Raw genomic sequence first — 72,089 nt, 5'->3', positions numbered from 1 at the left:
GAAGACCAGGGTTGACACTTTGGAAGACATCGCTGAGGTTAGTTTATGTTATTTGACTACTGTAATGTGTAAACATTAGCCTGGCAAAACTTCAGTGCAGATATTTTTCTTCTGTTCTAATTTTTTTTTACAGTCTCGCCCTTGTCATCAGGTAGTGGAAAACAGCTCTCCTGAGTCTCACCTCAATATCCCACAGCTTGTTGGAACGGCGGATGGCAAAGTGTTCGTCAAGAACTTCGACTGGCAGAAGCATCTGAGTCCCTTCTTCAGACGGCTTCCAAAGATCAAGAGCTATCAGCACTTCAGGTATTTATATTCAAACAAAAAAAAATAGTTAATGAGTGTTTCATGTGAAATAGTTAGCCATTTCTTAAATGTCCTGTTATTTGCTTACAGCTTTGATGCCAAGAGACCAGGTGTGGTGCTTGCGAAAAGTCACTGTGGAGCAGAACCAGTGGAATTTCAGCTACTACGCACTACAGCTGTTCTGCCTCCGGTTGACAATCTCCATGTCCTGGTCCCACCTGGATTGAACATTGACAGGCAGACCTACCTGCATGAAAAAATCAGGCCTTTCTGTGCTGACGAGGCAAAAGACATCACATGCCCAGCGCCGAGAGTCACAGCACAGAAGACGAATGTGCAAAAGAGGCTGCGGACGTAATTGGACTCTGATGGTGTACCTATGATGTCTATTATCTCATATGTTGCAGTTCGTATACCTGGCCCTGGCATCTGTTTATAAGAGTTCTTCTATTGAGGGTGTTTTTTAAACTTCCTATAAATTATCTGTCCTTTCCCCCTGTATCTACTGCGTTGTAACATTAAAGGCTATCTTATCTTATCTTTTGTTGTTTGTGTTGAATCATTCAGTGCACCATTGTTGGTGAATCACCTGTGAATTATGTTTATCGACAAATGCAATGAACCCTATTCTCATTCTGATTCTTTGATTCTATTCAGGGCCTTTTGTAATCCAAGTATTTCCATTTTAATATAGTAACTTCTAATTCTGATTCAAGTCCAGTTACCATCAATAACACTCCTCTTGAGTCTTCAGTGACAGCTGTAGGGGGAGGTGGTGTCAGTGTGACAGGGGGGAGGGCTTATCTCAATGAGATGCAAATGAGCCCCGCCCCCTGTGACTCTGGGCTCACTCCGGTGAGAAACTTCGGAAGCCGTTTTCTCAGTGAATGGGTTTAAGAGTTGTATACATTCAAATGACCACAACTTACTCAAATATTATCAGATCTACATGAGTGAGACATCATTGGAAAGCTTTGAATTCACACTTTCAGAATCTGTGAATAACTCAAAATGTCTCCGGGTAGACATGTAACTGGATTGGCCACGTTCAGTCACATATAGGCACACATGAATATAACTACACAACTGATCATGAGAAGTATAACAGGCAAAGTAAACTATGTGTAGGGTCTCAAACTACATGTAGTCAGTTTATGATTAAGGGAGATTTCTTAGCAGAAACGAGACAAGACGGGGCACCAGGGTTAAACCCAAAGAGCTAAGATACGGTCCTTAATCGCGCTCGTTAAAAAGGTCTGAAGGGTGTTTCACGATTCAGGGACTTACACATAGTCTATTCAAACAAACAATAGTCAATAACTCTTTCGTGTAGTTTATTTATCAAAAGGGGTAATCAAAAACACCGGAGCAGAAATGCGCACAGGTAAATCACAGGTGATGTTATATCAGATTTAACAGCAGATTTCATGCAGATAATGTTAAACCAGGGTTTTGCCTTTGATAATCAAACGTGTCTATGCTAATCTATATCAAAAAGAGGGAAAGTGAGAAGCTAAAGGGAGGAGGGACAGCTGAGCTCTACCCAAATCACGCCACAAAAGAACCGCACACTGAACTCGGCTTACGGTTCGTAGAGACTCGGTCCGGCTGGTCCTTGTCCGCGGACGAGATCCGTAGCGAGGCGTCGCGTGGAGCGGTGTGGCGGCGAAGGTTCGTGAAGCGGGCGGCGGCCGTGGAGCGGTGTGCTGGCCGTGGAGCGGCGTGCTGGCCGTGGAGCGAGGAAGGCAGCGTGAGGTCCTTGGCGCCGGTGGCAACGGAGGCGATATCCGAGAGTTCCTTAGCGGTAGAACGCTTTAGCGGCGTGTTCACTCCTTACGCGGCCTTTACTCAGATGAGAGCGTAGCGCTGATCCACGTAAACGGCGTAGATTACTTCAAAAAGAAAAGAAACGAAGTAGCAAAGAAAGTCTCTGTCCGGTTTAGCGCTTAAGCTTAGTTCCAGGTAGTTCCAGGTAGTTCCAGGTGGTTTCAGAGTCCAGGGCTGGCATGGCCTTGTCGACCACGTGACGGACGGATTTTGTTGAGACAAAGGAAAAGTGAAAGGCTCGTCCGTGGAGATGGCTTCCAAGAGAAAAGACAAAGGGGATGAGAAAAGAAGAGAGAGCAGAGAGCGTTTCTAGCTTGGAGCGTCCTTTTGATACCTGGCCCGCAGGGCATGCTGGGAGCGAAAGGGGCGGGCGCTACAGCGAAAACTTCCTGGCCGAGAAAATAAAACTCGAGTAACGTAAATAATAATGGCAAAAACATTGAACCCTGTTTTCACATTTACACGTTAAACACTTTTGGCAGTTTGTGCACATTATTTCTTGAGGTAGACACATTTTACATCTTCTTTCACCTGTGATGGGCGCTCGAGTTAAAGCATTGGGAATATAAAACCTTAACAGTGGAAAAATACGTAACACAAGGTGAAACATGCGGTGTAGGGAGTTGATTCGGACAAACATTCATGGCATGATCACATAAAACATAGTTTTCATCGGGGCGTCCTCCTGTAAGACTGTGGGGAGAAGATCTGTTATCACAAAAAGTCACAGCGCCTCCCTGCGGTGAGGGAGAGAGGGAGAACGAAAAACCCCCAATGTTCAAAGAGAGATTTTCTGTTATCTGGCCGTGTAATGTCCATCTCCGTTCCCCTTGATATGTATGTCGCTAAAATATACATATATGTTTTTTCCAATAAACCTGGATGAAGACTTCTAAATGCAGATTTTGTCTGTTAAACATTTTATTTGCAAAACAGACACAGAAAAGATCAACTTAATAATGAAAAGTAAGCATAACTTTAAACATGTCATTTGTATTGAAACATGAATGTGCATAACTACAAAATAATGCATAAAGTTATGATCGGACTGGATTGACGTTACACTCCATAATGCAGTACACATTCATTTATTTTTTAATTATTATTTATTTGAAATGTTCCACCCTGTCACGGAGCTTATGTATTTTACATTCTAAATGAAACAAAAACAAAATCTGAAGTTAAACATTAAAACTCTACTCTGTTTGGGCCTGTCCAAAGCCTGGATAAAGTAAACTGTTTTATTACTAACCTTAAACCATCTACTATCACTAACATGAGAGCTGTCATGTGCCAACATTGGAAAGACAAACGCTCTTATAAAGCAAAGAAATCTATGTCACGTGAAATACACACACACATTTCAAAAACAGATCTAGGTTAACGTGCAAAAAGCATTCTCATTGTCATCACCGACAGGCCCCAAAGTAACTCCAACTCTCCGTAGACTCTGGTAGCGCGTGATTAGCGACAAAGTGATCACCGCACTTAACAAGCGCTGATGGTGCTGTTCCGGTTGCTCATCGGCGCCATGAAAAATGCAGCACTCGCCTCGCGGTCGTGCACGTGCCGAGCTTTGTACGGGAGCCTTTTCGCTTTCGCCTCTGATCCTCGCATATACATACAAAACACGGAGCGAGCGAGCGGGAGGAGGAGGAACGGAACAGAACCGGAGAGGACGTGGAGCGAGCGAGGAGCCACAGGAGGTCCCGCCCTTCCCCGCAGAGAATGTTATGAACTCGTCTCGGAGATGGAGGATGCCGGTCCCAAAGCTAATACAATATTTATAATATTGTATTAATATAATATAATATTTGTGTGGACACAAACAATGTATAATGGATCAAATATCTTTGCTAAACAGGGCTCTCGTAACCTTCACCTTCAGGGCGCACAAATGATGTTCCCTCACGAGGAAGAAAGTGTGAAATCTTGGGGTTCATACTAAGTACAATACAACTTGTCAGTATATACAGTATATTACTTGTACGCATAGGGAGAATCTGCATTGGACCTGATATTGGGGTAATAATACTTGTAAGGATAGGGATACTGCATAGGGAGTCTGCATTTGACCTGACGCTGGGTTAATAATCTTGTAAGGATAGGGATACTGCATAGGGAGAGTCTGCATTGGACCTGATATTGGGGTAATAATACTTGTAAGCATAGGGATACTGCATAGGGAGCCTGCATTTGACCTGACGCTGGGGTAATAATACTTGCAAGGATAGGGATACTGCATAGGGAGTCTGCATTTGACCTGACGCTGGGGTAATAATACTTGTAAGGATAGGGATACTGCATAGGGAGTCTGCATTTGACCTGACGCTGGGGTAATAATACTTGTAAGGATAGGGATACTGCATAGGGAGTCTGCATTTGACCTGATATTGGGGTAATAATACTTGTAAGGATAGGGATACTGCATAGGGAGCCTGCATTTGACCTGACGCTGGGGTAATAATACTTGTAAGGATAGGGATACTGCATAGGGAGTCTGCATTTGACCTGACGCTGGGGTAATAACACTTGTAAGGATAGGGATACTGCATAGGGAGTCTGCATTTGACCTGACGCTGGGGTAATAATACTTGTAAAGATAGGGATACTGCATAGGGAGTCTGCATTTGACCTGACGCTGGGGTAATAATATTTGTAAGGATAGGGATACTGCATAGGGAGTCTGCATTTGACCTGACGCTGGGGTAATAATACTTGTAAGGATAGGGATACTGCATAGGGAGTCTGCATTTGACCTGACGCTGGGGTAATAATACTTGTAAAGCTAGGGATACTGCATAGGGAGTCTGCATTTGACCTGACGCTGGGGTAATAATACTTGTAAGGATAGGGATACTGTATAGGGAGTCTGCATTTGACCTGACGCTGGGGTAATAATACTTGTAAGGATAGGGATACTGCATAGGGAGTCTGCATTTGACCTGACGCTGGTGTAATAATACTTGTAAGGATAGGGATACTGCATAGGGAGACTGCATTTGACCTGACGCTGGGGTAATAATACTTGTAAGGATAGGGATACTGCATAGGGAGTCTGCTTTTGACCTGACGCTGGGGTAATAATACTTGTAAGGATAGGGATACTGCATAGGGAGTCTGCATTTGACCTGACGCTGGGGTAATAATACTTGTAAGGATAGGGATACTGCATAGGGAGTCTGCATTTGACCTGACGCTGGGGTAATAATACTTGTAAGGATAGGGATACTGCATAGGGAGTCTGCATTTGACCTGACGCTGGGGTAATAATACTTGTAAGGATAGGGATACTGCATAGGGAGTCTGCATTTGACCTGACGCTGGGGTAATAATACTTGTAAGGATAGGGATACTGCATAGGGAGTCTGCATTTGACCTGACGCTGGTGTAATAATACTTGTAAGGATAGGGATACTGCATAGGGAGACTGCATTTGACCTGACGCTGGGGTAATAATACTTGTAAGGATAGGGATACTGCATAGGGAGTCTGCATTTGACCTGACGCTGGGGTAATAATACTTGTAAGGATAGGGATACTGCATAGGGAGTCTGCATTTGACCTGACGCTGGGGTAATAATACTTGTAAGGATAGGGATACTGCATAGGGAGTCTGCATTTGACCTGACGCTGGGGTAATAATACTTGTAAGGATAGGGATACTGCATAGGGAGTCTGCATTTGACCTGACGCTGGTGTAATAATACTTGAAAGGATAGGGATACTGCATAGGGAGACTGCATTTGACCTGACGCTGGGTTAATAATACTTGTAAGGATAGGGATACTGCATAGGGAGTCTGCATTTGACCTGACGCTGGGGTAATAATACTTGTAAGGATAGGGATACTGCATAGGGAGTCTGCATTTGACCTGACGCTGGGGTAATAATACTTGTAAGGATAGGGATACTGCATAGGGAGTCTGCATTTGACCTGACGCTGGGGTAATAATACTTGTAAGGATAGGGATACTGCATAGGGAGTCTGCATTTGACCTGACGCTGGGGTAATAATACTTGTAAGGATAGGGATACTGCATAGGGAGTCTGCATTTGACCTGACGCTGGTGTAATAATACTTGTAAGGATAGGGATACTGCATAGGGAGACTGCATTTGACCTGACGCTGGGTTAATAATACTTGTAAGGATAGGGATACTGCATAGGGAGTCTGCATTTGACCTGACGCTGGGGTAATAATACTTGTAAGGATAGGGATACTGCATAGGGAGTCTGCATTTGACCTGACGCTGGGGTAATAATACTTGTAAGGATAGGGATACTGCATAGGGAGTCTGCATTTGACCTGACGCTGGGGTAATAATACTTGTAAGGATAGGGATACTGCATAGGGAGTCTGCATTTGACCTGACGCTGGTGTAATAATACTTGTAAGGATAGGGATACTGCATAGGGAGTCTGCATTTGACCTGACGCTGGGGTAATAATACTTGTAAGGATAGGGATACTGCATAGGGAGTCTGCATTTGACCTGACGCTGGGGTAATAATACTTGTAAGGATAGGGATACTGCATAGGGAGACTGCATTTGACCTGACGCTGGGGTAATAATACTTGTAAGGATAGGGATACTGCATAGGGAGTCTGCATTTGACCTGACGCTGGGGTAATAATACTTGTAAGGATAGGGATACTGCATAGGGAGTCTGCATTTGACCTGACGCTGGGGTAATAATACTTGTAAGGATAGGGATACTGCATAGGGAGACTGCATTTGACCTGACGCTGGGGTAATAATACTTGTAAGGATAGGGATACTGCATAGGGAGTCTGCATTTGACCTGACGCTGGGGTAATAATACTTGTAAGGATAGGGATACTGCATAGGGAGTCTGCATTTGACCTGACGCTGGGGTAATAATACTTGTAAGGATAGGGATACTGCATAGGGAGTCTGCATTTGACCTGACGCTGGGGTAATAATACTTGTAAGGATAGGGATACTGCATAGGGAGTCTGCATTTGACCTGACGCTGGTGTAATAATACTTGTAAGGATAGGGATACTGCATAGGGAGACTGCATTTGACCTGACGCTGGGGTAATAATACTTGTAAGGATAGGGATACTGCATAGGGAGTCTGCATTTGACCTGACGCTGGGGTAATAATACTTGTAAGGATAGGGATACTGCATAGGGAGTCTGCATTTGACCTGACGCTGGGGTAATAATACTTGTAAGGATAGGGATACTGCATAGGGAGTCTGCATTTGACCTGACGCTGGGGTAATAATACTTGTAAGGATAGGGATACTGCATAGGGAGTCTGCATTTGACCTGACGCTGGTGTAATAATACTTGTAAGGATAGGGATACTGCATAGGGAGACTGCATTTGACCTGACGCTGGGTTAATAATACTTGTAAGGATAGGGATACTGCATAGGGAGTCTGCATTTGACCTGACGCTGGGGTAATAATACTTGTAAGGATAGGGATACTGCATAGGGAGTCTGCATTTGACCTGACGCTGGGGTAATAATACTTGTAAGGATAGGGATACTGCATAGGGAGTCTGCATTTGACCTGACGCTGGGGTAATAATACTTGTAAGGATAGGGATACTGCATAGGGAGTCTGCATTTGACCTGACGCTGGTGTAATAATACTTGTAAGGATAGGGATACTGCATAGGGAGTCTGCATTTGACCTGACGCTGGGGTAATAATACTTGTAAGGATAGGGATACTGCATAGGGAGACTGCATTTGACCTGACGCTGGGGTAATAATACTTGTAAGGATAGGGATACTGCATAGGGAGTCTGCATTTGACCTGACGCTGGGGTAATAATACTTGTAAGGATAGGGATACTGCATAGGGAGTCTGCATTTGACCTGAAGCTGGGGTAATAATACTTGTAAGGATAGGGATACTGCATAGGGAGTCTGCATTTGACCTGACGCTGGGGTAATAATACTTGTAAGGATAGGGATACTGCATAGGGAGTCTGCATTTGACCTGACGCTGGTGTAATAATACTTGTAAGGATAGGGATACTGCATAGGGAGACTGCATTTGACCTGACGCTGGGGTAATAATACTTGTAAGGATAGGGATACTGCATAGGGAGTCTGCATTTGACCTGACGCTGGGGTAATAATACTTGTAAGGATAGGGATACTGCATAGGGAGTCTGCATTTGACCTGACGCTGGGGTAATAATACTTGTAAGGATAGGGATACTGCATAGGGAGTCTGCATTTGACCTGACGCTGGGGTAATAATACTTGTAAGGATAGGGATACTGCATAGGGAGTCTGCATTTGACCTGACGCTGGGGTAATAATACTTGTAAGGATAGGGATACTGCATAGGGAGTCTGCATTTGACCTGACGCTGGGGTAATAATACTTGTAAGGATAGGGATACTGCATAGGGAGTCTGCATTTGACCTGACGCTGGGGTAATAATACTTGTAAGGATAGGGATACTGCATAGGGAGTCTGCATTTGACCTGACGCTGGGGTAGCTTGTCCAGAGTAGTTGACCATAAACGTGTCAGTTTTGTCAAGATATTATTCAAAATGTGGATTGATGAATGACAATAAACAATTGGGTAGACAAAAACTTATATAAATATTTAAACAGCAATGCATTGTAGACACTTAATGCACGTTGTATTTTTCTCTGAGCTGGTTCGACTCTCGTTCTCAATCGACGTAACTGTCCAGAAAGACCCCTTCACCAGTAGAAATGTTGCTTATAGAATCTCAGACAGGTAAACATGGAGGAAGAGGCTCGGCTTCTCTGATCCGCTACATAAACCAACCATTTTTTGCAGATTTAGCCCTCAACCTGCCCCAAATGTCGGTGCTTAATCCTGCAACTTTTTTCACATTAAGGTACTTGGGAAGTTTCGTTCCATTCAGCTTGATAACGTCCTTCGCTTTGTAGGTAATTTTGCCGTTATTTTTTAATGAGTTATAATTAAATCGGTGTTTGATCTGCTCCTATTACTTTCATATTTTTCTGTTCCTCATTTGTCCCATCGATCAATCTTTTGTTTCCTTTATGTATGTCTCAAACCGTACAACCGTTCAATCGAGCCGAGACCCACCTTCTTAGTTTACTTTTTGTATTAACGTCTCTGGATCATTTTGTATTCTACTAAACTAAACTAAAAAGTCTCCATAAGCCCAAGGAATGTCAATCCACGCCTATTTGCACCGTGCACCTTTAAAAAGACCGCTCCGGGACCCGCTTCTCTACGTTGAGCCCGATTCGCGGTCAGGAAGATTTTTGAACATCGTCTTCTCTTCCATAAACCTTCCTTACTTTTGCCCCTAAAGTACTGATCTTCAAAGGAAACTTGTTTTGAACAACATACAGGTTTGCTTTGTTCTGCTAATCATCCCCTGGGTCCGGGTCGTCCATAACAAAGCACGGAACAACATGCTGGTATCTGCTGGAGAAAACAGGAAAGTGAGTATCCCCAATGTGCATAATTTAGCTCTGCTCCCATTTTTATTCAGCCGTCGTCAGAGGGAATCAGGTTGAGAATAAGAGGATGGTGGAGGTGTGTGCGTGTGCAAATGATTGGAGTGTCGGAAAGTGCAATTTTAGCTTGTATTGTGGGCTAATTTAGGAGCTACTTAAAGCACGCCGTGTAACTTTCACTCTCACTTTCCCTGAATGAATAATAATAAAAATGAATAATCAGTTTTGAAAATGTGGCGTTTGACAAAATCTTTGGAACTTATTGATAAAGGCAACAATGAAGTTAGTGTTTATCTTACTATTTAACAATCTGGAGTATGCAAGAGAAGACCCTCGTTTTGATTATGTATTTGGAGTAAAAACATAATATAATCGCTTTTTGGAATTGAGATTTCTGCTTGTTGTTGTCTTTCCACTCTATAAAAAAATACTACAGCTGCTTATAGGGCGATAAACTTTATTTTTTATTTTTATTTTAAAATGATATTAGTATTTACAGCAGAATCCTACTCGACATTGAAGGGCCTATCCCAATAAAGTTGCCTGGAAAATCTAGACTATCTGTCTTTATTTCTATTCAGATCGATCTCAATCATCAATCAATCAACCTTTATTTTTAGACACACAAAAGTGGCTTAATAATAAAAAAAATCAAGGCAGTATAAAACATAAAACTAAGTAAAAACTAACAAAATAAAGTGTCACTACATCAGGGCGTAATTAACAGGTGGATTAGCCAATCAGGGTCATGTATGGTTCGTCTGTATCAAAACAAATATAGCTCCTTATGATGAAAAAAGACAGGAAAAAAGTGTCATGGGGACTGAAAAACATTGCAGAAGTAAATCACAGAACATTGTGACCAATTAACTCCTGTTTCAGATGAGTCACATAAATAAAGGAACCTGATTGCACAGTTTGAGATTGACTTGAGACCAGACTGTGTGTCTTAATGTTATTTCTGTCTCTTATGTTCTCTCTGGTCTTGTGCCACTTCTTGTGTCTCTGTGTGAGTTTGTATTATTATTTCTGCTAACGTGTGGAATGTTACCCTGCTTGTTCTTTACAAATACTGCTCTATTATCTGGCAATTAAACGCAGGACCTTCCTTCTGTGTGGCAGGAGTGCTAACCATTATGCCACTATGCTGCACAGATGCAGTACAGAAAAACACCACGAAAAAAGTCACCGATATCAGTCTGAAAAATATTGCATTACAGTAGAATCCATATTCGTTTGACACGCTGTTGTTTTTGAAGACGCTGGCACGCTTCAGATAAGTTTGACTCGTAAAACTCACCTTAGGGGCTATAATACGCTAACCGTGATAAGAACTGCCGTAACATACATGAGGCGTGCGATTAGCCACGGCGGAGGTTAGGGAATGTCAATGTGAAATGTGGGTTTTACAGATTAAGCTTGAAGAAGTGGGATTCTGGTGAAAGAGAACAGGATTATTGAGTCAGACTTGGCTCACCTATGTTAGCTCAGTGCCCACACATAAGACATTAATCAGTGTCTTCCTATCTCAGTGGGGAGACTGTGGCAATCTCCCGGTTCTCTTCCCCCGTACTGCTCACTCGCCATGGGGGTGATCATTACGGCTGTAGATGGAGGCATGGGAAAAAAAAGTCAGTTACGATATACATTGGCGTGTTATGTATGAAAAAAAGAAATGTAATCAATGTGAGCAGAATTTATTCAGCAGAATTCTTCCAGTCGCTGTGGAAGAAAGAATATGTGCGAACGCTTTCGGGGGCTGTGCATTGGCCATTCGCTATTTGTCCATCTCCAGTTGTTTTGCCTTTGTGGTGGAGATGGAGCCTGCTGAGAACATATTTTTCACATTCCATCGGTATGCGTTCTCATTTCAACCCGCCGAGTTTGGCCGGACAGAAGTGACGGGCTGAACCAACCAATCGGAGGAACGCACGGTCCGTCACATGTTGGAAACCGCCGTCTCGTTCACGGGTAGAGAAATGTTGGAAACCGGCGAGAAAGGATCAAAGCAAGGACTGAGATGCTTTGCAGAAATAGGTGTAATAAGTGATTGGTTGGAATCATATGCTGTGAATAGGGCACCGGACTGTAGGTATGAGTGGCTGTGAGAGGAGGAGAAGGACATGATGATTCTGAGGTGTAGGTCTGGTGGTCTTCTGCTCCTGGAGGTGATGGGGCAAAGGAGATTGAAATGGTGCTGCTGGAGTTACAATTGTGCAGAAAGAAATGACTTTTAGGTAGAAATGGTGAGATGTTTTACGTGATGGTGGAGCGAAAATTGTTCTTATTGATGAAGAACAATGCAAAGTGGTCTTGTTAATGTAGTGAAAGTGAAAGACGGGCTTGCTGTCTAAGATGTTTGGATGAGAAGATGTCACCGTTGTGGTGTTCATGGAGGAGAAATGACAGAACAAAATGTCATTGTATCCAGTGAAAAGATGTGATTTGACGTGATTTGTATTGCCATTTCAAACCACAATGATATAAAATGCTAATGGATAAACTGCAGAGCTGAAAGAACCTGCGAATTTTCATTTACATGTCTTTATTGTCAAAAGATTGCCACGTGGTGCATCGTAGGAGGTGCATTGGTTAAGAGCGTTACACAAGTCCGGCCGTTGACATTCGCCGACAGTCTATAACCTCTCTCTCCCACTCTCAAATAAGTTCCTGTCAAATAAAGCATTTGGGCCGCAAAAGAAAAATGGTTAGGCTGCCCATAATAAATTGTCTGTTTGCTGTATTCCGAGTAAAAAAATTTCAAGTGGCTCGGTCGGTAGGCAAATTCTTATTTTTTTTACTTTGAAGGCAAAAAAAAAAGATCTAAATTTGGCCATTTTTTTAGTCGGAGTGACCACCAGGGGTCAGGCTTCAACAGTCAATGACGGAAAACGACTCTATCAACCCGATCTTCAATCGACCTTTTGTACGCCGCTATCCTTTATTTTGGTAGCGAAGACGAACGGGGGGAACATGCGGGGGACACGGGCGCCGCCATGTTTGTTGTGATGACGCTGCTGGCTGTGTTTCAATCCCAGAATGCATTGCGTAAGTGGACACTTCAGTGGCGCCGACAGAGGTTAACCAACTTGTAAAAGACAATATAACTACTCTTTTGTGCGTTCTGTTTTGTTACAGACGCATGTGGAGGTCTGTATATGAAGACGCACTTGTGTTGCGCAGTGTGTTATCAGTCCTTTGGGATGAAAGATTGGATTACCAACGTGATGAAAATATTCGACACAGCGGTTTAGGAAAGACTGGTCGGTGAGTCGGCGAAATAATTGAAAAATAAAAGATTTTCATGTTTTTTCAACAAAATGCTTATTTTTTATTTTTTTTTCAGTCGGCTAGTTTCATACCGGGTTGGTCGGGTTACGGCAAACAGACATATTATTTTGATCAGCCTTATGTTAATTTTTTAATGAATCCCTTATGTATATGACCCGGACTTTGCCTTTTTTGGATAGTCGCAAGTAAGTACAGGGATGTGGGCGGAGATAGGAGTGGTCTGAGCACAAATTCAGGACCGGACCACTCAAATAAACAGGAATTAATCAAAATACAACTAAAACTATAGATGAGGGAACACCGTTATAACAGTTAAAAGCTTCTTAAATGAATTTGACAAGGTGCACAATACCTGACACGCTATAGACTAAACATTGACAACAATTCATTTTTATTACAATCTCGGCCATAACTCACCCACGGGCGTCGCCCCCCTCAGCCCCGATTGCACTTCAAGGACAGATGTGAGCTGTGGCAAAGGCCCTGAAGAGGGTGTGAAACTGCCACAGCGATGACAGCCAACGCACAAATCTCTGACATGACGGACGGTTGCATATGGAAGCCATGCAGATGTATAAAGAACTTGCTCATCTTTCAACATGTTTATATTGTTCCAACACCATATGGCATGAAGTGAATGAATATTGCATGCTAATGAAATACTCGTCGTTTCTATATGTTATTTTTCTACAGTAAATGGAAGGCCCCCCTTTCGCTTATCCTCCTTATATTTTATTGCTTTTCCTGGAATATTCCACGGGCTGAAGCAACTTGTTTATGTTTAGGTCCACCCTGAACATCATAATGACAACTCAACAATTCAGACACATAATACACACTGAATTGCATCAATATACCCAGAATTCTCATACTGTGCAATATTTTTTATTTACAACATGTATTAATCATTACATTCTGTTCAACCTATCCTTTTGGCATTTCTCCAATTGGCACGGTCCTCCAGTCTCCATGGAGATTGATATTTGATGTCATACAAGCAATTACATCTCCATGGCGACGAGCAGGTGGCAGACCCTCGACCAGAAAAGCTGCAAAGTGCACCTTTTAATTGAAAACAACAGTGTAGTCGCTGCATGTTTGACAGGAGACCGGGTATGTCAGTGTCAATTCAATTCTGCACTTTTAATTGAACTCTCATTTTCAGGGTGCTGCAGTTTTGAGTTGTAAATAGTGACGGGATTCTAATAAACAAACTGCCATGCTTCACCCCATGTTAATAACATCTCATGTGATGTCAATCTTAATACAAAAGTCCAATTATCCAAGTCTTTCCTGGAGTGGAAAGAATTGGCTTCTCCATCCTGGCAGCGTAAGTCGAACCATCTCCATTCAGACACTGCTCCTCCAGCTCTGAAATGGTGCTATCGCTCATATAACATAATATTATACTGTGTCATATCATTGTCGTGGTCTTTCACATGACTGCATTCTTGTTTTCTTTTTGATAAAATAAAAGTTTCTCTTATTTCTAGTCCACATATGATTTTGCAGGTATGGAAACACAAACACAGTCAGTATGAAACATCTTAAGAATTGTTTTTTATCGCTGCCATGATAGATCTAAAAGATAATAGATGTAAAAAATAGTTTTCATTTACTGGGCTTTTGTTGCTTGTAGACTGTCCTAAAAATCAAAATGACACGATTTTTGTTCAAACGCAGAAGAGCCAAGCTTTGGGCTGTTTTCTGGCGTGCTGTGTTTGTCATTGCAGGTGCAGCTGCCACCTGAGATACTCAACATTTGACATTTATCCAGGGGAGGGCATTCACAGATCCTTCAAAGCCACTTTGTGCCACGGCCAAGACAGGCCCCTCGTCACTTTGGATGAGGCAGGGTCTATCATATGTACGGCATGTGGCTCTGCCATGTTGAAAAGCAAACAGGAGCAGAGACATGGCCACCTTGCCCGCAGCAGAGTGCCTCACGGTACGCAGCACAGTACCGAATGCACAGCTTGACAAAATGCTCATTGCAACATAACACATCAGTGTTTGCTGGGGCAGGTTGGCTCTTAGTGGTGCGCTGACAGGCATGCTACAGGCTGTCTCACAGGCAGAGGTCTCACAGGTGCCCTATGTGTGCCTGGTGACGCATGTTCAGCTTCTACTGTTTACAGCGCACACTTCAGCTACTCCCCAGCACTGCATTTTACACTGTTAAGTCACACTCTGATCAAATATTTGTATACAAGGAAGTTATCCTTTGCATATGAACACAGGTGCACATGATTCCCCATGTCAGGTCCAATGCAGTAACCAGAATTTCAACAGCTTTGCAGTACCGCCCCTCTCAGTTAGGCAGGACATTGCTATAATGAAATACCATAGCAGTAAGATAATACCTCTTTCCAATGGCCCCTGAAGCTGCAGCACTGTTAAGCACAGTAGTCTGACACAGTATGTTCAGGATTCTTGAAGCTGGTGGCGTGGGGAGCGCGCTGGAGAGGCGACAAACTAAAACTAATCAATCTTGTCTTTGTTTCCTGGCGTTGCTGCTGTTTGTCCTGCGGTCATGCTCCATCCAAGCGTCACACAGGAGCCAGCCATTCTGTAGTCCCTCCCAGCAGTCCCCAGGCCGCCAGCGCAGGCCAGAGAGCTTGCTTCTGATCAAGAAACAAAGTCAGGCCCCATCACTAGTTTGACCGGCGTGTTTACCTGCAGCCTGCTTGACCTTTGCAGGCGACTGTGGTTATTGATCACATGCATTCTTGTTGTGGCACTGGTGAAAAGATATTTCGCTGGAGGGTGTTTAGCATGCCAACTTGTGTTCTCTTCAGACACCAAACCCACCTACACTGAAGTGGGCGTGGGAAGGCAAGCAAGACAAAGGTCACTCTCACTAGTCCCATTGTCTCTAAGGATAGAAGTGTTTCACAACTTTAAGCAAAGTCATACATACTTACATCAGAACAACAACTTTGGACCACTATTATTTTCAAATTTACATCTACTACAAAAGTCAGATTTAACACGTCAGCAAGAATTTGTTTGGCCAAAATTGTTTGTAGAGAATCTAAACCCTAATTTTGGAGGAACATTTTTGGGAAAAATCTCAACATCATGTCAATAAGACTGAACATTTTGGTGAGTTTGGCTAAAATGTCCCAGTACTAGCACAGTAGGGCTCAAACCTGGAGTAGAAGGTGTTTGTGTGGGGGGCTCTGGGCTTGTAGTTGGTGAGATGCCGGAACCCACTCCACTCAGAGGCTGGGTCGTTGTCAAAGAACTGCTGCTTCAGACGTGTATTGAGTGGGCACTATTAGCGAGACACTAAACCATGTTATATACAGTTTATGGTTTGAATAGATCTGAAGTGAGACTAAGCTCTGCCTTTGTCACTCTGACCTCGCGTTTACTAAAAAAAAACTATAAAAAACAGACTGTCCAATTCCAACAGTTTTAACTGAGCCTTTTTCCTGCGTTTATCTCACTTCTTTAGATGTCCATCTGTGCTGTGGGCAACTCCAGTTCAACAGCTGGTCCTGTAATGTAAATCATATTTTCTCGCATTTTGCATGTATAAAGTAATGAATTAAAGAAAGCTCAGTGTTATTTTTGTTGGCAAATGTGAGTTTAGATTTTTGTAGAAAATATCGGGAACGTGTAGAACGCAATGAAGTGGCCAATAACAATAATACACTTAAAGCCTCACCAGCTTTAAACTGCACCACTGATGTTAACCAACACAATACAAAACACTCACTTTTATTTAAGAAAAAGTAGAAATAAGGAGTGCTGCATGGGTACTTGGATGTCCAAAAAAGTCCAATAAAAAACAGTAAATTAATTTGCCTGGTCAATGTTTAATTTTGATTTATTTTTTTCAGTCATAAACCCTAGCTATAGAATTGTTTTAAGTCATGAAATCCCCATGCATTCTAACTTTAAACAAACCAATGGGAATAACATCACACAACATTGTACTGTTTCTTAATATGTGTACATTTTAAATCATTACATACTTTTATAACCCATGTCAATAAACAACCCAACATAGTGGAACAAGCAACCCAAAAATATGCCTATAAAGATAGTCTAGCACGGATGATACATTATGTTAAAAATAGAAAAATGAAACATGTCAGAACAGTTGTAACATAATTATTAGCTTGTGCTGCATGCAACTCCCTTTATATGAGAATACTATGATATTTCTTACTGTTCATTATTGCATTCGCTTTTGCAATAAGGACTGTGAATACGAAGATATGAAAAAGCATGCTGCATTCCAATGGAAACGCATTTGAGTTTACAAATAGCCCTCCTCTGCACGGCCGAATGGATGATGGCAAAGTTCACATTTTTACTTGGTCGTGAAAGAGGCTCGCGCGAATCCGTTTTAATGTTGCGCTCCCATAAATAAAAGTGTTGACTCTGCCGATTTCATCATTTGACCCAGTACCGCGGATTTGGACTTAGCAGGCGCTCGGGTCTGTTTGAAAAGAGCTAAAGTTAAACCTACCGCGGTCTGGAGAGCGCGGGGGCCCCCGGCTGCCCTCCCTCACTCGGATTCAAAGCACCAACCCAGGCACTTATCACAGAGGGAAGTATCAGAGGCCCGTTTTGCAAGAGCCGCCTGGTGAGGAAGCGTTTTTTTTGGATTCCGGAGACCGCGGACGTAGCCACAGACAGGCAGACTTACGTACTGCGGAAAGTGTCTGTGTGGCTCTCAGCGGGGGCCCCCCTCGCAGAGATGTAGACTCCCGCATCAGTTGAGAGGGTGTGCGCGCCTCTCGAGCCCCCCCATGGATGCGGCGCGGGGAGGGCCGGGTGATTTCACAGGCAGGCAATACTTCAGCGAGCACATGCAAAAGCCAGAGAGAGAAAGTTAGACATTCGTTTTATTCTTCGTACCTGGTTAAAAAATAAAAGGTCTCCTTAAATTTTACTTTTACGCCACTGACAGCTGTTTTTGTGATCCGACAAACGTACTATACATCCAGACGGAGCAATGGCAGATGTTGTAACGGGTAATACTATTTCTATTGTATGTATTTATAGAAAATATCTTTCTTTTTCTTCAGTTCAGTTAAACGTGTTGTGTTTAAAAATGTAGTTATAGATGAACTGTATAATTTTTCACCTTCTTGGTTCCATGGTGATGTTATTGCTTGGTTCTATTTGGCATTTATCTCCACCTACTGCATCTGGTGTGTTGTTTATCGCCGTAGAATGGCGCGCCTATTTTAACAGCATATTTAACTATAAAATCTACAATGGCTGAAGCCATTGCTGGAGTGTCTGCGTCTCTCCCTCTCTCCCCATCTCCCTCTCACTCCCTCCCTCCCTCTCTCCCTCTCACTCCCTCCCTCCCTCCCTCCCTCCCTCTCTCCCTCTCTCCCCATCTCCCTCTCACTCCCTCCCTCCCTCTCTCCCTCTCACTCCCTCCCTCCCTCCCTCCCTCTCTCCCTCTCCCTCCCTCTCTCCCTCCCCCCTCTCTCTCTCCCTTTCCTTCCCTCTCTCCCCATCTCCCTCTCTCTCCCTCTCACTCCCTCCCTCTCTCTCCCTCTCTCCCTCCCTCTCCCTCCCTCTCTCCCTCCCCCCTCTCTCTCTCCCTCTCCTTCCCTCTCTCCCCATCTCCCTCTCCCTCCCTCTCTTCCTCCCCCCTCTCTCTCTCCCTCCCCCCCTCTCTCTCCCTCTCTCCCCCCCCCTCTCTCTCCCTCCCCCCCTCTCGCTCTCTCTCTCTCTCTCTCTCTCTCTCTCTCGTTCTCTCTCGCTCGACTGGCTCTGTCCCAAAATTCTAAAGAATAAAGGCTAAAGAATTCCGCTGACACTCATAATGCCCAAATTCATTTTTTAAATGGGGAAAAAGTACTAATACTTTAGAAGATTCTGCAAAAAGTACAAGTTGTTCAAATGTCAAAATTAATAGCACACATACTACAGTGATCCCTCGTTTATCGCGGGGGTTACGTTCCAAGAAGAACCCGCGGGAGTCGAAATCCGCGAAGTAGAAACCTTTATTTTTTTACAGTTATTATACAATGAAATACTCCATAAAACAATGAAGCTCATACGCGCCGCTCTCACCGGCCTCGCAAACTTCAATTTGGCAAGCGGTTTTACGTACGTGTACATATTAATCCATAACGTTAATGACACACACGTAGAGAAGACGCGGAGAGGCTGTTTAGCCCTTGTTTAGCCAATCAGAATGCAGAACAAAATGTATGATGAAAATCCGCGAAGCAGCGAGACCGCGAAAAGTGAACCGCGTTATAGCGAGGGATCACTGTACTGCGAAAGCGATCGTAATGAGGTATAACATGTTGAAATCGGTTGAAGCGTTAAGGAGTTGAAACTGGCTAAATGGAAAATCATAGAAAATATAATAATAAAAAATACGTGAAATACAAGAACATATAGTGCCTGCGTGACATCACGCAGACACTCAATAATAATGATGCTTTAAAACTTAGCCCGTGCACGGGTTAAAACCAGACTTTAGACATACTATTTTATCGTCACTTATTTTCAATGTTAATACCAGCAAGCTATACATAACTTTAAAGATTATTTTCTCAACAAAATGAATATGTCATTGATTTACATTGAATAATATGCCCCAATAAGCAATTGCCAATAGTTTGTGATAAAAATCAACTTTTCATTACACATTTCTTATGTATGTCCAACTATTGTGCACAGGGCGAAATAGGCGGCTGTTTAGGAGTTTGAACTGTTAAATTGCTGGTTATATTGCCAAAATTCACCGTATTTAATGACTTGAAGTGCTGCTCAAGAGAAAAACCAACCCGCGACTGTCAAAATTTGCAAGGGACGTTCCAAAAAATAAGCTATTAAGAAGCAAACTTGGCAACTCTGGATTGTATTCAGTTAGACAAGTTAGACATTTAAACTGCTCTGAGCTAAATTAGCCCTGCCCCAAGAGAGGCGTTAGAGCTTGAAACTACACTGTCTTTGTTTCCTGATGGCCCAGTTTCCAGTAGTTCTCACCCGTGACACTCTGGCAGCTTCTCTCTAACAACTGTTTAGCTGCTAAGTCTGGGGCGTTTCTCCAGCTAGCTACTCCTTTAAAGCTGCCAAGTACCTGACCGGCCTTTGACACACTTGATCTCTGCCACGGCCTGAGTATAGCATAATAAACAGAAGGGAGGAAATTCCACTGTTGCAACACAGATTAGGTACAGAAACGGATTAGGCACAAAAGAAACAGATAACTTATTTAAAAAAAAAAACTCTTATAAAAAATTATGATATTCTTAATAAAAATAACACTTATTTACAGCTAAAGTAAAAGTTAAAATTACATCATAAAAGACTATACCTGATTATACCTTAATGCACGCTTTCTTTTCTACAAATGACCACCCCTGGACAAATAAAAAAATATTAAAATTAATTCAAAGTGTTTCATAATATTTTATTTTTGATAAATACAATAAAAATCTCAATCACCAAACGTATTAAATGTTACACTAAAGTCTGTGTCCTTGATGCTTCTCTGCTCTGTTTGCTCAGGTTTAATTAGCAGGGAAATGTTGAGTTTTCCCAAATATTTTGCTTGTAATTAACTTAAAATATACATGTTTGAAGAGCATGTTAGACCTCGTTCATTCACCTACATGGTGCTGTTTTTAAGAGTATCTGGGCATGTGCAGATTTCATTTTGACGCACATTCAGCACTGACAAGTTGAGCCAGAAAAGTTACATAGTGCACCTTTAAGTAAATGAGACCCATGCTTCACCGCTTTAAAAGAAACTCTCCAATGGGCCTTTGCTATTGCTTCACCGCGCAGGCAGAAGGTCGATCAGTGGCTCATAAGTGCCTCAAATAACCTGTGCCTGATGCAAAACCCTCCATTACAATCAGCCTTGCTTTTTTTTAAACTTGCCATTTCAACTCGGCCAGTCTCACTTTTGTCAGATTCCGTTCTCATAGCAACACCAGGTCAATAGCGGGTCACCAACTGTATATTTTCAGCTTGTGGTTTTCGAGCTAAGAAATGTCCAAGGAGCGTATTCTCAACGCTCTTCATTGTGGCTGGCCCAGACCTTGAGGCAACACGCGCATTTTCCTCAAAGTACGAGATAATTTCATTTTTGATCTCTCCAAATGAAACCCTAATTCAATTTAATTTTGTTTCTGACTGACTTGATTTCTTCTTTCCTTATTGAATTTGGCCTCCAGAGAGCTGTAAGCATTGACAGCGGAAGAATGGAGAGTCACTGCATATTAAAATGCTATTGTAAATCAAGTGGGTTGATTCATTCTGCCCACAAACCGTTTGCCCATCGCACGCCGACTCTGAAATCATTCATTGTTTCTAAATTGAGGACAGGGGTGCGTTCTAACGGACCGGAGAGAGCGGCGTGAAATCAAGGAGACTTCATGAGTTTCCTTCCACGAGTATTTTTATTTGATGTATTGGTCAATTTCTTTGTTTGTTCTATTTATTAAGGCATGAATACAAATAATGTCGTAAAGGAAAAGCATGGGCCATGAAAAGGACCACGTTATCCTGCTGAGATGAATACTTTTAATACTCACAGTTGAGTAAACAAAGTACGTCACATTACATCACATTTAGTTCATGATGTTGGAAAAATATGTACATCTTTACAACCAAATTGATTCAAGTTAATTAAAGCTGCACTGTTTTTTTTGTCTGTGGTGAGGGTCCTCCACCTGCTTGTGACAGATCTGGGGTCTTGAACAAAATGGAGTCCAATTGTGAGATATGTGTAGTTTCCACGTTAAGTTTTGGATTTATAAAAGCACAATCGCACTTGATGTGGGATTGTGCGGTTGTGTCTGCAAACTCTGCACCGTGTACGTCGTGTTTAGAGATGAGACGGTGGGTGATGTGCGCTCAGAAAAGAGAGACGCAGCCAGTTTGTTTGAGGACGTTTGTGTTAAAGGCGCAATGGACAATTTTTTCGGCGATCAGTCCGCACTCCCCCGTGCGGACACACAAACGTGCGTTTGTTTATCAGCGCGACGGAGCGCATCGCGTCTCTCGTCTCCCGTAGATTTCCATCTACTTCTGAGTCAGCTCGAACAGTCTTTCTCCGTCTTCATTTTGTCCCGTACACTGAGGGAACTATATTATGATAGATCAATGCGCTTAGACATGCGGAACCGTGCTACTCTCGGGGGATGAGCCACACGCAGCTGCAGGTGAGCGGTAGGTACGTTTTATGATCGATATGTGGCAGGACTAATCAGCAGTCCACGCCACGAGGAAATTAAAAAAAAAAAATCATCCATTCAATCTTTAAGTGCACACTGCATAGATCCCTTTGCTTTAAAAGTAAGATCAAATGACTCATTTAACCACAAATACTGGTACTTGTGTGGGGATTGTGAGGGTGTCTGCAGACTAAAGCTGCTCATTTTGTTTTATTCAAGGAGAAGCTGGACATAATTTGTCTAAAGCAGGTTGCAAAGTTGTCGATCTCCCCCCTTCCTGTACCCCCACACATACTTGGGGGTCTCCTTCACACACAACATACACAGCCACGCCCTACAAGTCCTCTGCCCCCTCTGCACGAATAACGTTCATCCATGTAACAATCCAAAAGAAAGAAAAATACATAATAGTAGTAGTCCTGATTGCAGATCCTCACAACATACATAATTAGCTCATATCAAACTAAAATTACAAGAGGCCCTTTCAAATATTATTCATCTCAGTGCGACTTTCCTGTTTGAATAAAGGTCAATAAAACAAAATTGTCAAAAAATTCCAATTCTACAAATGGGTAGGGCAATGGTTGAACATGACCTGCCGCCATGACCACTTTCTACAACTATAGTATTCCGCACAACAAAGCAGCCACACCTTATGGCACCAAGGAAGAGTGTAGTGCTTAAAAAGACTAGGGTCAGGTAGAACTAATGATTTGCCAGTCTTGATGGAACCAACCCACACCGGCTTCCTCGTCAATACCTGATCCCACGGTCCACTGATTCTACTGTCCGTGCAATGGGAACATGTATCTCTCACACGCACAAACACACACACACATCTACACAGGGCCTGGAGAGCTACTGGAGGTAATGAATGACGGTCCATTTTGGGATCAAAGCAGGTGAGCAGATGCAAGGAGAGTCTAATGCGGTTGTGTGGCGGGCGTGAGGCGTCTGCGTGGAGCCCGTCCTCTCCTGATCGTGCGTGGTGAGAGTACACAGACGTAGCTTCCTCTTTGGTGCGTCGGTTGCTAGGTAGGAATCAAAGCTGACATGTTGCCTTTGTGTTGTGAAAGCATTTTAATGATCAATTATGGAAATGTTTCAATCAAGATGGTAAAAGCTCCACCTGTTTGTTCCCATATTATATACGTGAGGCAGATTTAATGCCACCTGGAAACAAGCAAATGGCGGATATTGCACCAGGGATGTTAAAGTGCGTCCTTAGCATCTCGATTGAAACATTGGGATTCGCTTCTCCTAATTTGTCTGCTGCAGGAGATGCTAACAGGCCAGGTTACAGGTCTGGGGGCCTCTTTTATAAAGCTTGCTTGCACACTCCGCAGTTTGTAGACCGGGAATTTGCTTATCTCTGCGCAGAACGTACAGGAGGCTCTCTGTTTGCGCAAAGTCTGGAGACACGGAAAAGATAACGCTTTTTGAGCAGAAGTGAAGAGAGTTTGACGAAGTGTTTGATTCAGGAAAACGTCAGCAGATATGTATTTTAACTTAAAATCATTTTGTTCAGAGGGATTATCCCATTTAGAAGTTGGCACGGAGAAGGGCTGTTTATTTCCCTCATTATTCTGGACAACACATGACTCATATGACACATTCACATGCATCCGTATCAGTCAGCCGGGCCGTAAATGGATTTATGAAACAATGACCAGGCCTGAGAGAAAACTCTTTCAGACGGAGCACATGAGCGAGGTTTTTGTTTAATGAAGCGCTGAGACAAGACCCAGATGAACATGTTCATTTGGTTTACGCACCGTGCAACATGTAGCCCAGTGTCCGACCCTTACCCACACCCTTCATTATTTTGTTACTGACAGCTTGCTCTTCAGAGTCCCCCTGTTTAAATAAAGGAAACATTGTCTGTGCCAGACCCAGGCACGCGCACTCACAGGAGGAACCACTTTTTTTACATTCCACATGACGTTTTATTGAAAAAATAAGAGCGTCTGCAGAGCTTCATGTGTCACGTGCTTTGTCTTTGTTCTCCCTTGTCTCTGCAGCAAAAGTGTTTGTCCCTCTGCTGCTGATCCATCTATATCTCTCCCGCTGCTTTCCCTCTGTCAGGAAGGGCATCTGTGTCACTCGCGCATGCTCACTGCCTTCTCCTTTGTCCATTCAGACCTCCAGAGCCACTGTCAAATCTCACGTTATTTCATTCAAACATAAGAGTCTGAAGCACAACAAAAACAATATAAATATACTACTACCTAAATAGTATTATAGTATAGTATAGTATAGTATAGTATAGTATAGTATAGTATAGTATAGTATATAGTACTGTTATTAATTGGAGAGGGATCAATTTAATCACTTTTATTTGTTTGTCAAAGCCTTTGATGTGACTGCTGCTGCGTGCAGCGACTCCCTCTGTCCCAGTGTCTGAGACGGTCAAATCCACTGATTATCACCTCATGTTTAGGTAAATCTCATTGATAAGCCACTTTGCACGGCTCTTTTATGGTGTTTTGGAGGCGTGGAGAGGGCGTCACGTGATGTGAGTTCTCTTAAACAGATTTCAACTGCAGGTGGAATCTATACAGCACAAATTGTGCGGTGGAGAGGGCAGAGTGTTTTATAAATAAGAAGTATGCGTGGCATAAGCCTCTAGTGGCCACAGACTACGCACTTGCGCATCAACATTTCTATGCAAACCTTTATAGATGATGCCCCTGATCTGATTGTTTCGACTTTGTTCGGCTGGATTATTGAGTGTTTTTCGTCGTGTCGTCGTGATGTGCGCTAGCCCCGAGCTAGCCCCCCCGCCCCCCTGGCCAATGCCGCCGTACGGAACGGCGCCGGTGCGCGTTTATACAAAGGAGGAACTCATGAAACTGAGGGGGAAACCATCGTCTTACCCGGAGATCGTCACGTTATCCCGACGGACATCCTAATTTTTCCCCTCCATCCCTTGTTGGGAAATGGGAGGTTTTGTCTATAGGAGTTTTTGTTTATAAGAGTTCTTCTATTGAGAGTGTTTTTTAAACTTCCTATAATCTCTTATCTGTCCTTTTCCTCTGTATCTACTGCGTTGTATCAATGAAATTTCCCCATGTGTGGACAATAAAGGATTATCTTATCTTATCTGTGGAGTCACTGATCTTTTTGACCAATAAAAACCTTAATTCATCAATTGAATTGTATATAGTGCCTCTCATGACAAGCAGATCACTTTACATTGCATTATTAATTCACTTCACACTCGATGGTGTTAAGCCACTATTGTAGCCACAGCTGTCCTGGGGCAGACTTGACGGAAGTGAGCACCATCTGACCACCAAAGATCACTCTCTCACACACCAGAGTCATAAGCAACAAATAAGCTTCTACTGGACGTCCCCAGAGCCAGACTTAGGCACTGGGGGGATCGAGCCTTCTGGTCCCAGACTCTGGAACAAACTGCCCCCTGACATGCGCCATCACAGATTTTAACCTTTTTAAATCTAGTTTAAAAAACGTTTATTCAGACTGGCTTTTAACACTGTAATGTAATAACATTTTATTTTGTACAGTTGTTTTTTTTATTTAGTTTTATGTTTTGTATTGCCTTGATTTTATTGTGAAGCAGTTTGGTCACTTTGAGCGTTGTAGAGGGCTCTATAAATGGGTTATATATTAAGGTTGATGGATTGATTGATTGATTGATTGATTGATTGATTGATTGCAGAAATGAAGTTAAAAACACCCATAATTATATGAAAGCAAGATATTTTTAATGCCATTCTGGGAACAGTCCAGGCAAACTCCCCATAACCCCATAGGGACAAGATGTTTGAAATGTTAAGTAAAATACATTATAGACTATTTTACTATCTATTTTATTATCTATACCCCATGTGTTGAGCATTGCACACCAACCTGACCATTACTGATCAACAGTCCCATCATTGGGTAACACACTTTGCACTTTGACAACTACTTATAATACATATAAAAATAAAAATATAATTCACTCTATGTGAAAAAAGTAGGTTTATTTTATTTTTTACAGACAACTCAAATAGTTCAAGTTCTCTATTTCTAAGCTATTTCTAGTAGAATAAAAGTTTATGAATTCTCAGGATTTAGTAGGTTTACGAGAGCCTCCCTTGTAATTGCCTGGGGCTGTGTGTGGGGTCAGCTCCGCAGAAGTGTGGCTGTCTACTCTAGAAGCTCAATATCTGCAGCTCAGAGCAGCCATCCTGAGCTCCGCTGTGGTCTGAGCACTGCTGTCACATCTCCCGCCCGCCCGCTATACCACTATAGAGCCTTATTATTACTTACAGCCAGACGCACCTGTACACCACAATATACACCCACACCAAAATACACACACAAACTTCTCCAGCCAGTATTGATCCCGTCTCTCCGGCACCTCAACGTTGCACTTTTGTCCTCCCATTTCTCAAAAAAACAGCCAAAGAAAGCAGAACTGTTAAATAACTTTTCATAAAGCAACAGAGAATGCATTTTCCCACATTTCTTTTCTGCATCCGTCTTCCTCTTCACACGAACGGCGCCTCGCTTTTTCATGTGCCAGATCCAGTACAATGCTTGTCAAAGAGCAGTAGGCTGCGGTGGCGAGAGCATCTTTCCAGGCACATACACAAATAAAAGGTGGTAGTTCTGTGTGCAAACTGAATTGTAAATAAGCTGGTTTTATTGTGTCTAGTTTTTTTCCACAATTAGAAAAATGTGTATCGCAGTAAAACCACATCAAAGTGCAAGGTGAAAATGTAGAGGCACAGGAAGAACATGCAAACTCAACAAGATTTAAACCTGCAACCTTTTTTCACAGATATAATGTAAAAGTGTCTATTTGGGTCAAAATGAGACCACAGCGCTTTCGGCACATCTAATTATCGAGTGTATGAGCATGTTGTTGTCATGTTAGTTAGCTTTACCGTGATGATAAGACTCGCTCTGGCGTCAGAAAATTGTGAAATGTCAGCAAGTGAGCGATACATTAAGTAAAGTTTATGAAGTAAAGTATTGCAAACAGTTTAAAAGGAAGTAGTTCTGTTTCTTTTTTACATTTTAAGACGATAAACATCAGGTACAGCTGCTTTAATTGGAAACCAATGGTGACAACGGTGGCTAAGTGGTAAACCGAGGTGAAGGTTTGCATTTCCATCCTAGTTTGGACCCACGCATACTATATATTGTATCTGTGAGCAAGAAGCTTCATACATTGCACTTATTATAATGTTTTTTACACCATGCGACAAAAGATCTTGCAGAGAAAATACTCCCGTCACAGAGCAAAGTAAGAGTGACACTTAGAGCGCTGTCCTGTTTTGTCTCCAGAGTTCACCTGCGCCCCCTGGACACTGACAGTGGAGGTGCAGGACACAGAAGAGGCACACTTTTGTCCTGAGGGCTGTAACACTCCTCAGAGTTCACTGGATCTGATGAGCTGACGAGTCTTACTATTGAACTGCACTAAGAGCTTTGTCTGAGCTTTTCTTTTATGCACAAGTGCTCAGTGTGCTTGGAGATTAAACATTTAAAACAATATATCTCTTTTGAAAGGACAAATGCTCCTCAAGATGTCGCATATAACGGGAAACAAGAAAAACAAACAAAAAAAGCATGATCATAATTTTCTCATTTTCATTTTCTGAGGAGTTCATCAAACGTCTGCTGAATCGCTTTTTATTTCTAACTGCCTCGGAAACACAAAGTTTATCGTGTGGGTATGTGGACCCAGAAGTGCACACGCAAGATATTTCTGCAAATAATACAAGCATCACGTACTGTACGACAAACTGTGTGTATAAGCAGTATGTTGCATTGTTGTTGTAAGCAGATGGATGACATTAGTCTGGACGCAGCTCTGTAGTCTGCTCTTAAATATTTATCCTCCTCGGGGACGGGCCAAAGGGATAAAGGTCTCTGCGCTAACTATGGCATTGCATTGTTATTCTGAAACGGTAACATCAGCTAATAATAATGTTGTGGTCAGGCAACGATCGATACAGTGTTATAGGAGCTTATAGCATTACTCCACTGGACATGGAGCCATTTTACATTCCTATACTGTACTTTATACTCTATAGCATTTCAACAGCTCATAAGTTTGTTGACATTACACAAACTGAATCTGAACGTGTACATTTTGGTTCCTGGAGATGAGGAGTTATATATAGTTCTTCAGGGATCTATCTTCTTCTTCGGCAAATAACTTTATCCCGCTCACTTGGGCTAGCGTAGGAAGCTGGTGGGTGTAATTTTCGGTACAGGAATACTACTTTCTCAGCAGATAGAAATATGTTGTTGCTGAATTTTGTTACTGTATGTCAAACGCAAGCAATCACACATCTTGGGTTTGGTTTATTTGTTGATAAACTCGAGTTGCTGTTGCAATGCACAGAAAATATTTGCTTTTACTTTGAACTCTTTCTAACATTCTTCCCACAACGTTTGCTGAATATAGTAAATTATGAAAAAGTATGTAAGTTTTTGGGTCAGTTGGGTTAATATATGTCTCAATCAATCGCTAATTGAATAGTAGCAATGAGCAAATCCCAAGGACGGAAAGAAATGATGATGTTTATTCCATATTTATGCTCTGCTAACATGCTCTGAAACGCTTGGGATTGTACTGTACTCCTGCTGCTTGAAGTGCGAAAAATGGCAATTAGATATTTGACCAAACTTTTATGTATCTTTTCTCCTTGGATATGTTATTGCTTAGCACCTGTATTTAATGTATTTTAGAGCAATAAAGAGTCATTGAACGGGACTCGCCAAAAGTTCAGCATTCATTCATGGGGAGATTAGTGGTCAAATTAATTTGCATTTTCCCAGCAAATGATTATTTTTGACAATGCGTTATTCTAATGTTAGGGTAAGTTTAGGGTTAACTGTTTGGGCTTTGGAAGATGGAATGCTAGTTGAAAAAATGCAATGATTTAAAGGTTTAGCCACATCCATGTCGCAACTTTCATTTTAAAAACAATGTAATTCAACACTGATTTGTTCTTTTTAATAGGCATGTGAAAACCTGTAATTTTCTTGGCGTATGTAGAGGCCAAGAAAGCCTCATTTCAATCTCTGCAGGTTCTAAACTGGAGACCGCCGTTTACCGCATGTCAGCGTGTGTCTTTGCGTTCAGTTGCGTCTAGATTTAGTTCCTCATTAGACCTCCGGTGGCTCTTAGCCTGTTAAATTAGATGAACTGTTGTAATGACTGCAAGGTTCAAAGCATTGGGAAATATTAGCGGCTTTAAGTCCGAAAAGTAAGATAATACAAAAATGTTTTGGAATATTAATAAAATATTGTTCAGATTCAGCCTGCTTTAAGTTTGCTCCAGACTAGTCTAAGTTCTCTGTCTAAATTGCCATAGCGACTGAGTGAGACTCAGAGTGAGCATGCTGACAGTAAAGTAAGTCACACTTGGCCATTTAAGTCTGGCTTAGAAAGTAAACGAGTTTTATGAAACAGGCCTTAGGCCCTGAACTCCTGTGTTTATGCTCAGTCAAGAGAGAAGTCAAGCAGAAAGTGTAGCTTTACTGAACAAAAAACAGTCCTCTGATGGTGAACTTCCCATTAGAGAAGGTACAACGTGATCCTTTAAGCTGACCTGCTGGTCAAAAACAATTATTCTATTCCATTTCAATTAAATGTATTTTTGTAAAGCTCACAATCACAACAGTAATTGCCTTGAAGGGTTTTTATGTTTGGTAAAAAACTGTTCTAGCTACAGTCTTTTCAGAAACATAAAGTAATCTATGTCAATCCAGTTTCTTTTATTCTCTTTAGTGCATTTGCTGCATTAAACCATGTCCTCTGTGTGTTGACAAAGCTGTGAAGCTCTCCTCTTTAAATGCTGAGATTACTTTAAAGTGCAGGTGAGGACCCCACAGTCTGAAAGAGGCTTTTTTCTTTTTTAGCACTAATACCTGTTACCCACACACATGCGCTCACACACTTCATACACACTACATCCATACATGCACATATGCCCCCAACACAAGCCCATATTGAACCACTTCATCAGAACACTAATACATTACATTAAAAATAAATTGAGAGCTTAGCTATTGATTCAGTGTTATATAAACCGCCCAATAGGGAATCCTTTATTCAAATGGCATTAGCAGTAGAAGACTGTCTGGACAATCGCTGCTGGCAAGATGAAAGGTTTTTCCATGTTTAATGTTTTATTTTGTCTTCTGCCTTTTAAAAAAATCTGCTTTTTTGCTTCTTTTTTTTTGAGGAATTGGGAAAAGCAAGTGTATTTGAAGAGCACAATTTGTACACAATGCAATTCAAAGTGCTTTAACATAACAGGAAAAGATGCATTCAAAACACAATACAGACATGTTTAGTCCTGACTCTGGGCACCAGCAGGAGGCCGGTCCATGTTCAGTCCTGACTCTGGCACCAGCAGGAGTCCGGTCCATGTTTAGTCCTGACTCTGGCACCAGCAGGAGGCCGGTCCATGTTCAGTCCTGACTCTGGCACCAGCAGGAGGCCGGTCCATGTTCAGTCCTGACTCTGGCACCAGCAGGAGTCCGGTCCATGTTTAGTCCTGACTCTGGCACCAGCAGGAGGCCGGTCCATGTTCAGTCCTGACTCTGGCACCAGCAGGAGGCCGGTCCATGTTCAGTCCTGACTCTGGCACCAGCAGGAGGCCGGTCCATGTTTAGTCCTGACTCTGGCACCAGCAGGAGGCCGGTCCATGTTCAGTCCTGACTCTGGGCACCAGCAGGAGGCCGGTCCATGTTCAGTCCTGACTCTGGCACCAGCAGGAGGCCGGTCCATGTTTAGTCCTGACTCTGGCACCAGCAGGAGGCCGGTCCATGTTCAGTCCTGACTCTAGCACCAGCAGGAGGCCGGTCCATGTTTAGTCCTGACTCTGGCACCAGCAGGAGGCCGGTCCATGGATGTACTGCAGCTGTTTTACAGCTCGTTCGGAGAGACCAGTGAGCAGGCCGTTACAGCAGTCTAATCTACTGGAGACAAACACATGGACAAGTCTCTCCAAATCTGGTTTAGACACTATATTTTAGATTTTGGCAATGTTTTTTAAATGGTGAAAATTGTGGCTGTTAAAGTTCAAGTCTGAGTCCATTATTAACCCCATATTTCTAACTTGGTTTGTAGGTTTTAGAGCGAGCCTCTGGAGGTGACCACTAGCACTTTCTCGCCAAAGACGATGATTTCCGTCTTGTCTGAGTTCAGCTGGAGAAAGTCGTTTGGATCCACACACTGATCCGTCTGATGCAGTGACAGAGTGAATCCACTGATCCATATTCACCTGCCGACAGTGAAACATACTGTAGATCTGAGTGTCGTCCGAATAATTGATATAGGACACAGGATTGACCTATGGGGCACCCCACAAGTCAGGGGCATATGGTCTGAGATACAGTTACCAATTTCAACAAAGCATTTCCTGTCTTCTATATCGTTTAGGACTGGATAGGGCCGTACTGTGAAAGGATTCCATGATTGACAGTGTCAAAAGCAGCACTCAGATCTAATAGGATCAAGACTTCAACATAGTTAAATAGAACGATGACATGGTCAGCTTGAAGCATGTATTATACTGTGCTGTAGACGTCTTACCTGAAGAAACATTTTATTACTGAAGCATTTCTATCTTTTCTGTGACCAAAACTAACCAGTGATGCCATTTATTTTTTATTTTATTAACTTTGGATCCAGGTCTTCCAGAGCAAATTTTCGTACTTGCTAAATTGTGGAAATCTTCTTACTACATTTGAATACACACCGGATACCCTTCCATGCAAGTACAGAGTATATTTACTAATTCTAAATGTCGGAACCTGCCACCTTGAGCCTGGGTGAGTTAAGGAGAAATGGGGTGCGCAAATGGCAGGGAGGTGAGCAGAGAAAATGAAAGATGAGCCAGTCTGATAGAGTAATTGTGCAGTGGAAAGTATCAGTAACCCAATTAACACGGCACTGCGACCTTTGGCGCATCCCGATCTCCTCTGATATGTTTCCTGATGCGTTCTGACACAGTAGTTAAGGGAATCATTTCCTAGTGCATGGTGCTATGAGCAACGTAATTGCACTTTAGGGTTTAGAGTTATTGCATTATGTAAATGACTTGAGAGTCATGTGGAGGATAACTTAATGATGTCCCTAACCAGCAGAAGTCAACATGACAGAAAAGAGTTGTTTGGCCAATCCACCCATTTAAATATATTAGCTCCAACACCTGCTGTTGAGCTGCTCTCGAGTCTAAGTCCATTTATTGTCTGATCAATTGCATTTCAAGAGTTTGAGAATAAAATTCACTCATAAATACAATTATATTTTACTTTATTACATGACCAAAGTGGGTGCAGCCTCATCGAATGGAATCAAGTAAATTGTGTTTTCCCCCTGTACAGATATAGTAAAAGCACCTCAAAATAAGACTGCTGTGTACTGTAGGAATCTAATTATAGAGGGCTTTTATTGTCCATGTAACCAGCGATTTAAAACATGTTTTACTGTTAAATGAACACTCTTCTTAGTCTAAATGTATAAGGACACACTGGTGTGTAATGGACTTTGACAGATAATGGGGCAGACGACAGTGGAACGAACCAGATGTGGACAGCGAGATGAGGATCAACCGGAAATGTTTTCATCTACCAGATTTCAGATGGGTGTAATTTACAGGTGGATTAGCCAATCAGGGACACGCTTGTCTATATCAAAACCAATATGGTTGATGGTTGATTACGAGAAAAAAAAACGGGTAAAAAATATCACAAACCCAAAACATTGCAGATCAATGAGCGAAGCACTAAACTGTTCATCTGAGGTTTGACTTCAGCTCCTTTTTTCATATGCATCACAGAAATAAACAAATCTGATTGCACAGTTCTGTTTGAGTTTGGCTCGAGGTGCGACAGAAGGCGTGGTGACCAGACTGCACTCTTCATAAAGCATTCGAGAAATGTGTATTCTGGATCTTAGGTGACAATAGTATCAATGCAGCTACAACATCTAAATATGATGCAATTATGGCGTTGTAGAACTTAATAAAAGATTACCGCCACAAACGAAGGAAAATGTGGACCCTACGCTGCACAGTGGCAAATTTGCATCAGTCTTTGTGATCCTTTTAGCTCCTCTCAGTACTGGTCATTTAGCTTGTGTGTGTGTGTGTGTGTGTGTGTGCGTGTGCGTGTGTGCGTTTGTGAGCGTATGCAGGCTGGCAGATGTTCATTAGTCCATGCTCCTTTCATCTCAGCGCAGAGAACAATGGTCTGGCACTCTGTCCGGCTCTTTCATGAGCTAATAAGGCATCATATCTGACCTCAAACCAGGCAATAATCCATGTGGTGCCCAACACCTGTGATCAAGAGCAAGTTCAGGGCGGAATCAAATTGACAAGAACTTTGGCAAACTTTGTGAGGTAAGGACATTAACAAAGCCATGGAAGTTGATGCATTTTACGTGAAGAAATGGCAGTAATTTGCCATTTTTAATTGTTAATCGAGCGTGAGATTCAGTCATCTTTAATTGTCAGTTATCAACTTTGGCCTTTTTAATGGAGAGGTTCACAGTCAATCCTCTGTCTGTAAAAGCATGCAGTTCAGACTTTGGAGGACGACATTGGACTTGAAACTACGCTGCCTGTCAAAAAAAAAAATCACTTGGATTCAACTAAGCAAATACAGTAGGTACACGCCTCCTGCTGGATAACTGCTGCAGCAACACTGTATTTAAACCAAAATTATGCGGTGAGTGGCTTCTCATTTCTGAAACAACCATGTGGAAAGACAAATCCCGTGGTCATGGAGAAAAAATCAGTGTGTTTGAGAAGAGTCAAATCAAGCAGAGAAAACATTTAAGGTAAAGCAGATACTAATGTACTACACTAATCACCTCTCCCATCATCGATCGAAAGATCTTTGTGAAAAGTGAATGAAACACTGGATGGAAATCACTCTTTTGCAGGAGCTTATTGAAACAATAACGCATAAAAAATGAGAGTGACCTTTTTCTTTGTCTGTAGCAACACCTTTTTTGGTCAACAGCTTGTGTATGTTTGCATCTTGTTCTCAGTGATTATGCTGACAATACATCCCACCATTTAAAACTACAATACCTGACTTTACTTTTCCCCATCATTTAATTTGTGCGACTTTTTTTAGGTGCACTCAATTTATGGTATAGCAGTACTTTATGACAAAATCAGACCACATTGCACTGTCTGCATTTAATAAGTAAGATAGAAAGAGCTTAATGTTGAGAGTGGATTGACATTGGGCATTGGTGGCCCATCCTGCTTGGCACCCAAAAAAAAAAAAACATACATGTTAACATTAATTCTTATTAACAATGTACCAAATGTGAGAGCTAGGAACAAGCTCAATTTTGAAGTAATACTTCCTCCTTTTACAGTTTGAAAATTGGGTAATGCAGCTTTAATAGTAGCTTCTCTGCTTTTTCTTTTATGGCTTTACAAGAACATTACAGTGTGTTTTAGAGGATACACTCAAAGGAAATGAAGAAACACTATTACAAATCAATTATGAGTTACATCCTATTTTCATTTTTATCTCCTTTTTGTCATATTTAAACCTCCACTGAACCAACAAACATCCATCTCACCCCGTTTCCTTGTTCACTTCCTGATCTATTGGGAGCAGATGGGTCACAAAGCTGGCTTATTGCAAACTTTTTAAAAACAAACCATTTCAAAACCAACATATGTTGCAACATTTCCACCTCCTCTGCGCGTCGAGCTTATTTCCACTGTGGCCCCTGTCTGCACTCTGCGTCGCTGGGGTAACTGCGAGGTGTTGAACAGGCCATGGTCAATCAGCCTGTCATCTACAGGGACACATTATGTGACAGTGATGTGTGCTGTGAACTATTGGTGTGTCATCTTAGACCACAGCTTCATGTGTCTGGCAGAGTGGAAGATACATCTGCTGCAGTGGGGGCCGGCAGTCTTTATTAGTAGTCTTTGTCTTTATTTTTTTTATATAGGGAAATAGGCTACAGAGTATTTAACTATTTTTGGGCACATTGATGTTATAATGCTCGAATTTAAATGATACTGCATGAAATAAGTTCAAGTATGTGCTTTTATTTTGGTTGAATGTATTTTACTTAATTATCGCTAATTTAGGGGTTTACTTTGCTTTGATTTTACTGGTTTTATTGTTTTAGGATTATACATGCCTTGCATTGTTTTTTTTATTGTTTTGTGTCTGCAGCACTTTGGGAAATGTTTATTAAATGTACGATATGAATAAGATTGATTTGGTTTGTTTCACAAAAGAAAAGGAAAAAAGTTGATCTTAATGAGATGTGAAGTAGTGAAGTACAAAATCCTGTGCGATATATTGCTACAGAAAATATCAAGATAAGATTGAAAATACTTTATTCCACCGACTAAAGCTTGATAATCCCAGTAAACCATATTTTAAAATACTATTAAATGTCATGAGCTGCTGAATTGCCGGATGATAAAGTAGTTCTTCAGTATATAATGAGTCCTAAAAGTTACTTAAGAGCCCAAAGTACAACCAATTCAAAACGATTCCAAAATTATGTAAACAAAAAATGTACAAAAAAAATGAGCCCTCAAAAATGTCCCCGCTTTCAAAAAAATAATTAAAAAAGATTTAAAAATAAGTGAGAATAATAATTGCAGTGATATATAATTGAGTTGGTGAAGGACTAAGTCTAAAAAACGAGAGGAGCACTCTTGTACCACAATTGTACCACATAAAGAGGAGGGATTGTTGTTAAAAGGGCACGATTTCACTTTTCAGATGGAAGTAACGTTAAAGTCCGGTCAGATCTGTGGAGAGGCACATGAATGCCTGATTATTATTTTTTTGAGCAATAGAACACCTTATAATTGAATACATATCAGATATGTGCATTTATATGGCAAAGTAATAACATGTCCACGGAGAAAAGCAAGTGAAAGGTGAAAACAACACTACATCAACATACCTCAAGTTCTCAAAGGGCTTTTGCTTTTTGTTACTCATTGTCCTTATCAGAAAGAACTGAACACCTGCCTGACTTATGATTATGCACAGATAATTCATTTGTCATTTGTAGTCTTCGCACATGGTCTCTTTGATGGTTCCTTCTTCTTCTCACCAAGACATAAGTGGAAGGGTGATGTCCCAAACACCAGGAGAACCCACACAACAATTACTGCACAAGTGAGCCAAAATGAGCCAAAATGGCTTCAGGCTCTGAGAAATAGACTTGTGATTGAAGTCAGAGGGATGTGCCTGTGTCATGGGACCTGAATATATATTGCTTTGAAGTGTCTTTTAGTGATTGTCATGTCTGTGGTAAGAATGCAATAATATACGTTAAATTCGAGAATGACTAAACGCATTATGAAACATTTTTCATTTACATACATTTACATAACAAGATGATGAACCCAAAAATGATATATATATGTAAAAGTCATGTGATGTCTGGCATGTGCAGTTTGGCATGTTTGTCCCATCTGTAGCAGTGATTGTTAGAGATGTCCATCTTCAAACTAACAGCAAAGGATTGTTTTTTATGTTTTACATTGTACAAATGTCCATTGTTATTTGGGCTCAGTCTTCGACAGTTTGTTCATTCTGTGTCATCTATTTCTTTGTGATGGTCTTTTTCAACATTCCAAAGGGGTACGTACGCATGTTCCCCAGTACCATGTTCCCCCTTCTCTATGAACGGGGGAACATGGATACCTCCTCAAATCATAGAATAGGCTTCTGGTTCAGGCTCCACATCCCCAATAGTTGTGCATAAATGTATGGTTTTGCAGCATAACATATAGCAGCATATCCGGCCATGGTGCAGGTCCCGGGGAACATAGGGCTGACCCGGCTTTGAGCGCCTCTGTCCTGGTTCCCGTTGCGCTCATCTCCTTTTTTAGTCAAACTTTTAAACTTACTCTGCCACTGACCGCTCATTTGGCAATAGAAACCATATCTGAACAATATGCAAAAAGAATGAGTGTACATTTGCTTGCTTTTCGGCTTTGATCCCATGTTTTATTGTTAAATGTGAAACGTGAGCGTGGCGGTAAAGTCAGCGCCGTGCAGAAAGCAGTCTGTGTGGCAGTCGTGGACCTACAGTGGTAAAAGTGATCCACAGTGACCAAGAAGTAACACGAGTGTCTTCTCCTTGAAACGCCTCATTCACCGAAGTGAAGTGCCAATTCTGCACTGTCCCACTGCAGACAGGTTAGTCCCCTGTCTGCACTGTCCCACTGTAGACAGGTGACTGGCCTGCCCTGGCTGTGCAGGAGAAGAGACAGAGGGAGAGGAGAGCACTCAGAGAAGCTCATACATTTACAGATCAATGAAGCTCTATTTTGTGCCATTTCATGCACAAACCAAAGTGAAGCTTGTTTAAATCTAATTATGACACTTATTTCAGGCTAATATACAATTGTGGTTTCAAATGTATAATTTCTCAAGGCTGTGGGGGCGTGGATACATTTTCTGGGGGGGAAGCACAAGAAAAAGTTTAAATAGCACTGCTACAGACCATTCTCAGTGACGTCACATTCTTTTGGGACTGGGTGGAAAAACACATCAGTTAAACAGCTGTTTCTCACATCTGGAGCTGAGGACACGTGTTTGGCCAGATTTTCCAGATTTTCTGTCGTACCTAGTCATTTTCTGTCATTTCTTGTTGAAGACACTTGCAGCTGCTTCACTCTCAGTGTGGAGCTGTTACACCTGGACTGCATCTGAATTGTAACGTGAGCGCTGCAAAAAAAACATGACTAGAGCCCAGGAGCAGTCATTCAAACATGTAATAAAGTTTATTGACACTCCCGCAAACATGGAGCCCAGCGGCCAATGAAAATTAGCAGAAGAGAAACTGGAAACAGCATCTGGGGGAAGAAAGAAGAAGAAGCACAAACAATGGCAATAGCGAGGTATATAGTGATATTTCTGGGTAAACACTAAATGTATATGCAATAAATGCAGACACAAATTATTTTTACACTTACAACCAAAGCTAAAATGCATCAAACATAAATGATGGGACTCACAGTATAAATCAGCGCTCCTCCTCTTTTCCTCCTGTGTCTGAACTCCTCATCTGTTTACACCGAGCTCCAAATGACAGATGTTTTCCTCTGATAAATCCATGCAAAGTTTGTCCAACTTCTTCACTTTTAATGTCCATTCATTGACCTTATATCAGTCTATGGGTCCATTAGAGACTCCTGAGAGAGTTAGCATCACAGCTAGCCTAGCACCGCGACTCTGTTTTTGGCGGGAAAAGATCTCATGACGCTGTTAAACCAATGAAAAGTCAGGAAACACGACGGACGCTCATGTGTTTGCTCTCTTCTATCATCAGTCGCACTTCACAGGGGAAGAGAGGATGAGTTCCAGTGTGAGGATCCGTGTTGAGGGTCTATACTAAAACATATAATGAAAAAGGGCACCAAATGTACATATATTAAAGATGTTTGTTTCCCTCAGAACTAAACAGCGTCCCGATCTTTCACATCACAGCTGTTTAAGTTGGCCAACGTCTGGTTCAACTTCACACTTAAATATCTTTGAATTCAGAGCCATTTAATTCTGCCGCCTTGTCGCTGTCACCTTCAACACTTATCAGCTATTTCACATCTCTCTCTTGTCAACATATTTTTAGATGCTGTCCGCGCTCTTGAAACAATTTCTTTCCCCTGCAGCAATCCTCTGAACACTGATGGTTTTTAAACGCAGCATCTCGGGTCCGAGGCGTTGGCAGCCCTGGGGTGAGAGCCGGTGTGATTGAAAGTCTGTGATTGCTCTTAAGAGGACTGAAGGGTGTACTATTGCAAATCCATACTAAGCCATGAGCAGATTGATTCCAAATATTACACAGGCGCACATAGGGTCACATTAAATTGATTTCTCAAAGACAATTTGCCGGGACCGATTTCAGACAGATGTGATGGTCTACAAGAACAAGAGCTGGATCAAAGCTGCTTTTATTTAGGCTTAAGCTAATCTATGAGCTAATTATGGGCTGTGGAGTCTTAGTTTTGTTCTGTGTGATAAAGAAATATGTTTAATTCAAATAATGAAATTAGACCTCACAGATCTCACAATGTTAAAGAAACAGTGTCCAGATCTTATTCGTCAGCTTCAGAAAAAAGACATGGTGGACAACAACTGGCCTTTGTGAAAGCGTTGGACATTTTTTATGGTTAAATACATCGTCTTTTTTCCCCTGGAACCGACAGATCCTGAGGGACCCACTCTAACATGTCTTAATACTGTGAGACTCAAATATAGAAAGACATTAGCTAAATGTTTCGACCATTCAGATGCTGTTTGTGGAGGCTCTGATTTAGAAATGGGAAGGTTTAAATTTGACTGATTGTTAAGTTGTAATTGTTGTAATGTTGTTTGTTGGGAGAAGAATTTCTGTATTTCTGTTTAGTTTGTCAATATACGGGACATTTAAGCATTCAGAGTTACTTAGCCCCACAACAGTTTATATCATGATAATCACACAACACTAGTTTAAATAAAATGGCTTTCATTATACAAATATTGAGAAATTGTATCTACAAAAGTGTTAAGACATCTTAAAGGTTGAATGGACGAGTCTTATTTCCTCGTGGCGTGGAAATATAAAAATCAATCATAAAACGCACCTATCGCTCACCTGCAGCCGCGTCCGGCTCGTCCTCATGAAAACAGCACGTTTCCGCGTGTCTGAGCGCATTGATCTATGATAATATAGTTCCCTCAGTGTACGGGACAAAATGAAGACGGAGAAAGACAGTTCGAGCTGACTCAGAAGAAGACGGAAATCTACGGGAGACGAGAGATGCGATGTGATCCGCCGCGCTAATAAACAAACGCTTGTGTGTGTTGTATCAGTCCGCACGGGGGAGTGCGCCTGAGTTCTCAAATCGCCGAAAAATCGTCCATTGCGCCTTTAACACAAACTCTAGAAACGTAACAGTTGTCGAGACTTCTAATTGTATTTTATGGAAATTCAAATCAGCATAATTTTTTAACCAAATTGAAAAAAAAGGAAAGAAAACTGAACATTCGACATTTTGATGGTTAATTATCTGTTCAGTGATAGTCCTGCTCACTCCATAGGCCCTTTAAAAACAGTCCTGCATGGGCAAAGCAGATTGGCTGTCTCGCTTACATCAGTCCGTCCCAGGACAGCTGTGGCTTTAAGCGTACCAACAGTGTGGAGTGAAGGAATAGCTACTTCTTTGAGAGGCTTTTCAACAGCAAAAATGTAAAATGACTATGAATAATACAAGCCTAATATAATTACTCAGGTAAGTTGACTCCTCGTGTGAGTCATGAGATCCATGTTCAAAATCTAAACGCGGATCTCATGACTCACACGAAAATGAACCCATTTACTTTACTTCCATTAAACTCACCATCTGTAATGTTCATGTTTGCATGGTAAGTCGCATCAGCCGGAACAAGAATAACATGTATACTCTTTATAAATGCGTGCTCTTTCTTGTAAGGATCATACTGCGACATGCACAATGAAACTAAGTGCGCGGCGTGGCTTTAGCTGTACCTGTCGAGAATGATAATGCATGTGCCCCTTCTATATTTAAATTCACATATTTGAAGCTTTGACTGCACACCCCTTTGCAGCCTCGCTTTTGACAGACACCTGAAAAAGCTGTATCTCCGAGCGGGCATCCATGGGAATAGGCTTTGAAGCGATTACATTTGATAGCAATCTTCAGTGGGACCTTGAATGACAGCCATGCATCTGTTTGGAGACAAATGCAAAACAAAATGCTGCCACTCACCGCAGCTTTCACTTTTCCCCTGTCTGGAAGTATCAACAAAGAAATTGCACCTCGAAAACAGCGGAAAAGAAAGACACCTCAATGTCGCGCCGTGCCCAGTGCTGTGAAGGAACAAGAGCAGCGATGTTGGCCAGCCACGTCCTACGGCCAACTTTTACAGACTGAATGTGACGCTATACCTATATATATATATATATATATATATATATATATATATGTAGCCCTGCGACAAGTTGGCCACTGTCCAGGGTGTACCCCGCCTAAGGCCCGAAGTCACTGGGATAGGCTCCAGTCACCCGCGACCCCGAAAGGGAACAAGCGGTAGAAAATGGATGGATGGATGGATGGATGGATATATATATATATATATATTGGTGACTAAATTATGAGGAAACAGGGAAACAGACATAACTCTGGAGGCTCACAGTGACATCAGAATATATTGTCGATATCCAGTAATGTTCTGAGTGCTAGGGTAGAGTGTTTTCACAAAACAGAACAAATTTACTTGAGAAATGTGATATATTTTGTGCACTAGTAAAAATATAGTTGAGCTTAATCAAGTTCAGGTGTTTTCCTCATGAGAAGAAAACAGAGGAGGTTTCAGGTTCAAAGTCCTTCCACTGCAGAGAATGTTGGGTTGATTTAATTCAAATGCTCTTGAAGACACGAGGATCCTGACTCAAACTTCTGGGAAGGATTTTCTAATTGACTAATTTTGTTGTTGTTGTTTTATTACTTTTAATGACAGTTGGCAGCCAACTGAAAAGATGCATTTACCGCCACCTACTGTAGTTGTACGTCTTCAAAGTACGGTATGTGTTTTACACTACACCGTTTTGGGGTTTTTTTTTAAGAGAGAAAGAGAGAGTGTACAAGCCTACACATATGTACTGTATGGGATTGTATTGTAATCTGTCAATATAAAAGATAAATAAAACTCAGTTAAATGCATTTAGCTTGTTTATTTGATATTCTAATGATTATGTTGATTATCAAGAACAGTTTCTTTCCCTCTGCCTCATGAAACCTTCTTAAACACCTGTCACTTTAACTATAATTTAATCACTGCACTGTTCACTTCCTGCACTTCATCTGTTAATTCAACTGTATTTTTGTTGTACATACTAAGCCCATTTTTATCCTATAGCAGATTTAAATAGTTTTTCTATTTGACTTTATATAGGTTGTTTTTTCATTGTCCATTGTTTTATGTTGCACTGAATCACCAAAGCAAGTTCCTATGTGAATTATGTTCATTTGCAATGGTAATACACCTTTGTTACTGTGTTCAGCAACGCAACGGTATTGTCTGCAAACTATATTGTTTATACAATAATGTTTACTGTTGGTAATGCAAGAGTATTCTAATGTGTTACTTTTATAACACAGTAGAGCAGTGACACGTTTTCCAGGCAACATAACAAGTTACTTTTAAAAGTAACACGACCCAACACTAGTGCCCTGTGGGCAGCGGGTGGAGTGGAGGGGAAATATATTCACAATATTTTGAACTCATTTGAATAGAAATGGTGTGTTAAGATACATTTGACCTTCTGTTTACAACAGTCTTATCAAACCGCGGACAAAATCAAGTCAAATGTTTATCAGGTAAAGGCTCGTAGGTAAACAAAGTCAGAGTCGTCTCAGGTTAAGGGCAGGACAAATCCAGCTCATCAGACCAGTTTGAAAATGACTAATGATGCTCACGTGTGGTGTTGTGGATTATGACGCTGAACATATGTGGTTGTTGGTTCACCTCCAGGCCCTGACCAGTTCTGATGTCCTGTCCAAGAAAGCCTTCGAGACTTTTCACAGTCCAAACATAATGATTTAAGGGGGAAAAAAACATTCTCTAGATGACTGCCTTTGAAACCTTTTCATTCATGGATCATTCCTGAACAAATGAGGAATTACATCCACTCATAATCATATACATATTAAAATTGTAATATTATATTGTAATTGGACACTAAAAAGATTTGATTTGAGAACTGAAGACAAGTTTAATAAAAAAAAAATGCATGAAATGAATAAAGACTCACACATAATTTAAAATACTGACAGAATGTTGTGGCACATGTTTGATCCTGCTCATATAAAACCCTGTCCTTATTACATATTACATACAGCAGTGATGACATTATGGAATGTCACACGGAGGAATCTTGACACCGGCATATACCGACAACCCACATTCTCATGCACATCGCCTTTGTGCTCTGCTACCCAGACTAGGCTACACACCAACACTTCTGCTTCCTCCCTCCCTGTATGAGAAGACAATCACCACTGACAGCTCTTTGATACCTTTCATTTATTCTCGTCTCCGGACAATGCATTTCAGTGAAGGCCAAGACTCCGACGTTGCCAAATGTGTCCCAAATAAATGATATCACTGCCAGAATGAGAGCTCCTTGGAGAGCGCCCGGGCCCAGAGGCTGTAAATCAGTGGGTCGGTGCCAGAACCTCGCAGCGGGGGCAGCGTTGGTCTCAGTTGACTTGGCAGCTCAAAGCCCCTCTGACCGCGAGCCAGCTCCTTCCTGGGGGGACTGGCTGCACCTCTCAGGCCTCCGAGTGATGGAAGACGGAAACCAAACAGGGCATGCATCACAATGAGGCCCGGGAGAGTGCGCGGTAACACTGGGGGACGTGGGGGGAGACGCTTTACCAATGTGTGGGGTCCAAGTTACTGTGTTGACTCTAACGCAGCGTGAGTCCAAAGTCCTTCAGAACCCAGTAAACAAACACACCAAGGCTCTTAAAGGGGCTTTACACAATTCTGTCCTTATTGATTCTTAATATCTAGATTCTATATTGGGATTTCATATGGAGCGAGGACATTTCTTTGCGGATTATAATTATTTCTTCAACCAAAAGCATGTTTCAAAACTCTCAGGACAAATTGGGATTTGACCATCACAGATCTTAGGAACACCGTTTTGCCTCCTAACAGCGCAGCAGTGCTACTTCTGTTTTTGTGATTAATATGATTTCCGAGAGATTTCTTAAGAGTTCAGCCTGACCTGACCGTTTAAGAGCTGTTGCCAAGAACAACGGCTCTCAAGACGCGCCACATCAACCGTCATGCGCCTCATCTGATGAAGACTGAAGTTACCGTTGAAACATGTCAAAGTAATTACATAATCCCTTACGTGTTGTTTGATATAGAAGAAACAACACAACTATTATAGCATAGAAGAATAGAGGAATATTCATAATATAGCTTTCTTTTGAGTTCAATCCTTGCAACACATTTTACATTAGAAAAGGAAAGTGTTCAGCCTCTTTAAGGGTCAGAATTATGCCTTTTCTGCTGGATTGTAAAAAAACAAAAAACGGTAGGTAAGATGAGCCTTTATTTGTCCACACAATGGGGAAATTTCGGTGTTGCACGCAAGTAGATACAGAAGTAAAAGAACAGATAAACTTATAGGAAGCTTTAAAAAAAAAACACTCTTAATAGAAAAACTCTTATAAACAAAGGAACTCTTAAAGACAGAAAATACTTTCACTATTTAAGGGGAAGTAGGTTTTGTGCAAACATGGACTATCCGACTAGACTCTTTCCTCTCTGCCCACTAACGAATATGTTAACTACAAATGTAAATTAAATGCAATTGTGTCTTGGCGCTATAGAATAACTGCTGGTTTGAACGGTTGTGGGGGTGGTTTGTTATTTTTATGGTGTATTGAAGTTAAAAAAAAAACAAAAGGAGCAAACAATAGTGCTCATTTTCCTTGTTTAACAGTGATGCAATGGATAGTTCCTGGATGGGGGTCTTCTGCCCTCTTGTCTCCATGGAGACTAAATTACAGGTCAGACCACGCTGACAGTAAGAATGCAGATCTTTCATGGTATTTTTAAGCAATAAGAGTACCTAAAATTAAATATATGCTATACCTAAAATTAAATATATTGCTTATGTTCTCTGGAACATAAGCAATAGCATCTCCATGGAGACGAGCAGAACCCCCACGAGAAAAGGCCCAAACATGGATAATGCTACTGTGCATACTTGGTAAATATCTTTGAAATGATTGCTATGAAAATACTGCATGTATTGGCTGTCCTTTCCCCTTGTAAACCATTCCACCTTGGACACATAAACGTTCCACCGCTGTAAATAAATGCACTGGCGTTCATTTGCATGTTCCTTACCCTCCAGCTCTGTGTCTCCAGCGCATCAACATCAATTAAGGTGCGCGGTGTTTTAAAATAATCCCTATCATTTAAACAAATCAAAAAGCCCCTCAGCAGAACGGTGAATGCCCACGTCAACTTACCAGCTGCCGCTTTTACTGCCCCGATCACCGCAGCCGGGCTCAGGTGGCTAGTTGAGATATTGATGTGGTGCCGTCTGCCAGTTGGGCTCATTCCGCTGGCCACTCTCCAAAACGCAGCCGGCACATTTGTGAGAAAAAGTGATAGCCTACCGTTAGCTCTGTTATTGTCGGCGCAAATGCCAACAAGATGCAGTTTTCAATGGGTTACGCAGCGGGACACGCCGGCATCTATTGAAACGCTGTGTTCCGCCATAAGTCGCCGTGTTCCTCGCGCGTTCTTGGCAAAATGCTTAAGGCAAATGCTTTTAAACGTGTGTTATGTTGAGCTGGACATCTGAAAGCGGCGTGTTTGACTGACAGATTGTCCCCAGGCATAAAGTATTCACATTTATAATCACGGATGCAACGACTGGCGAAGTGTATACTTTAATTGTTAGCAAAGCCCAATTTTGTAGATGTGGTAGCAAAGTAGTTAGTAGTAAATATTATACAACATAAAAAAGAGAGAAAGGAATTCAATACAATGCTACAATGTTGATAATGTTCTGATAACTTTCCTTGTCTTTAAAATGATACATTTACAGGTTCTTACTGTAAGCCATGTCTCACGTACTTCAAAGAGCACAATGTAACCTGCTTGTTTCCATGGAGATGTTATTGCTTTGCCTACATTTGAATGCCCCACCATGGGATGTTTATTTGAAATGTATGCTATTGCAATTTGTTTTATTGCTCAGAAATACCTTGAAAAGCATTGATTCTAACTCCCTTCCACAGATCTGACCTGTATCTTGACTTTGATAATTAAATTGAATGTCACGCTGTGGAAAAATCCAAGCATAGTGGACCTAGTACCAGACCAGTGACTGAAAAATGCAAAATAATTCAAAAATTACGTCAAATATCAAAACAAATATGGCTTACGAGAAAAAAAAAAAGAAAGGTGAAAATATCTTGAGCGACTAAAAACATTGTGATTTTATGCAGAATCAATGAGTGAAACACAAAACACTTTGAATTACCTTATGTACAATTTGTGCTGTACAAATAAACTTGCCTGGCCTTAATCTGGGGCGTGAGAAGTATGATTTTGTTCTAAATGATGACGATCAATTAGCTATTTATATTCTGGATCCCAGGCAAACACAGTTCACCTTTTCCGTTAAAACTAAATTAGTTCCGAAAAGTGGGCTTGACCATCAAAGAAATACAACAAATCAAATGATCAAATCAACAAATCAACATCGCATCATAAATTAATGACACAAACACACCAAAATATCCTTAAATTGTGTAAATAGTCACAGAAGGTAGTTGTGAAATCGCATTCCAAATTGTGCTGCTATGAAACATTCTTTGGCTTTTTCTGTGTTATTAAAGTATTCAAAGTACATTTCTTTAAAGCGTAACGGCTCCGCACAGTATATCGGCCATACATCCATCTTTAGACTTGCCCATAATGCTAAAAAATGTGTGAAACCAAGTCACAGCCCGATGGAGATGATCAAATATCCAGAATGCGCGCTCGCTTCTCATCTTACCTACAGTAGTTGGCAAATTAATACACTTTCAACTCCAGTATTTTTGGACACACGCATGAATCCCTTTGACCCTGATTCACTTCCCGGCACTTTCAGACCACATCGTGTTCTGCAAAGTGCTTTTCGGTGTGCACGCATCAATGTGCGTTATCATGTTGCTATTTTAAATGCTATAAACTCAGAGAGGGAAAATGACTGGGTTTGAATTACTCCAACAAACCCCGCGATCAATCCCGGCGTTTCACTTCCATCCTGCCTGCTGCCCCAAGTTCATCCCACTTTGTTGAAACACACAGGGAAAAAACGCATATTGGGTAACATAGGGACCATTTAGAGCACAATTGGAGGTATAACACAAGAATGCGGGGCTGCTGATGGAGTGTTTCCTCTTAATTACACTGTATCTTCGTTGCAGTGGCGAGTGCTCATATGCTTCATGGAGTGGGCGGAGAGGTGGAAATGTGCCTTTGTTTTTTACCATTTGAATGTGTTGTAATGTTACATCTTTGGTAATAACTAGGACTGTGCACTTCTATCATCTTTAATTATTAATGATCAGCTTGAGTTAATGGTTAATGGAGAGGTTTGCAGCCAATCTTCTGTCAGTAAAAGTATATGTAGCAGAATTCAGATTTTGGAAGAAGATATGAGAGTTTTTAACCTTTTTGATTGCAATTATTCATTAGTTTTATTTATTTGACAGGGACAATACAGTCAATCATAGGTACGAGCTGTGCTGCAGCTCATGTGAGGCCTGCAGAGTGCATAGCTAGTGCTAATTCTCAATTGTTGTCCCTGGTTGGCCTTTTCCCTAAAAAGAACATTTCAAAACATTCTAAAAACACATTCTTTAAACTTGTACAGTGTCGCTTCACATTTTAGATACAGTCACATTCTACACATATACACAGACGTAGTAGTTCTAGTACTGTAGTATTATTCATGTCCTCCCAGTCTTGTATGTCCTTGCACCTTGACTAGTGTTCGTAGTATCCTTTACTTTGTTAACATAATCCTATAATATTCCAGCTATTCTTTTTAGACACAGACTTTGAGCTTGTAATAATGATGCATATCTGTAATTAATGCTATGAACAAAATGAAACACCGTTTGGGAAAACCAGAACTAAACTCGAGTCAGCTGAAATTCAAGGACCTGTTTATGCGCCGTCTGTGGATGTATTGACAGCCACTCCCAGCGATGTATGCAGAAAATATTTGGATCAACATTTCAGCAACTTCCAAGTGATTTGGGAATGTATATTATATAACAGTTTTGCACAAGGCTGTCATAAAGTTGCGATCACAGCACAATCAGCATTGAGTGTGATGTGCCCCCATTCTCCCAGAGCCAGAAGTGTTCACTGACACTGTCCTATATTACAATGATGAGACTGCAGGCAATATGTGTGTCAAACATGTAAGACATCGTTCATAGATCTGTGAAGAGAAGCATCATTTCCATCACATCCATGGTTTCATTTACAAACGTCAGATTAAATGGCCACTGCAAATATTTTACAGTACATCAGTTCATAGTACAGTATGTAAGTACATTCTAGATTATTACAATTATAATCCTGGTAAATTTAGTATAATAAGGAATTATACTGGATTTCAAATTATATGCTTTAAATTCAGGTCGCTCCAATAATAATGTCAAAAGTGGAGAAAAGCTTCTCATTACTTTCTATTTATATATAATTTGTTATAGTCAACAGAATCATATATTTGCCCTATAGTTGGCTGCTTTATATTCAAACCACAACACGCAGTGGTCCAGTGGTGCAGCCCTCCCTGGTTCCTCTCTCTAATACTGGCTCTTGCATGTCAGCTGTGTTGAACACATCCCCCTCACATGAAGCATTTCCAAAAATGAGGTGATTCAACCGCCTCCCACCAGGAGGAAATACTCTCAATCTGCTTTAGTCCTCACACCAAATTTAATTTTAATTAAATGGTTAATGAGCCATGGGATTAATGCCAATGACTTTTTAAAGCAAACATCTATAAATCATTAAGGGCCCATTTGAAAGGGAGAGCGAGCGGGCTAACGAGTGTACGTGCCTGCAGCTGCACACTGCCGCCTCCGGGGGCACATCCGTCTTACCCTGGTCAGATAAATAGCACAGAGCAAGGCCAATATGTGCAGAGGAAACAATCATTGTAGTTGTGGACATTAAGCATTTTAACTAAAGCAAGTGCAGTCAGCAGCAGAATAACGTAATCTGATGACACGAAATGTGTCAGTTCTTCTTAAAAATGTCCCTTCCAGACAAAGAGCTGCAGAGACATGGAAAACCGTTTTTTATGGTAAAAAGATGGACTATCATGGTGCTTGGTGGAGCTGCCATGAGGTGTTTCCGTCTTGATTACTATTTGCTTGGACATAACACCAAATCAATATGTGCATTGTTTGAATAACCTCTGACCCCTGACCTCTGCCCGAGCTCCTAATCTCATCAGGGCTGAAGCAGGTGACAGCAAAGTGACCCCCCCATGAGCCTCAGGGGACAAACACAGGGCTTTAGTGCAAACAGTGTAAGTAATAGAGTTATAATAGGATCATTCTTCATATTTCTTTATTATGGAGCTCATTACCTCAATAACTATTCTTACTGGTCAAAAGGACATATCTTCTTTTTTTTATTTAGAGCTGGAATTAAATGTATGACACCATGAGAAGAACAATGCTGACTATATTATTTATTTATTACCAGCCGGTAAGTATATTATCATCGATGAATATGAGAATACGCATCATTTTCTGTCACTTTGCAGCATCCAAAGAACATGTAAACTGTAAACACTGTAATTTACTCGTTGTTGTTTAAAAATGCTAATGTGGTGCTTTATTTACACAAAGGAAGAACTCATGAAATTGCGGAGTACCGTTGTCTTACCCGGAGATCGTCACGTTATCCCGGCGGACATCCGCATAGAAGCAGAAGGTAAACTCCGAGAGCAGAGAGGAGGAAACAGAAAGCCGGTTCCCGCCGTAGTCATGGGTAACGTGAGGTCCCTTCAAAATAAAATGACGGAAATAGCGAGCCTCATGCGGTACCGAGAGTGTTTTTCAAACTTCCTATAAGTGATCTGTTCTTTTCTTCTGTATCTGCCTCTGTATCTACCTGCGTTGCATCAATGAAATTTCCCCATGTGGGACAATAAAGGAATATCTTATCTTATCTTATTTATTCTAGTTAATCAGGAACACAACTGCTTTTACTGTTCAGCCTTGAACTGCTGGCAAAACATGTGAATCACTTTTTTGTGACAAATACTAATCTTTTCATTCATGTTTTACCAATTGGCCTGCATTGCATTATATTACTGAACAATTACTGTTTGACGAGTGTGGGATATGTTAGAATTCTAGTTCAAATCGCTTGTAAATTGAAGCTGAACTGGTGGTGGTAAAAGTGTAGCACAGTCAATGTCTTAAGTCATCTTTAATCCGTCGATAGAATGTTATTTTGAGCATCTTGAGAACACTAAATGGTTGAATTTGACAAATCCAACGACATCGCATCAGACTGACCACCTGCATGTGATATATTAGGCTTCACCCTGCTATTCGGCCTCGAAAGCTAAATTTACCTCGAACCAAAATCACCAAATCTGACTGGGGCTTGTCAGTCGGGGCAGGTGTGTGGTAATATCCAGAGGAGAGCACCTTTTACCAAGCCTTATTTATTAATCGACTCCCTCTCTCCTTGGCTCTTGAGTTTGCTCTTCTGAATGTCAAACAACAAGCTCACGTCGTACCCTTTCACTCCGGCTAAATCGACTGAATGTACGTCATGCTATACAGCGCTCCTTCATTTGAACGCACAGAAAAGGGTGAAATAGCAGGTGAGGATCGACAGGTTCATGCGTGAGAGCTACTTGAACTGCCTGTGATTTGTGTATTCCTGATTACCACGGAGGAAAAGTGCTCAACACATCGGCCTCACGGTGAAGTGGTCACCTTTTTTATGCCCATACGAGACTGTTCACATTACATTCTCCCCATGTCTCCACCGGGAGAATGTAAGGCAAGTTTATTTGTAGCACATTTCATACAAAGTACTTCACACAACAGGGAGGAAAATGCATTCAAATCACAAAGAAATTACAGAAATCACAAAACAGCTTAAGAAATAAAAGAGAAGAGTGCTAGCCAATGAAGTAACGGCAAGAAATTGGTTTACAGTATCTCGCTTGAAGGTGTTCCAAGTAGCTTTTCTGGAGCCGCTTGTCTAACGAAAGAGTTCTGACGAAGGCGAAGTGCATTTCTATCACTACGGCACTCGGAGACATGAACCCCAGACGTTCTGAGCGTTCCAGTCCACTCTGCTTCCATAAGGAGTAATGTGCCTCTGATGATGAAGGCCAAGACAATAATAACTGAGCTTGCAGTGTTTGAAATGCACAGGGGTTAAATCATGGTTTCTCAAAGACTTATAGGTTGAATTCAATTGCTTAAATTAGCATTGCAAAATATATCTAGAACTAATATTCTTGCTGACAGCAAAGTAAACACCTGGTTCATCTATAGAGGAATAGATTTAAAAGACACATATTATGCACTTTTTGTATTGTTATTGGCATTTCATGTTTTAGAACTTTAAAGAATGTATGCATTGAAAAGTAGACTTTCTCAGACAGACATTTCCTCTTCAGAATTCCAAGCACGCAGTTGTAACTAACATGTTTTCATAATAATGCACAGCGCGAGTTTGGTATTTTTTTATTAAAAGACTTGAAAACAGACCTTTGACATTATGAATCTATGATATTTGAAACTGAAGCACAGAGAAAACAACCTTGTGATCAGGATGAATGAAGCTAAACGCAACTCCAGGTATGTTTTTGATGAGGTAACGATGTCAGAACATGGTTAAAAAGTCAATTTGCAATTACAGGCATTTAATCTTATAATGTGAAATATTCCAGGCAAAGAATTAACATCGTCGTCGAGACAAACCTCCACCTGACATAGTGCATCCTTAAAAAGAAGTAAGCCACGAACAGTATACACGATGACTCATTTATGAATTTCCTTTGTGAATTGTCAATACAACACCAGAGAAAGAAGTATCACTTTTCTGCATCAAAGCTCCAGTTTTATAATTGTCTTGTCTTGAAACTGCCATGAAAGGCTCTAAAATGGATGCTATGACACAACGGCGGTGAAGTAGCTCCGCCAGCTCATGTTTCTACGTTTTCAGATCGACTTTGGACACACGTACATGGAATATATGAATTTGAATGAACGTTTGTGGTATAGTTCTAGTCCACTCGCTGACAGCCCCCTTAACAACGGTAAAGTGCTCTGCAAAGCTGTGCCTTGCCACAAAGCCTCCCTTCAAGTCTGAAATAGCCATAACCTACTTTTTTCTTTCTTTTTTTGGTAGAAATTCTCCAACCAGCAGTTTTTTCCATCACGCACTCGTCTCCAAAAGCAATCCCGTTACACACCGGCGGCCACGAGCTTCAGGAAACCCACCAAAAAAACACACAAAATAACGTTAGCATTTGGTGCCGAGATTGACGTGCGGCGCGACGACGGCTGCGCGAGCGCTCCAACCGCCGGCGTCTGAAGTGCTAACGGGCCTGACACCGGCGCAGCGACACGGCTTCCTCCCAGTCGACACTCGCCCTGCGTTTTCCTCTTAAATAAATAAAAGAACACGAGGAATAAACAGCACGTTCTAAATACAAGCTGACAGCGCCACCCGTTTTTTGAGATGGGAGCGTCTGTAGTTTGTTTGTTTTTTTCTTTTTTTTTTACATTTCTTTTTTTTGCTGACAATTGCAGGCCGAGGAGACGACACATTGAATATATTATGTTTTATTTTGTTTTTGGCAGCGTTCCCGCCTAGCGCAGCTGGCTGGACGGAGAAGAAGGTCTCTTCCCGGGGGGATAAAGAATGCTTATGAGACGGCAGCACAAAGACAACAGGCCACTCATGCGGACAGGGCTCCGGGAGGAAGGTGAGGGGGTTTAAGAGCCAAGATGGAGCCTTTAAATAATAATGATGTCCTTCCAACGTGGAGGGCATTGTCACTTTGTCCGCGAGCGACAGCAAATATTGACGGGACACGTTCTAGAAAGTCGAGCTATTTTGTGTGATTTGTCGTTAAATTAGATTGTAATTGTGTTATTTTCTTTACTCATTTTTACAAGCATGGATTGATATAATAAATAATAAATAATATAAACCCCGGCAATAAAGGACACTTTCCTCAACACAACGACTCAAAGATTGTATTTAATGAGAGAATTACACGTGTGCATAAGGACGTGCAGTGTTCCTGTTGTTTATCTGCTTTTCTACTATTGTTTACTTGCTTTTTTCCTTTTTAGAATTCAGGTGCAATTGGTTGATTATTGTTATTATTAGACTGAAGCACCATTTTCACATTTTATACTTTTTTTGAGCTGTTACGGGAGAAGAATCGCCGATCTCATCATTTTGTCAAACAGTCCTAAACAGGAGCCAGAAAGCGACGTTGAACCGAAGCATAAACGAATATCAAAAGGCAACAAAAGAAAATTGTAGCACCAAAAATGGCACTGATCGGTAGAGCTGGGTTGAAATAATTGATTTTCCGATTTTTAATCGATTCGCAGATTAATGACTATTATCGATTCGTACATCCAAAGATCGTTTTTTTTTATTTTATTTTTTTTTAATTAAAATTCTTTTCTACATTTCCCTCAGTGAACTTCAATCTACCTTCAAGAAAAATAATTCAGGACTCCTGGATTATCTTTCTTGAAGGTAGATTGACCCTTAACCTTTTCATCAGTCTTCCATCAGTAACTAGCAATACTTGTAAGATTTGCTGTTTAATATTGATATAATACTAGTTTTAATATGTTGCTTCTCTACACTGTCATGAAGTGAAGGAAACTGTTCAAATACATTTTTCATTTTTAACAACATTAACCCCCGGATCGAATCAGAAATCAGATCGAAATCGGAGCAAATCGGATGGGATCTGAGAAATTGGAAAAAATCGATTTTGAAACGTAAAAATCTGAATCGAATCGATTCTTGAAATTTGAATCGAAACCCAGCTCTACTGATCGGCCAACCTCCCTTTGTCTAGGGACAGCAATGGAACTGGAACACTTTCTCTCTAGTATTTCTTTGTATGATGGATGGTGCTTGTTCTTGTGTTATGGATGGTGCTGTGTCCGTGTTGGTTTGTTCTTTAAACTTCATCTTGAACATCCAAAAACCTTCATAAAAACATACATTGTAGAACATAGTGTGAACAGGACTGGGTGAAGCGTGACCTTTAGGCACCTTTCGGCACCTTTCAGAACAGTGTTTACATCGGGACTGATAATTGGTTCATGGTAATTTAGTCATTAGAGACGGCAATTACAGCTCAGACGTGACACGAGTTCACCTTTCAATGAACTGTACAATACCATTACAGTATTTCTGGTCATTATGTTTATTTCTTTAAAAACCCTCTTCAGCCCTTTAACTTGCAAGAACTGTATTTCTATAAATGACTTTGAATTCGTGAACTGTGGTACGGTGCTTAAGGTTCCACAATCGAACCGCTTGTCTGCGTTTGCACAATTGGACTTTTCTTTTGGAACTCTCTGACAGTGGAATCAGCTTCCAGATAGTTTGAAATTGTCTGCAGATATTTATAACTTCACTCTAAACTTGAAAAAGCACATCCCGGATAAACAACGGCGCCGACATCAGCCAAGTTAGATTTTAGCTGTGTTTTTCATCTGTCTGAACACATTTTGTCATTTTTAGGATTGGATTTGTTTAATAGTGTATTTTACTGAGCTATTGTTACTAATGAAATGTAACGTGTTGTAATTGTAATGAGATGTGTGCTTTTTTTTACTGTTGTATTGTTGTATTCGCCTGCAGAGGGAAAGTAGCAGGAGCTAAATCTGATGCAGATCATCTTTTCTCTCGAAGATTAATTATTTTATACATGGTCCCTGACAAATAAAGACTAAACTAAAAGATAGAACTAAAGACGTAACTAAAGACTAAAACGACTAAACTAAAGAATAAACCAAAGACTTAACTAAAGACTTAACTAAAGAATAAACTGAAGAATAAACTAAAGAATAAACTGAAGAATAAACTAAAGACTAAACTAAAAACTGAACTAAAGACTAAACTAAAGACTGAACTAAAGACTAAACTAGACTAAACTAAAGACTAAGCCAGGGGTGGGCAATTATTTTCCTCCAAGGGCCATATTCGAATCCAGGCAAGTAGCGGAGGGCCGGCCCGCCATCATTGATGTGAAAAGAAAAAATCCCAAAAATTAAACTAAGTCAAATATAGGCTATTGAATCTATTATTTAATTCATTTCACGTCATATTTATTAAGGATACAAGTGCAGACAGATGCCTGAGGGCAAAAAAAAAAAAAAAGGACAAGCTTGGCGGGCCGGATTGAAAGGCCCTGCGGGCCGGATGTGGCCCGCGGGCCGTAGTTTGCCCACCCCTGGACTAAACTAAATACTAAACTAAAGACTTAACTAAAGACTTAAATGTTTTGACTCTAGACAGATTATTTTAGATTTTCAACATTTGTATTAGACATAAATTAAATAATGTAATCAGATTTGACTGTAAGAAGAGTGTAAAGTACAACACAAGGTCTCAAACATATAGCATGAAAAGCATCTATTTCACACGTAAGAGAAACGCATGAGCCGACCGAAATTGAAATCCCACTGACACTCCTGAAACGGACACTTTATATTTTTGGGTTTTTGCGAGATTGTATTTGAGAAACTGCGCCGAGGACGCTCGTCGGGTAAATAAACCCTTGCGGTCTCTTCCAGTCGGCTTCATACTGTACGAGACGCTGTGACTGGAAAAACCAGCGGGCCTTTAGCTCACATTGTACAAGAGCAAACCGCAGAGCTGTGGTTTGACTCAGCTGTCAGAGAGTGAGTGGCACCACATTACATGGATGATTACCAATAATTCCCCCGCCAGACGTCAGCAGAAAAAGCAGACAACGATGTAATTACAGTCCCCTTTGGCAAACTGCTTTGTCATACAACACAATAATGATATGCTCTTTTGACACTAAACCAGTGTCTCTGGACGGCTCAGTAATGGCCCTGTACATCAAAACTACTGCACTTTTTTGAAGGATCCCACCTGAAGCGTGCGCGGGGTAGACAGGTGCAAGAAATCCCATGAATATAATATGATGCTTTGCAGGTGGAGGCCTCGGTGTGAAATGTCTGGCAATCGTGCAAAAGGCTCTGAGCGTTTGGACCAGAACTTAGAGCTCCAGCAGGACGTTCTGCCCGTCTCGTACTGTTAAAACTACAACGCAGAGAAAAGAGAAAAGAACGCCACTCGGAAATGATCGCCTTTGTGCGCGTAATCTCTTTCAACAGCTCACCTGACACATTGAAACGCTGAATCATTTCTCCCTGACTTTTGGCTAAAGTGTCAGATCAGTTAACAATTTGTGCAAGTGTTAATTTATAAGCTTGCAGACTAAACTGTTGACTAAAGACAAGACTAAAGACAAGACTAAAGACTAGACTATAGACTAGACTAAAGACTAGACTAAAGACAAGACTAAAGACTAGACTAAAGACTAGACTAAAGACTAGACTAAAGACTAGACTAAAGACAAGACTAAAGACTAGACTAAAGACTAGACTAAAGACTAGACTAAAGACAAGACTAAACACTAGACTAATGACTAGACTAAAGACTAGACTAAAGACTAGACTAAAGACTAGACTAAAGACTAGACTATAGACTAGACTAAAGACTAGACTAAAGACAAGACTAAAGACTAGACTAAAGACTAGACTAAAGACTAGACTAAAGACAAGACTAAAGACTAGACTAAAGACTAGACTAAAGACTAGACTAAAGACTAGACTAAAGACTAGACTAAAGACTAGACTAAAGACTAAACTAAAGACTAAACTAAAGACTAGACTAAAGACTAGACCAAAGACTAGACTAAAGACTAGACTAAAGACTAAACTAAAGACTAGACTAAAGACTAGACTAAAGACAAGACTAAAGACTAGACTAAAGACTAGACTAAAGACTAGACTAAAGACTAGACTAAAGACTAGACTAAAGACTAAACTAAAGACTAAACTAAAGACTAGACTAAAGACTAGACTAAAGACTAGACCAAAGACTAGACTAAAGACTAGACTAAAGACTAAACTAAAGACTAGACTAAAGACTAAACTAAAGACTAGACTAAAGACTAGACTAAAGACTAGACTAAAGACTAAACTAAAGACTAGACTAAAGACTAGACTAAAGACTAGACTAAAGACTAAACTAAAGACTAAACTAAAGATTAGACTAAAGACTAGACTAAAGACTAAGCTAAAGACTAGACTAAAGACTAGACTAAAGACTAAACTAAAGACTAAACTAAAGACTAGACTAAAGACTAAACTAAAGACTAGACTAAAGACTAGACTAAAGACTAAACTAAAGACTAAACAAAAGACTAGACTAAAGACTAGACTAAAGACTAAACTAAAGACTAAACTGAAGACTAGACTGAATACTAGACTAAAGACTAAACTAAAGACTAGACTAAAGACTAGACTAAAGACTAGACTAAAGACTAAACTAAAGACTAAACTAAAGACTAGACTAAAGACTAGACTAAAGACTAAGCTAAAGACTAGACTAAAGACAAGACTAAAGACTAGACTAAAGACAAGACTAAAGACTAGACTAAAGACTAGACTAAAAAATAGACTAAAGACTAGACTAAAGACTAAACTAAAGACTAGACTAAAGACTAAACTAAAGACTAGACTAAAGACTAGACCAAAGACTAGACTAAAGACTAGACTAAAGACTAAACTAAAGACTAGACTAAAGACTAAACTAAAGACTAGACTAAAGACTAGACCAAAGACTAGACTAAAGACTAAACTAAAGACTAAACTAAAGACTAGACTAAAGACTAGACCAAAGACTAGACTAAAGACTAGACTAAAGACTAAACTAAAGACTAGACTAAAGACTAAACTAAAGACTAGACTAAAGACTAGACCAAAGACTAGACTAAAGACTAAACTAAAGACTAGACTGAAGACTAGACTAAAGGCTAGACTAAAGACTAAACTAAAGACTAGACTAAAGACTAGACCAAAGACTAGACCAAAGACTAGACTAAAGACTAAACTAAAGACTAGACTGAAGACTAGACTAAAGACTAGACTAAAGACTAAACTAAAGACTAGACTAAAGACTAGACTGAAGACTAGACTAAATACTAAAGACTAGACTAAAGGCAAGACTAAAGACTAAACTAAAGACTAGACTAAAGACTAGACTAAAGACTAAACTAAAGACTAAACTAAAGACTAGACTAAAGACTAGACTAAAGACTAAACTAAAGACTAAACTAAAGACTAGACTAAAGACTAGACTAAAGACTAAACTAAAGACTAGACCAAAGACTAGACTAAAGACTAAACTAAAGACTAGACTGAAGACTAGACTAAAGACTAGACTAAAGACTAAACTAAAGACTAGACTAAAGACTAGACTGAAGACTAGACTAAATACTAAAGACTAGACTAAAGGCAAGACTAAAGACTAGACTAAAGACTAGACTATAGACTAGACTAAAGACTAGACTAAAGACTAGACTAAAGACTAGACTAAAGACTAAACTAAAGACTAAACTAAAGACTAGACTAAAGACTAGACTAAAGACTAAACTAAAGACTAAACTAAAGACTAGACTAAAGACTAGACTAAAGACTAAACTAAAGACTAAACTAAAGACTAGACTAAAGACTAGACTAAAGACTAAACTAAAGACTAGACTAAAGACTAGACTAAAGACTAAACTAAAGACTAAACTAAAGACTAGACTAAAGACTAAACTAAAGACTAAACTAAAGACTAGACTAAAGACTAGACTAAAGACTAGACTAAAGACTAGACTAAAGACTAAACTAAAGACTAGACTAAAGACTAGACTAAAGACTAAACTAAAGACTAAACTAAAGACTAGACTAAAGACTAGACTAAAGACTAAACTAAAGACTAAACTGAAGACTAGACTGAATACTAGACTAAAGACTAAACTAAAGACTAGACTAAAGACTAGACTAAAGACTAGACTAAAGACTAAACTAAAGACTAGACTAAAGACTAGACTAAAGACTAGACTAAAGACTAGACTAAAGACTAAACTAAAGACTAGACTAAAGACTAAACTAAAGACTAGACTAAAGACTAGACTAAAGACTAGACTAAAGACTAGACTAAAGACTAAACTAAAGACTAGACTAAAGACTAGACTAAAGACTAAACTAAAGACTAAACTAAAGATTAGACTAAAGACTAGACTAAAGACTAAGCTAAAGACTAGACTAAAGACAAGACTAAAGACTAGACTAAAGACTAGACTAAAGACAAGACTAAAGACTAGACTAAAGACTAGACTAAAAACTAGACTAAAGACTAGACTAAAGACTAAACTAAAGACTAGACTAAAGACTAAACTAAAGACTAGACTAAAGACTAGACTAAAGACTAAACTAAAGACTAAACTAAAGACTAGACTAAAGACTAGACTAAAGACTAAACTAAAGACTAGACTAAAGACTAGACTAAAGACTAGACTAAAGACTAGACTAAAGACTAGACTAAAGACTAAACTAAAGACTAAACTAAAGACTAGACTAAAGACTAGACTAAAGACTAAACTAAAGACTAGACTAAAGACTAGACTAAAGACTAAACTAAAGACTAAACTAAAGACTAGACTAAAGACTAGACTAAAGACTAAACTAAAGACTAAACTGAAGACTAGACTGAATACTAGACTAAAGACTAAACTAAAGACTAGACTAAAGACTAGACTAAAGACTAGACTAAAGACTAAACTAAAGACTAAACTAAAGACTAGACTAAAGACTAGACTAAAGACTAAGCTAAAGACTAGACTAAAGACAAGACTAAAGACTAGACTAAAGACTAGACTAAAGACAAGACTAAAGACTAGACTAAAGACTAGACTAAAAACTAGACTAAAGACTAGACTAAAGACTAAACTAAAGACTAGACTAAAGACTAAACTAAAGACTAGACCAAAGACTAAACTAAAGACTAGACTAAAGACTAGACCAAAGACTAGACTAAAGACTAAACTAAAGACTAAACTAAAGACTAGACTAAAGACTAGACCAAAGACTAGACTAAAGACTAGACTAAAGACTAAACTAAAGACTAGACTAAAGACTAAACTAAAGACTAGACTAAAGACTAGACCAAAGACTAGACTAAAGACTAAACTAAAGACTAAACTAAAGACTAGACTAAAGACTAGACCAAAGACTAGACTAAAGACTAGACTAAAGACTAAACTAAAGACTAGACTAAAGACTAAACTAAAGACTAGACTAAAGACTAGACCAAAGACTAGACTAAAGACTAAACTAAAGACTAGACTGAAGACTAGACTAAAGGCTAGACTAAAGACTAAAGACTAGACTAAAGGCAAGACTAAAGACTAGACTAAAGACTATACTATAGACTAGACTAAAGACTAGACTAAAGACTAGACTAAAGACTAGACTAAAGACTTGACTAAAGACTAGACTAAAGACTAAACTAAAGACTAAACTAAAGACTAGACTAAAGACTAAACTAAAGACTAGACTAAAGACTAGACTAAAGACTAAACTAAAGACTAAACTAAAGACTAGACTAAAGACTAGACTAAAGACTAAACTAAAGACTAAACTAAAGACTAGACTAAAGACTAGACTAAAGACTAAACTAAAGACTAGACTAAAGACTAAACTAAAGACTAAACTAAAGACTAGACTAAAGACTAAACTAAAGACTAAACTAAAGACTAGACTAAAGACTAGACTAAAGACTAGACTAAAGACTAAACTAAAGACTAGACTAAAGACTAGACTAAAGACTAGACTTAAGACTAGACTAAAGACTAAACTAAAGACTAGACTAAAGACTAGACTAAAGACTAAACTAAAGACTAAACTAAAGACTAGACTAAAGACTAGACTAAAGACTAGACTAAAGACTAAACTAAAGACTAGACTGAAGACTAGACTAAATACTAAAGACTAGACTAAAGGCAAGACTAAAGACTAGACTAAAGACTAGACTAAAGACTAGACTAAAGACTGAACTAAAGACTAAACTAAAGACTAAACTAAAGACTAGACTAAAGACTAGACTAAAGACTGAACTAAAGACTAAACTAAAGACTAGACTAAAGACTAAACTAAAGACTAGACTGAAGACTAGACTAAATACTAAAGACTAGACTAAAGACAAGACTAAAGACTAGACTAAAGACAAGACTAAAGACAAGACTAAAGACTAAACTAAAGACTGAACTAAAGACTAAACTAAAGACTAAACTAAAGACTAGACTAAAGACTAAACTAAAGACTAGACTGAAGACTAGACTAAATACTAAAGACTAGACTAAAGACAAGACTAAAGACTAGACTAAAGACAAGACTAAAGACAAGACTAAACACTAGACTAAAGACTAGACTAAAGACTAAACTAAAGACTAGACTAAAGACTAAACTAAAGACTAGACTAAAGACTAAACTAAAGACTAGACTGAAGACTAGACTAAAGGCTAGACTAAAGACTAAACTAAAGACTAGACTAAAGACTAGACCAAAGACTAGACCAAAGACTAGACTAAAGACTAAACTAAAGACTAGACTGAAGACTAGACTAAAGACTAGACTAAAGACTAAACTAAAGACTAGACTAAAGACTAGACTGAAGACTAGACTAAATACTAAAGACTAGACTAAAGGCAAGACTAAAGACTAAACTAAAGACTAGACTAAAGACTAGACTAAAGACTAAACTAAAGACTAAACTAAAGACTAGACTAAAGACTAGACTAAAGACTAAACTAAAGACTAAACTAAAGACTAGACTAAAGACTAGACTAAAGACTAAACTAAAGACTAGACCAAAGACTAGACTAAAGACTAAACTAAAGACTAGACTGAAGACTAGACTAAAGACTAGACTAAAGACTAAACTAAAGACTAGACTAAAGACTAGACTGAAGACTAGACTAAATACTAAAGACTAGACTAAAGGCAAGACTAAAGACTAGACTAAAGACTAGACTATAGACTAGACTAAAGACTAGACTAAAGACTAGACTAAAGACTAGACTAAAGACTAAACTAAAGACTAAACTAAAGACTAGACTAAAGACTAGACTAAAGACTAAACTAAAGACTAAACTAAAGACTAGACTAAAGACTAGACTAAAGACTAAACTAAAGACTAAACTAAAGACTAGACTAAAGACTAGACTAAAGACTAAACTAAAGACTAGACTAAAGACTAGACTAAAGACTAAACTAAAGACTAAACTAAAGACTAGACTAAAGACTAAACTAAAGACTAAACTAAAGACTAGACTAAAGACTAGACTAAAGACTAGACTAAAGACTAGACTAAAGACTAAACTAAAGACTAGACTAAAGACTAGACTAAAGACTAAACTAAAGACTAAACTAAAGACTAGACTAAAGACTAGACTAAAGACTAAACTAAAGACTAAACTGAAGACTAGACTGAATACTAGACTAAAGACTAAACTAAAGACTAGACTAAAGACTAGACTAAAGACTAGACTAAAGACTAAACTAAAGACTAGACTAAAGACTAGACTAAAGACTAGACTAAAGACTAGACTAAAGACTAAACTAAAGACTAGACTAAAGACTAAACTAAAGACTAGACTAAAGACTAGACTAAAGACTAGACTAAAGACTAGACTAAAGACTAAACTAAAGACTAGACTAAAGACTAGACTAAAGACTAAACTAAAGACTAAACTAAAGATTAGACTAAAGACTAGACTAAAGACTAAGCTAAAGACTAGACTAAAGACAAGACTAAAGACTAGACTAAAGACTAGACTAAAGACAAGACTAAAGACTAGACTAAAGACTAGACTAAAAACTAGACTAAAGACTAGACTAAAGACTAAACTAAAGACTAGACTAAAGACTAAACTAAAGACTAGACTAAAGACTAGACTAAAGACTAAACTAAAGACTAAACTAAAGACTAGACTAAAGACTAGACTAAAGACTAAACTAAAGACTAGACTAAAGACTAGACTAAAGACTAGACTAAAGACTAGACTAAAGACTAGACTAAAGACTAAACTAAAGACTAAACTAAAGACTAGACTAAAGACTAGACTAAAGACTAAACTAAAGACTAGACTAAAGACTAGACTAAAGACTAAACTAAAGACTAAACTAAAGACTAGACTAAAGACTAGACTAAAGACTAAACTAAAGACTAAACTGAAGACTAGACTGAATACTAGACTAAAGACTAAACTAAAGACTAGACTAAAGACTAGACTAAAGACTAGACTAAAGACTAAACTAAAGACTAAACTAAAGACTAGACTAAAGACTAGACTAAAGACTAAGCTAAAGACTAGACTAAAGACAAGACTAAAGACTAGACTAAAGACTAGACTAAAGACAAGACTAAAGACTAGACTAAAGACTAGACTAAAAACTAGACTAAAGACTAGACTAAAGACTAAACTAAAGACTAGACTAAAGACTAAACTAAAGACTAGACCAAAGACTAAACTAAAGACTAGACTAAAGACTAGACCAAAGACTAGACTAAAGACTAAACTAAAGACTAAACTAAAGACTAGACTAAAGACTAGACCAAAGACTAGACTAAAGACTAGACTAAAGACTAAACTAAAGACTAGACTAAAGACTAAACTAAAGACTAGACTAAAGACTAGACCAAAGACTAGACTAAAGACTAAACTAAAGACTAAACTAAAGACTAGACTAAAGACTAGACCAAAGACTAGACTAAAGACTAGACTAAAGACTAAACTAAAGACTAGACTAAAGACTAAACTAAAGACTAGACTAAAGACTAGACCAAAGACTAGACTAAAGACTAAACTAAAGACTAGACTGAAGACTAGACTAAAGGCTAGACTAAAGACTAAAGACTAGACTAAAGGCAAGACTAAAGACTAGACTAAAGACTAGACTATAGACTAGACTAAAGACTAGACTAAAGACTAGACTAAAGACTAGACTAAAGACTTGACTAAAGACTAGACTAAAGACTAAACTAAAGACTAAACTAAAGACTAGACTAAAGACTAAACTAAAGACTAGACTAAAGACTAGACTAAAGACTAAACTAAAGACTAAACTAAAGACTAGACTAAAGACTAGACTAAAGACTAAACTAAAGACTAAACTAAAGACTAGACTAAAGACTAGACTAAAGACTAAACTAAAGACTAGACTAAAGACTAGACTAAAGACTAAACTAAAGACTAAACTAAAGACTAGACTAAAGACTAAACTAAAGACTAAATACTAAAGACTAGACTAAAGGCAAGACTAAAGACTAGACTAAAGACTAGACTAAAGACTAGACTAAAGACTGAACTAAAGACTAAACTAAAGACTAAACTAAAGACTAGACTAAAGACTAGACTAAAGACTGAACTAAAGACTAAACTAAAGACTAGACTAAAGACTAAACTAAAGACTAGACTGAAGACTAGACTAAATACTAAAGACTAGACTAAAGACAAGACTAAAGACTAGACTAAAGACAAGACTAAAGACAAGACTAAACACTAGACTAAAGACTAAACTAAAGACTGAACTAAAGACTAAACTAAAGACTAAACTAAAGACTAGACTAAAGACTAAACTAAAGACTAGACTGAAGACTAGACTAAATACTAAAGACTAGACTAAAGACAAGACTAAAGACTAGACTAAAGACAAGACTAAAGACAAGACTAAACACTAGACTAAAGACTAAACTAAAGACTGAACTAAAGACTAAACTAAAGACTAAACTAAAGACTAGACTAAAGACTAAACTAAAGACTAGACTGAAGACTAGACTAAATACTAAAGACTAGACTAAAGACAAGACTAAAGACTAGACTAAAGACAAGACTAAAGACAAGACTAAAGACAAGACTAAACACTAGACTAAAGACTAAACTAAAGACTAGACTAAAGACTAAACTAAAGACTAAACTGAAGTCTGAACCGAAGACTGAACTTAAAGCTCCACCAAGCCTTTCTCATACTATTAAAACTACAATGCAGAGACCAGAACACGACTCAGAAATGATCATCTTTGTGCGCGTATTCTCTTTAAAACGTCCTAACTTTTGGCGAGACGAGAGATGCGATGCGATCCGTTGCGCTAATAAACAAACGCACGTGTGTGTTGTATCAGTCCGCACGGGGGAGTGCGCATGCGCACTTCCGCCTGCGTTCTCAAATCGCCAAAAAATCATCCATTGCGCCTTTAAGATTAAGGTTAGGGTTAGGGTTAGGGGTTCCTAAAACTGCGGGCCGCGGCTCTCCAGCCATGGCCTAATTTATAAGCAGGTGAGCTTTAAACAGACTTTCAAACCGACCGATCTCCTGAGACAGATCTGAGTTATCCATGTGGTTTTGCATAGATGCTGGATGAAAATTTTGAAAATGTCAGGCAAAGCAACGACATCTCCGTGAACACAAGCTTGTGGCGGACCCTCCAACAACAAGTATACATAGACCTTATTTAAAATGATACAGAGATTAGAACATCCCTTTGCCTTGCCAGCCTGTTCGGTGGTATCTATCTTCAAAATCATACATACAGCAATTTCAAGGTTACATTGATACCCTTCACTAGCAAGGATCACGACCGCAGCTACGATGCAAAGTTTTTATTGGCGTACGAGAAACATGAACAACACAAATGTACAGAAGTGGATCTCATTTTGGGGCTTCTGTCGATCAGGGCTGTAGGCTCCCGGGCCTTGATAACCCCATTCGAAAAAGAATTAGAAGAGGGTTGGAGGGAGGGGCACGAAGTCACGAACTCTGATGTGTGTGACCTGGATGCTTAAACAGTGCAGCCGCAGGAAGGGGCGTGAAAGGGGTGTGGTCCTGCTCCCGAACTTAAGATAACAAACGTATCTTCATTTAAACATCCTTATTTACCGTACTTCATTACAGTTCAGTGAAAAATTACTCATTAAAATGCATTCCCTTTGCGTCGTCTTGTCTTTCTCACTCTGTACCGAGCGTCTGAGCGGCTGGCCACGGTTTATGTCTCGAGATAATCACCCATAAACAGGCGCTCATTAGACGAAATTGAAATGATTCTTTTGCCTTAGTATATTTTCACGTGGATCGAGGTACGACGCAGCTAGTCTTGATTATGTTAAACCCCTTGAGATAATCGCACTTATTTTTTACTTGTTAGTCAAAAGCTACAGCCAAATCACGGTCAACTTCTTCTTTTCTCAAACACGCAATCCATCCCTCACTGTCTCTGAATTCAATTTTCCAAACCCAAAATTAAACTTGTTGTGAATTACGTTCATTGTCCCTGCATTTCCCCTCCTGCAATCAAATGCCACCAGTCGTTGCTCATCTGCTAATTGAAGCTGTTTTTTCCCACTTATGTAAATTTCTTGAATGCGTAATTGGGGTATATATCACAGTTAGCTCGCGTTCTTCCACTGGCTTATTTAATTCTGCATGTAAACATAATGTTGGTGCCGCTTCTTTGTGGAACGTACAGAATGCCAGCAGCTCGGGGCGCGACGGAGAATTCAAAGTAATGAGAAGAAAACGACAAACACATGCATATTTACAATACAGCGTACAGCAGCCAACGCGGACTACCAAATCAACTTTACTCATTACAATTTCTGTAGCACAACGTCTATCCCCATGCAGCTTATCAAAATCTGCCCCAAAAATGTGATTATCTTGACAAAATGACAATCAGGGAAATGCGAAATATCAGTGGTGTTTTTCAAAAGTGCAACATTTAAAAGAGTATCCCCCAGAGAGCGGTGAAGGTCAGCGTTTATCATTTATATGTCATTACGGCTTTGAAAAACACGTACAAAGCTTTTACTTTACTTTTTTTGTGTCTTTGAAGTCAACCTTACATATTCATGATAATGTTTAATATGAAGGTCTTGAAACGGTTTTATTTAATACATTTTGCTCCGAATATTTAAGATAATGATGATTTGTAGATTGTAGGAATAGTTGGTCTTATGTGCAGGAAAAGAACATTCATCGAGAAGTAGAAATGACCGTAATTGTTAGAAATACATTGCTGAACAAATACATTTGGCTGTCTGTTGTACTATAGTTTCTTCTTTTCAAACCTTTTTTTTGTTATATTTACAGTCTGTTTCCGGATCGTGAAGGCCTCTCTAATCCAGGGATGAGGTTTGTTGCTCTGTGGGTCGGAGGTCTTGTTCTAAGAAGAAATAACGAACCAACCATGTTATCAAGAACAAATTAAAGACTTGTTTGGAGCAACTGGAAGAGATGGAGTGGATTTTCCATTGAAAGACGTAAAGAAAAAAAAAGGAAAACTTGAGCAGAGTTGTCTTTAGTCCAATCATGATGACTTATGTAGTTTACAAATGTGCACAAGCAAAAATAAATCTGTCCCTCCCAGAGCCCCGCCCGTGTCTAAATGAAGTGAAAACAGGAAACACTAATTATGAATGCCACATCTACTGTAAAGAAACCAGCTAACAGCAGGAAATGACAACAAAACCACCAAAAATGACATGTAAATACAGCGAAATGAAGACAGATGCTAAAACACACCCACCAGACTGTAAATCGGGATGAGGGGGCGTCCCAACTTTGTCATACCTGGGACACAGTTCTGAAGAAGTCGGACAGAAGACAGAGGAGAGCAGCAGGATGGAAGCTCCAAAATCTGTTCAACTCGGCGAACCTGAAACGTCACTACAAAATCATTGAAAGTGCTGCCAAAACACCGGCTTGTTGAAAAGAAACTATTGTATACGTATCAGAAAAGGGCCTAACAAATCTGTATGAAATGAAATAAGAATATACCAGCATATTATGGGAACAGTGTTTTTCTGAGGCACAAAAACACATCAACATAACATAGAGTGCACCTAGCAAGCCCCTAAATTGCCTCTGAAATAACACTGTGATATTACACGGATTGCTCTGTAAGTAATGAAGGGAGCTTTTAAGATGACACATGCGAGGACGAACATGGAGCCCCGACACTGGTACTGTTTCGAGTGACCTTTAGCAGGCAGGTGATTGATAATGGCACTCCACAAATCACTCGAGAAACGCACACAGAGCACACAATAACGATATGTACAAGTCGAGTGTTTCTTTAAGAGCCTCGAGGAGAATGAACAAGAGTGCAAATGGAGCAGGCCTTTGAGGTCCATTATACACAGGAAGAAGGTTTTTCGCCGGACTGTGACGCTGCGTCATGGACATGTCGGAAGGGAAAGAAGCTAAAGATAAAATGCATTTGTGCTGATGACGTTTCCAGTGTGTTGATGCTTCTACATTACTGCATTCAATATTTGAGGAAAACTTCTATCCTCTCTTATCCTCTCTGAAAAGTAAAGACAGTCACTTTAGTTTGAAAAGGTACTACAGTGGTCGAGAGGTCTAAGCAGCAGCACATATGCCGGGCTCGGTGCGGGGCTATTTCAGCGTCGTGCTTTGACAATTTGCTGGATGGCTTCCCTGCTCTGCTCGCCCATTTCCCGCCGTTCTGTCCTATCTAATAAAGTATATGAGCAGAAAAAAATAAACATTATATAACATTACAATTGTTAGAAGTGATGAGAAATGGTCTGAACAAACACATATTTGAGATGTACAGTATTACGCATTTGATCCACGACAAAACAGTTGATTTGTTGTGCACGAACCTGATTAAAATACAGAATGATTTGCAGCAAGGAAGGCACAAAATGAGTAAAAGTTACAAGGTGTCATGATATAAAAGGTTATGTAAATCAACTCTGCGTTATGTATAATCTTAAACATGACACACTGCAGCCTAATCAAAGAGCTGTGGAGAAATGTGGACAGAAGGACGAGACCTGCTTCTGACACTGTGCGCTGGCGTTTTATCCTGCCGCTCACGCCATCCCACGGGGTTCTGTGTTTTAAGTGGAGCTGGAGATCACTTCCCTGGCTGGTTAAATCATGGCGTGTGCGGATGACTTCTGTGAAGCCGGAAAGCCTCTTCACCCAGGGGCCATCTCTCAATGTAACAACCAGAGCAGAAACACAGCAGAAATGAGAAGGTTCTGGCGCTCCTGCTGACAGCTCTGCTTTCACAGTCCATCACAGCGGACTGCCATTTCCTTTGGTCAGACATTTGCCTCTGTGACGAGCTCATATTAGCGACGAGATGAGTGTTATGTTAAATAATGTGAGGTCAAGTTTGTGTTAGTCATTGTGTTTTGGGGAAGGCCTTCATCGTTTTTTGCGTGATGAACTGGTAAGTTACTGGTAACTCCAACACATGGTTATTTTCAACAATATCTGAATATTTTAAACTGTTATTTCACATAAATTCAATTTAAGTTTGTAATGCCCAAAACCCTAACAGCAGTTGCCTTGATGGGCAACAATAAATAGAGAATCAGATAAAACAATGTTGATAACTTTCCCAGCATCCCCTGTCCTTAGACCCTCCTTCTTGGCGAGATAAAAAACTATTAAAAACCCTGTGGGAAAAAGTAGATTTTAATTTGCAGATAAGAGAGTTCATCCAGACAGTTGAGGAGCCGTTCATCTAGAGCAGAGAGGGTTCTTCCAGACAGTTGAGGAGCGTCCCCGTCTACAGGTCAGAGTTGTGAGAGGCTGCATCATCACCACTGGAGCGGCATCAGCAGTGTCTGAAACAAAACCACTCCCCAAGAGGAGTAAAAGAAGGAGAAAAACATGTGGACAGCAATGAACAAACTAGGGGTGAACTAAAATATAAAATATTGCTGTAAGGGAAAGTAGTCAGAAGCAGAGGATAGTGCTCAAGCTGCCATGCTTCCCCCAGCATATGTGCTCCTAGGGCACTAAGTCTGTCTGGTGACTTTAACTAGTGCACTTTCAGTGCTGTGGTGAACCCTGACAGGAAAACCCAAGATTAAATGAGTTTCCTGTAAGTGGCGATTAAGCGGTTTAACTACAACTCTTTCAAGGATTTTGGAGACAAAGGGAAGATTTGAAATAGGTCTATAGTGTTTTGTTTCTTTACAGCTGCACAGGGCAGCAGAGCCCGAGAAGCTCAAGAAGTCCGTGCCCATAAAACAAAGTTTGTCAAATAGAAGTCCTCATTTGGACCAAAATGACCCTTTATTTGAAAAAAATAATCTGGTATTTTTTATAAGATAACTACTTAGTTCACATCACCACAATTTACACATTTTAATGTGTAATTTGAAATCATTCATTTTTAAGTAATTTGGTCAAAATAAAGTCAAACTAAAGACAGTATTTACTTTGCAAATCAGGATGTTGTTAACTTTCTCTTTCCTGTTTGGTGTGTTCTGAACTGTGGAGCTCTCATTCGGTCCGGCTTGCTCTCATTCACTTACAGACTGTACTTTTTATTGTTTTTTACAACGATCTTTTCAAAAGGATAAGCTTACTAACTTAATATTTGTGTATATAAATTCAACTGTAACTGCAGGGGCCCAATCTATTGTTACTCAAATGCTAAGCCAGTATGTTTTAACAATCTAACAGTAGAAGTCATGTCTCTGTGATTTTAGTTCTAACTAAAACTCAGGCTGTAAGAGTCAAACATGAAGTCAAGGAGCCGAATGCATGAAGGACATCCAGTGATTACCATCCCTGTATGGCCACTGTGAATAACAAGGTTCTCCACAGTTAATTTAAGCAGCTCAATTGGATGTGAGCAGTTAAAAAGACAACAGAGACAAAGCAATATCTCCTGTAAGACTGAAAGATTGTTCTAATCTCCATAACCGGTTTTGAGCAATTTAAATGAATAGTAAAATCATAAAAACAATCCAGTGTAATCTTAATTAAAGCAGAAGTGAACTCTGCTTTTCAAATCTCATTTGTTGAAGAATGGGTTTAACTCTGTCTGCCCCGAGTACAAACAGAACAAGTTGAAAGCTTCCCCATACAAAGGACATTCTATAGTAATAAGACACCTACAACAAATGTGTTCGATACAATATTTATGAAAATATATGCTCATGTGCTCTCAGATTCAGCATTATAGCTTGTTTAAACCTGTTTGTCACAAATCATTATGTATCTGTGCTCAAAGATGTGATAAAACCCTCTTTGGAAATGCAGACAAATCCTAACAAATTGTCTTTCATTTTTAGGCTTGCGTGGAGAAAGCAGATTAAAGTCTAGTCTTGGCTTGTTTTGAAGTATAAATTACAGAGCTCATAAGTGGTTTAATTAGGCCTGTTCTCTGCTATTAGGAACCAGTAGCAGTTTGTTTACCGTCTGTAAAATGCAAAGCTGTGCCACACGTCATTTGCAAATTCTGCTGCAAGAACGGCAACGTGTTGACAATGATCAGACGGTGTGTTTATCAGAGGAAGGGAGCAGAGTTACATGTGTAAATGATACCTGCAGTAATATTGGATCTTTTATCACACAACTGTAACGCCTTTTGTTCCTTGTCAGCTAATGTCTGTAAGGAACCAATCACAAACACAGAGACTGGTGAGGAGGTGGCATCCAAATGATTATTTTAAGACGCACAGGGGAGAGGCTGGAACAACTTTCTGACAGTTTCATCATGCATTAGTACACAGCAGTTCCTCCCAAATATGACATTGTTGCCTTTGATCAAAGCCCAAACAGGGATGTGACACTCTGTTTCAGATGATTTCCATGACAGAGAGCGTCATTTTGAATCTGTCGGCTTCAAAGGATTTTCTGTTTAAAAGAGGGTTTATAGGGCATCGGCAAAGAGGCACATGCGCAGTGCCATCGGGAAGCTTGCATTGACATGTTGTCATTGTAATGTCATGCAAGGAACTTACTATACAGTGAACTTACTATATTCCAGGGCATTTATTGAGCCGTTACAATGTGCTGAGGAACCCTTAGAGATAGGTACACAAGGTAGTGTGCAGGAAAAGAGTATCAATGCCTAAATCCTTGAAAGAAAAACATTCACGAGGATAAATCCACCTTTTTCTTAATGATGCAAAAGTTCTTACAACTCTGTCACCATGATACATTTGAAATAAGAGATAGATACATACATTTGAATGATACAGTCGCAGTGGAATGAAATGGCTTGCAATGCAGATGTGTATATTTCATCATGATGTTTGCTTTTAGCCTGGCATGATGAATCTGAGAGATGCCCTTGTTGAGGCAGTGTCTGCGGGAGGCACAGCTAGTCGGACTGATTGATAGCAGACAGTGCTGTCACCCCCGGAGAGTACGCTTTTCTGTGTCATTTCCCACTGAAGGTCCTGGAGAGCTTGTTAAGGCACAAAACACTTTTTGTTTATAGGCGCTGTGACGGCAGAGGCTGACAGCTCCTGCTGA

Source organism: Eucyclogobius newberryi, unplaced genomic scaffold (assembly GCF_026437365.1).
Source record: "Eucyclogobius newberryi isolate DKJ021-1_F unplaced genomic scaffold, fEucNew1.0.hap1 SCAF_5, whole genome shotgun sequence".
In the NCBI taxonomy this organism is placed as follows: domain Eukaryota; kingdom Metazoa; phylum Chordata; class Actinopteri; order Gobiiformes; family Gobiidae; genus Eucyclogobius; species Eucyclogobius newberryi.
Note: the sequence above shows the minus strand (reverse complement) of the source record.